The sequence below is a fragment of the Pteronotus mesoamericanus genome, unplaced genomic scaffold, assembly GCF_021234165.1.
Source record: "Pteronotus mesoamericanus isolate MK-2021 breed Mesoamerican mustached bat unplaced genomic scaffold, CSHL_Meso_final scaffold_45, whole genome shotgun sequence".
Classification (NCBI taxonomy): Eukaryota; Metazoa; Chordata; class Mammalia; order Chiroptera; family Mormoopidae; genus Pteronotus; species Pteronotus mesoamericanus.
Genome location: NW_026555317.1, coordinates 3,764,455 through 3,822,438, shown reverse-complemented (window position 1 = coordinate 3,822,438; position 57,984 = coordinate 3,764,455). Strand labels below are relative to the sequence as shown.

The window sequence follows — 57,984 nt, the reverse complement described above, 5'->3', positions numbered from 1 at the left end:
GTTCTATCGCCTTACCCCCTTTACCCTGCTCTCAGCCCTAATCTTCTCTAACCCACTTTCCCAGTCCTATCACATCTGACACCAACTCACATTCTCCCATTATCTGATCCATCATAACCCTAACTTCTAACGTTGCCTACTCTCTCTACCCATCCCCTATATTGAATGTTGGGGAACCATTCAGTGAGTTGACTTAAAATTCTGTTGACATGATTTTTAAAGTTTTCAGAAAGAAAAAAAGAAGGAAGGAGACATGGTCCTTTCAAAAGATGGCAAAGAAGCCAGGGGATGCCGTAAGGTTAAAAGTGGTTATTGGACCGCTTTAAAGGCTCTCTGCTGAGGTGGGCACGACTGTGGCTGTAGATCTTGTTTTCTTCTCAGTGGACATTGAGTGTTAGCACTTTGGGGAGACAGATTAAGTGAAGCTGAGAGTACAACCTGTTGGCAAAAACTCACAACTGGGCGATTTAGAGTCTAAATTTAGAGTCTAAACTTCACACCAGTGACATATAGGGATGTTTTGAATCCAGAAGACGAAATTGTGGTCAGAGCCTGGGCTTTCAGTTTGTGCTGGAGAATAGCCACTACATAGAGTTGAGGTTGCCAGGTTGGGGTGATATTCAGGAATCCAGAGAGGTCTAGATGGCAAGATGAAGCAGAGCTGGGGATACAAAGGGAGGTTGGGGGATCCAGGGCTTACTCTAAGCATGAGAGATACTGCACAGTTAGGAATGTGGATGTGAAAGATGGGTGGGGCTCCATACATCAGCAAATCTAGGGATGAATGGCTGTTGGCCATTCTATCTGTCCTTGAGGGTAGCCGAGCAGATGAAGCAGGTAGAACAGAGCTGTATTGGTGCAGGGATAGGACCCCCAGAGCCAGACATTGAGCTAAAAAGGTAAATTATGCTAACTTATTTGTTATAATCTTTAAATAGATAAAATTTTGAATGCTAATGTGAGATTTAGATTTGGCCAAAACAAACCTCATACTTAAGAAAGTAAGAAAGAAACCACTTGTGAAACATGTAGTGTGAGTCAGATGCTTCCATATATACTATCTCATTTCATTCTCTCAACAACCCTGGATGGTGGTATTTACAGATGAGGAAAGTGATGCTCAGAGAGGGCAAATAACTTACTCCAGATCATACAGCTGGTAAGTGAAAGAGCCAGATTTAACCTCGGGCTGATTCGTTTCCAAAGCCTACGGTCTTGCCCACTATACTTCCTACCTCTTTGGGTGGAATGGGGGTGGGAGGAGGTCAGGGGCTGTGGGAGAGAGAGAAGATAGTTTCCTAATATGTTAGTGAAAAGAGTGAAGAATTTCCCTACTAAGTTGAAAAAAGTTATTATGTAGTGATTTTTTTAAAAAAGGAAAATTCAGAGAGGAAAGTACTTGTACCTTGTATAGGTATTTTCAAATTGTATGTCATGTTGCTATGAACAGAAATTACAGACTTAATATTGATGCTGTTATTTTAATAAAGTATTTTTTTTTTTATAGAAAAAGCATACATGACTGGATTGTGTGCTAAATATTCTGGCCCATTCAGCTATCTATCTTTGGGAAAGTTAGATGGCCTGTCAGGCTGTTTTTTCCCCCTGATGGCTGCTAAATAAATGGTACTTGGAAGGAAACAAAAATTGACCCCTTTGACTTTACCCTGTGGACCTAACCCTCATGAAGCAAAGGCTGATATCACTTTTCCCTCTCACTCTCTCTTTCTGCCAGAGGCTGACTCCTATCTCACCCGATTCACCGTCCCTCAGACATACAATTACTCTGTTCTCCTTGTGGATCCTGCTACCCATACACTTTATGTTGGCGCCCGGGACACCATCTTCGCTTTATCTCTACCTTTCTCAGGGAAGAGACCCCACAGGGTGAGAGATAAGAATGGGGAAGACCCCAGAGCATGTAATGAGGTCCATGGTTATATGGGATGTAGTGGGGAGCGGGGGATGTTGTGGTAGGAGGTGAAGTGTTGGTGAAAATGAATAAGGGGAGGTCATTAATTACATTATCTCAGCTGAAGGTGATTGGAGGCTTATGGTAGCCAGGGAGGCTATGGGAGGAGGCCACAGTGACCAAGTCTTAGGTAACAGTGTGCAGAAGAATCATTAGAATCACATTATTCTAGTTTAGTAGCTTTCCAACTTTTTTTTGACCACCCTGTAGTGAGAAATATATGGTACATTTTGAGCTGGTACACAAAGTGTGCATGGAAAAAAAATTTTCTTGAACCAATATGTACTCTCCTATATATGATACATTCTGACATATTTCATTAAAAATAATGTTGGTTATGACTTCACAATTGATTTCATTAGTCAATAGGTAGAGACCTGCAGTTTTAAAAACACTACCCTAGGGGTGAGGGGGGTGTCTCTGAATTTCCTCAATTGATGGAGGTTGTGCAACTGTGTTACCTACCCTGACTTGGGAGAAGATGGGAGAGAATCTGGGGGAAATCATCATTCCTTCTTTTTCAGATCGACTGGATAGTGCCTGAGGCCCACAGGCAGAACTGTAGGAAGAAAGGCAAGAAAGAGGTAGGTGTAGATTTGGGCCCTGTCCTGAGTGTCAATTAAGACCTTGGCCTAGCCCTGACTCTGTGTCAATCCCCTGCAGTGCTGCCATCCTAATGGGCCCAGGCAGGGACTCTAACACCATATCATCACCCATCATTTCTGATCGCAGAGCTGCATCTAACTGGCCTGACACTACCCTACCTTTCCTTGTACCTGCTGCTTCTGATTTTCTCTAACCATCTCTGACCCCCAGGACGAATGTCACAATTTTGTCCAGATTCTCGCCATTGCCAATGCCTCTCACCTGCTCACTTGTGGCACCTTCGCTTTTGATCCGAAGTGCGGGGTTATTGTGAGTGATGGGGTGGGAGGACGGGAAGGGTCGTCTGTGAGTGACCATGGTGGGGGGCATGCTCAGGGCAATGCTTGTGCATGATAAGCTTTGGGGGTGAGGGATGTCCTCACAGGGTGGAGCTTTTGCCACTGGAGGAGGGTACAAAAGGGTGGGGAGGGAGGTTGCCTGTAGAAGGTAAGTTATACTAAGTGTAAAGAGAGATGTAGTGGGGTGGTGAAGGAGGTTAGGGATGCTAGCTGGGATGGGGAGAGGAGAAATCCAGGAGAGACTACTTCAGAGACTAGGGAGTCATGTTATCCTTGTCCTATGTATGCATTGTCCAGGCAGCCTGGGTCCTTTTCTTTCTTTCTTTTTTTTTCTTGGTCCATTTCTTAATCATCATAGTCCATGCCTATTTCTTCATCCCATGGCATGTGACTCTCGCCACCTTCTCCCAGCTCCACTACCAACTTCATTCTTTGTGGGCTGTGCCCTGCTGCTCTCATGAGCTTCTCAGGTCAGTGCCCATTAATGTAGCACCTGCTGGTCCATACTCTGGGTCTTGCCTTCAAGGTGGCCACTCTGTGAACCATGTTTTCTTCTAGGTCATGTTCATTGCTCACACCCAGGCAGGCTTGGGACATATATACTCCTGATCACATCTAGGCTAGTCATGGTCACAAAAGTGCTTGGTACTGGTGATATTTCAGAAAAGGTCTTTATGTTTTTGAATCTTCATCTTTTCCCATCAGTTATCTAGTAGTCCATCACTGGTCCCCTGGCAGCAAATGTTAGTATCAAGGCCCTGTGATGAGTTGAAAGCTTCATGCGTCCTTTTTGTCCAGGGTCTTCCCTTCCTGCTCCTTACAGCAACAAGAGGGAGGGAAATGATTCTTTTTCCTGACCCTGATCTTTAACTGCAGATCTTGACCCTCTTGCAGTCTTCAGTAATCCTTGCCACCTGGATCTAGACAGTGTGTACCTCCAAACCTCTCTTTGTTAAAGACCATCCTCATATCTCTGGCTTAGAATACTGTAATTGTGATGCTTGATATATAGTCAGTCCCTCTGGTCTGCCCTTGGGTTTGGTTGGGTTTGTGCTGTGCCCTTTTCATAATGTGGATGTAGACTCCAGGCTTCAGAGTGTGGATAGCTACCTCATCTTGTCATCCTGGGAATGTCTCCCAGGTCAGGGTGGTATTGAAAATCTCTGTATTCTATCAGGTAATATTGAATATCAAGTTTCCCTATAGTTCTCTCAAGGCTCACAAAGTAGCTGTAGAACTGTCATTGCTACATTTGTCCTGTTTTAATCTGTGCAGGCTGGGGAGCCCATGGGTATGAATATCAGAATATCAGAACAAGCCCATGGCTTGTAGACATTAGAGTCACTCCAAGTTAGTATCCTAGGGCCTTCTGTTTTTCGTTGGCTTTCTGAGGTGGGAACCTAATGGTTGTTAGGTAACCAGACAGAAAATGTTCTGGACACACCTGCTGGGATTGGTGTGACTTGGACCCTTGTCCACTCTTAAGGAATATCAGCACCAAGAGCGAAACCAGGGGTCTGGTTGTGCATTCCCACAACTTTCAGCTCTTTTTCTCAACCATATAGCAGGCTCATGAAATGAAGGACTGCCCTTCTGTTAAGTCTTATTTGTAGCAGAAACATCAGCTGTGTTAAACCTTCAAGTAACACACTGAGATTGCCCTCTAGACTTTCTGAATGCTCTCTTCTGCCTTTACCTGCCCATCTTATCCTGCTATCTGGCAATGCCCACCTGCTTGAGCAAATTCTTGCCTTATGCTTAGTGCTGAAACTCTCATGTCCCAGACTGAGGACTTAGAGACTGTGCATAACTAGTACCCGAGAGTTTTGACTAGCTAAGCTGCATCAGACACAACAACTTGCTCAGAGTTGATTGCTTGGAGAAATGAAGGTTCTTACAAAAGGAAGTTCAAGCACTGGACCTATTAGTTCCAATGATTTGGAGTGCTGCCCTTCAGCAACAGCTCATCAGTTATTGGAAGAGAATGTTTTAATTTGTTTTTTATGAGGGAACTCCATCAGTTAAGAGAAAAATGCTAGGCTTAAAATGACAAGACTACACATTCAATTGAGTACTCTGGCCCAGGCTTGGTGCTGGGTACTTTACATTCGTGATTGAATTTAATTCTCACCACTTCATCATAATATTTAGGTATTATTTCTGGTCATTTTACAGGCAATAAAATGAAAGTTCAGAAAAGTTAGGTACCATGTCTAATGTTATGTAGCTAGCAGAGGAAGAGCCAAGATTCAAATCCAGCTTTGCTGGCCCTGTTCCACTGCCCTGACCCCCTAGCCCAATCCGCAACACAGAAGAGCTTACCTGGCTTGAATTTCTTGTGATATTTGACCTGTTTCATGTAACAGGGGCCATCTCCCCTGACTCGTCTCCCCAACCACCTGGGAAAGGTCCTTGGCCAAGAAGGAAGAATGGATTCCAACCCCACACCTTAGTGAGAGCCTTCCTATCTAGCTCTGGCATTCAGCTTGAGGTACACGCCTTCACCATAAACGATGTGCTGATTGACATAATGACGACACAAGGAAGAATCTCAACATTCAGAGAGAGAATGTAGTACAGTGGTCTTGCCCCTTTGAAACCCTAATACATATACTTTGACTATACAGTTATAATAACCTGTTTGCTTAATAGGAGGCTCACTTGTTCAAAGGCTGTAAACCTGGATAACAGTTATTCTATCTCGGGAAATTGGAAGAGGACTAGTTTTGGCATGATGAGTTTTAAGAGGCTGTTAAGCCATCTCTGTGAGGAAGTCCAGTAGTCAAGTGCAAAGGTGGACTAGAGTTGGAAGACCTCAGATGGACCTCGGACTTGTGGGGTTTGGGGAATGATTTGCATAGAAGGTCTGGCTGGCAGTATAAAAGTAAATGGGGTCTTTAACGTGTATGTGAAAAAGACTAAGGATAGATTTTTAGGATTCATAGTTAGGGGCTAGAAAGAAGAAGAGAAACAACCAAAGGAGATGGAGAAACAATTAGGAGGAAGGAGTCCAGGGTGAAGTTTCAAGAAAGTCAAGGAATAAAACATTTCCAGGAGGGGAGTAAGTCAAAAGCAGCAAAAGGTAACTAAAGATTAAAGAGAATAAGAATTGAGAAAAGGCTCATCTGTTCAGTCCTTGGTGAAATGTAAGGGAGTAGTTTTAGGCATAGAGATGGGGAAACATAATTTTGTGTTTCTAGGAATAACAGGTGATCCAGGTTTGGTTAGAAGAAAGAGTTCCTTTTAAGAAGTATTGGAGAATAAGTAACTTGGGCTAAAGAGTTTCTACTCCAGGCAATAGTGAGCTATTTTGTCATTCTCCTGCTCAAAAATTATTAAGTCAGTGATTGGTAGTCTATGAATATTATTCTGAGTTGGATATATAGAGTAAATTGGAGACGAGTCTAGGCAGCATCGCAAAAAGGAGGTGAGAGGTTGAGAAGGGCCACAGCAGCAGGTTTTAACCCTGCTTCCAAAGGCCCAGGCATCTTGATAATCTCTCACTGAATTGTCACTTTTTCCTCAGGCTAGGATGCTGCCACTGCCACACAAGTAAGGTGCTTGGTCTTCTATTCCAGAAAACTCTTTGACCCAGTATTACCTTTTGGGGGACCTCAGGTCACATCTAGTTTTAACAAGCTTTCTTCCAAGACTCCCTCCATAAAATAAAACCTTGCTTGCCAGTACAGCAAATAGACATGAATGGGCCAGTCATAACGGGCCAGTAATGTACTTATGCTCAGGGGACATACATCTACATTACTACTCCAACTACAATCCCAGTGGTTAGGCCCCCAGGAAACACCTTATGTCCACACTAGTTTGTGAGCCAGAGATATGTCTGGCACTTCCATGCCGTATCTTTGATTCCTGACCGGCCACAGCTAATGCTGCCTGTCCGTTCTAGGTTGAAATCATTCCTGATTCTATTTTTAGATGTTATCTTGAAGCCTCTCTTAGTGCATGATGCTTAGCTTAGGTAACTTATGGCCGGCTCTCACACCTTTCATCCCCTCCCAGGTCACTCCTTCTAGAGTCCCTGGATGAGGAAGGCATTTACTTAGCAAATCCTCAAATTCTGACCTGAGTTTCAGGCCTTCACTGACTTTGCAGATTCTCTTCCTCCTTTTCTGTATCCTTGACTCTGGTCCTGTCTTTCGTCTTTTGGGTGGGAGTAGGAAGAGGATGGCCCTTCTCTTTAGACCCCTGGGCTTCAGATGGCCTTATATCAGATGCTACTTTTGTTTACCCTTCCTAAGGGCATCAGGCCTCAGGAGGCCTGTTGTCTTCCCTGGTCCTCCTTGTCCTGTATGTAGCACATTCTCTAGGCAGCTGCAAACCCTACATTTCAGCAGCATTTCAGAGGAAAAATCTGCCTTTCAGACTCTCAGTGTCATCTAGGGCCATCCTAGGTGTTCCTTCATCAGAGCTTGTGGTAGTTGGGTACTAGGGGAATTGAAAGACGAGGAATAAAGTGATGACAAGAGGGATGGCAGAGGTGGGAAATGCAGGAGTGGGCAGGGGAATCAGGAGTAGCAGACTAGGAATATGGGGATGGTAGCAGAGGAGTGGGAATTGGGCTTTTCCTTCATCTGACCATCTTTGTAATTTTCATCATGAACCTCCCCATGACCCCTAAACCAATTGCCCCCTTCTGGTCTGTAGGCTGTGTCCAGTTTCCAGCAGGTTGAAAGAATTGAGAGTGGCCGGGGGAAATGTCCTTTTGAGCCAGCTCAGCGGTCAGCAGCTGTAATGGCTGGTGAGTGGGAGAGATAAGAACCTGTAACTTCTTCTATAATTGCTTCCTTCCCCACCCCTGTTGTTGGAATTTCTGTGTCCTTTCCTTCCTTTCCTAGGAATGTCTATTATTCCTATGTCTCTTTCTAGCCTTTCCTGTTCTTCCCAGAGTACTGTCTCCCTGGATTCTCTCTAGAGAATGTGTTCTCTGCACCTTTAGTGTGTTTTCTCTGTTAACCTCATTTTCTGTTCTCATTTTTTTCTATTTATAAGAGGAATTTGCTACAATGCATATTGTAATAATTTGGAAAAAGTATAAGGAACATATAAAATTTAGAACTGCACTGTTCAGAAGAACCTTGACTATCCAATATGGTAGCCACCAACTACATGTAGCTATTGAGCCCTTGAGATATGACTAATGTGACTGAAGGAAATAAGTTTAAATTGTATTTAATTTCAATTAAAATGTAAGTAGTCATATGTGTATAGTGGCTATTGTGTTAGCACAGGTCTACAGTATCCCTACTCAGAAAACCACTGTTAATATTTTAGGATATTTCCTTCTAGCCTTTTGTAATATGTGTGTGTGCACATACATAGACACTCATGCACATATTTTGCTGGCCAGTCCTTTGTTGCTCAGAGGAGTCAACAAAGTTGCCCTCATTTCAGATTGTCTTCTTAAGAGTTCTGGAAGTAGATTACTATATTAAAAGGTGTGAACATTTTATGGCTCATTATCTGTTGCTAATTGAGTTTTTACAAATAGTGTACCAATTCACACCTTAAATCAGCAGTAGCTGAGAGTATTTTTTTCTCACATAAATTTTTCTAGAATGTATTATTCTCATTTTAAAAGATCTTTGATGCTAAAAATAGTACCTTGTTTTAGTCTGTATTTATTTGAATATTAGTGAAGTTGAACATTTTTCATATTTTAGTACTGTTTTTATTTCTCTTCTGATAAGTCCTCTGCTTACATTCTTGGGCCAATTATTAGGTAGGATATTAGTGTTTCCATCTGCATCTTTTCTTTTCTAATTACATTTTTAAAGCTAAGTCCTTCTTCAGGTAGCAAGCTGATAAAATTTTTTTCTTAAAATTTTTTTCCCAAACATTTAACATTTCTATTTATTTTGAACTTATTTTGATGAGAGATGGAGATCTAAATTTTTCCCAACTAGCTAATCAATTGACTAGTTGGGAAATCGTTCATTCATCAAACTGTTTTTTCTTTCTTCACTGACTTTTGCTGTGAACTTTGTCATAAAATTAATTTTACCTATACTTTTTTGGTAATATTTTATGAAAACCAAAAATTGGGATATAAGATCTAACAATGAAACCTTTTTCTTGTGCATGCCGTTATAGGAAAAAGTCTTAAAACCTATATGAATTAAATAGCTTTTAGTCAGATAATTAATGTTTTGAAAGTGAACATAATTATATATCTAGTAAATAGAATATTTGGGTTGTTACTTTTATTATTCATCTATAGTTGAAGTTGATGAAACCTTATTTATACTCATACATATTTGAATAAAATAGTTTAATCAATGGTTTCTTTTTCTTGGCTTTTTATCAAACATGTTTGGCAAAACTCTGAGCCAGTTATTGGGATCATTAGGAAAGATAGCAGTTGTGAATATCTCTTGATTCTACATAATTGTTTATCAAAAAACCTTCTCAATTACAGCAATCTAAGGTAATCATTTAACATACTTTTTCTTTTCTTTTTTTCCTAAGCAGTAAACTTTAGCACATTCAGCCTTGTGCTTGTAATTTCTCAGTGTTCCAGTTAGCAAGTGGATTTACCTTAGCATGTGATTTAAGGGCACAAATTTCATGAATAAGGTCATTGTATGAAAATTTTCAAAAAGGAATAACGTTTTCAAAAAGATTTCAAGTCTTTTTGTTTTCCAGCTAATGAAATTGAGTGTTGGCTTTTATTGATGAAAGTGATCAGAAATCACTTCCTAACAGTTTAGAATGACTAGCTTTAGACAGTTAACATAGAATCTCCCTGTCTCCATTTTCAGATCCAAGTCACAGTCAAAACCAATATTATAAATTTTTCTCTCAAGTTCTTACTTTATAGGGCTATAATTTAAATTTTTCTTGGTCTGACATAAGTGTCAGTATTTAATTGGAGCTTTCAGTGTTGATCCATTATGCCCTCTGTTTTGAAAACAGCAGGATAGAAAATTGTGCCAACATTAGGGAAGAACTAGAACCAAAATTCTTCGTTAGGAGATACAAAAATGTCCTTAAAGATAATAGAGGTATTTTGAAATAAAGAGAGGTTTTAGTAATGAAAGTACTATTAGAGTATGATAAAATAATATATAATATAATAAAATAATATATTTTAAAGTATAAAAATTACAATGTGCATTGTAGAAAATTTAGAAAATGTAGATATGTTAAAGAAGAAAGTGAAAGGTTTATTTGCAATTCAATCATTACCAGGTAACTACTATTATTATTTTAGAGTATTTTTTTTCCTGTGTCTGTGTATAATAAATTGGAATTACTATGCATATTTCACTAACCATTTTCTCACCATAGAAATTGTTTAATTATTCAAAACATGATTTTTAATGATTACATACTATTCCATCATATGAATATAGCACAATTTAATTATTCCCATAACATTATACATTCAGATTTTTAAATTATTGCTTTTATGAATAATGCTGTAGAAGAAATATTTTTACATAAATTCTTTACATAAATGTAATTAATTGCATGTGAGTCAATCTAAAAAGCAGACTTGCTGGGCCAACATGTATAAAGATTTTTATGATGCTTGATGAATTCGTCTAAATTTCCCTCCAGTTAGTCCCACCTGCAGTGATGAGGGGGTCTGTTTCATTACATCCTTGTCAGTCCCAAGTAACATATGTAATAAACATACAAACAGTCACCTCTGAAGTACAATTTGTGTATTTCTTATTTGCATTTTTATTAGTGAGACTGAACAACTTTTCATGTGTTTATTGGTACTTGTATTTATTTTGGGAAAAGCCTCCGAAACCTTATCTTCAAACATGACATTTATTTGTACTGCACTTAGATAAAATCAACAAAATGATCGCAGTGTCTCTATTTGCACTATTCATATTCAGAAATATTGTCAAATATTTTGACAATAGTGTTCACATTAGCCTAAAAACATTGGCAGTTTCTTTCCAGTCTCCTTTGTAGGATCTTTGTCTTCTGCTCATCTTTATAAATGTCGGAGCCTCTTAGGCTTCCATTCACCATCCTCTTTTCTTTTGATTTATGTGGATATGATCTTAATCAGCCCTGTGGATTCTGTTTTCACTGCATACTGATGTCTCCCAAATCTGATGTCTTCCTAATCTTCCAAAAGCAGCTCTGTGGATTCTGTTTCCAGCGCATTGTGTCTCCTAGGCATTATCTGGAGCTACAGACCACACACATCCAACTGCCTTCCCACTCTCTACTTGGATGTCCCACAGGAACTTCAAAAACAGCATGTCTCAGACTGAGCTCATCATCTTCACCCACTTCCCCCAGACCTGCTGCTCCTCCACCAGTGTCCCCTCCTCTGAGATCATACCCACCCAGGTACCAAAGATAGAGACAGCAGTCAGTCATCTGTGGTCCTTCCTATAACTTCCTATGAAAAAAACAAGGCTTTCATCAAGAAGAGCAAAGGGAGGGAGCTTTTGTTCTTTCTTTTTGGGAGCCTGTCCTGTTTTTTTATCATCTCCTCTTGGTCTCATTGCATCCCGTGGTTACTGCCTCTGCCAATGAGCACTGCAAACGTTCCAGATACACTGGGTGCTGCCAGCACGTAGGGTCCACGCCTACCTCTTTAAATTCAGGTGTGTCTGCCCGAAAGACTAATACTCACACACTGAAACAGCACGGTTACATGGCCAACAGAGTTTAAACATTGCATCTCTAACTACCTAATTATGTCCATACAGTGGGCTATTTTTTAAAAGGAAAGTATCTAGCTGTCCAATCCTTAATTAAGGAAATGGAGAAAAGGGAGTGGAGAAAGGAAAGCCAGGGCATGTTTAAAATTATCTTTTTAATGCCAATGAATGATAGTTCCTATTGTGAACCTTTAAAGGTGTACATTTTGATAAGAAAGTGAAAATGTTAAACTCCAGAGTATTGCAGTATTTGTTGCCATGACACTACCCTAGCTTGTCAGTGTTGGGCTCTAACACAGCTCTGAGGCCTGTGCTCATCCGTTTTATGTTGAGCAGGTAGAGAGTGGCTTCCACAAATAATTGTGATTTTTCCTCTTTTTTGGCTTCCAATTTTTTAGGTTTATTTTTGTATTACCAGAATGAAAATATCTTATTTTGGGGAGTCATAAAATTAAAAGATACTAACTACAAAAACCAATCAGTGAATACAAAAAAGTATACAGGAGAAAATAAAAATCACTTGCAATTTCATTAGAAGCAAACATCATTAACACTGTAGAGTTGTAGCTCCTTTGACAGCTTTTCCTATGTCTGCAGGCATGCATACCTGTCTTTAAAAATCAAGCTGAATTGTACCCAGTGCTTTGTTTTAACTAGCTTGTTCACTGAACTCAACACTCTGGGCATCTTTCCCTTTTGCACATCACCTTTTGCCAATAGCAGATGTATATTTTGTTGTCTATTGACTCAATCTATTCAGTAATAATCCAGCAAAAATTTCATGTGCAGGGATATTTTATTATGTGGACAGTGCAACAGAATACTTTGAAGTGAGACTGTCTTGGAGCATCTAGAACATGGGATGATCCTGTGCCCTCTTGTGGATTCTTGCCCTCATTGACAGATGGCTGCTGTTCCGTGTGTGTGTGTGTGTGTGTGTGTGTGTGTGTGTGTGTGTGTGTGTGTGTGTAAGTCCCTTGGTACTCCTGGAACACCTGGAACCCTGCTACTTCGTCCCAAAGTGCCTGATCCCTTCTACTGCACCTTAGTGTCGGTCACCCTCTGCTATTCCATCCTGAGTGTGCTCCTCAACAATTCTAGGCTCCTTTGATCCCTTAGAAAATTTTAGGAGCCTTTAACCACCATCTCCTACTGGATCCTTGCATGGTTATTGGAGGCCCTTCACTGTTTGCAGAATACTTACAGTTGTCTCCCCACTCACACACACACACACACCAAATCATGCTCCCAAAATATTTATAACGGTCTCCACCACATCTCTCTCCATTCTCAGGGTATCCATGACACAGCTTCCACCAGAGTTTCGGTTTTAGAGTGTTTTGTGTACAACACTCTTAGGAAAATTTCCATTCCAACTTTGGCTTCTTTATCACCTTTTTTCCCTCCATTGGTAACACAGAGGTTAGGCTCATTTGCTGCCAGGACCTGTGCCCAGAACCTGGTTTTCTCTCTCCTGAAACCTCTGCAAGGAAATGGACACCCATGTATAGTTCCCTACCTTTGGAAACAATTTAAGCATATGGCCCATTGAGATTTCATACGGAGCTGTAACCAACATGTATAGAATACCAGCCATGGGGCCAGGCCCCACCTGGGGCTCCGTGTTTATCCCATTTAAGCCTCAGCACTGCTCTGAGGAACCTGAGGCTTAGGAAGGTTCATTTGCCCAAGATCATACTACTAGTAAGTATTCAGTGTTCAAACCCCAGCTTTCTTGGCTCCAGCACACTTGGATTCTTATCACAATCCCAAACAATAGTATAGTCTCCATTCCCCATCCCACAAGGAGGTTTTTAACCCTCCATTTTGCCCTCTGAGGGCTCCTGGCCCTATTTTTCTCTGCATAACACATAGAGTTATTTTTCCAGTCCCTGAGGCATGCGGCTTTGTTCGAACAGCTGTGACTACAGCATGACTGTTTTTCCCTTATAGTGGCCCTACTCTCTATAGCTTCCTTCCCGGGTGTGAGGCCCATGGCCCTTGCCAGGCTTTCTGTTGCCAGGCACACCAGCCTCTCTTTCTTCTCTGTCCTCTCTGACTTGTTCCCCTGTGTTGCCTTCTGTAGCTTCTCCCATTAAATGGCAGTGTCCTAGGGCTCTTCTCTCGCTTTTCCATTCTCCCTGTGTATTACGTTCATGCCATCCCTTAAGCACAACACCCAAGTTGCTTAACATGGCCCTGCTACCCAACCCCTTCTGTTTGATTGCCTTCCATATCTCTGACTAGATGTCCCGAAGGTACTTCAATCTTAGCGTGTCCAACAACTAAGCTCATTTCTTCTCCAGCCATCTTCTTTATGGGCCTTCTCCTGTCATTTCCTGACTTGGCTCAAAATATCACCATCTGCTATCATCCATCTTCTAAGCTGGAAACCTTAGAGCTATATTTTATTCCATTCTTTCACATCTCATACTCAATTGATTTTTCAAGTCTTGTTATTGGACTCTACCTCAGAAATATCTCCCCAGTCAAATCTCTTCATGCCTTCTGCCCCCGCCTCGGCTCAAGCCCTCCACTCTTGCCTGCACTGTGTGAATGGCCTCTTAACTGGCATTATCTTCTTAACAACAAAAACTGGTTATGTCACCTTGTCTTCAAGAAAATCTCTGCAGTTTTGCTCTTACCTGTAGGATAAAGTCCATGTTCTTGATCTTGGCAGAGCAGATTCCTCACGGTTGTGTGCCCATCTCTGCATCTCCGGCTGCATCTCTGCTTGCTTGCCCACCAGCACTTCAGCCGCGGGGAGTGCCCCCCATCCCTAAACATGGCCCCCCTCTTCCCACTTGCTCATTGCCCTCCCTGAAATGGTTCTAGTTGACAAATGTTCATTTTTCAGACCCAGCTCACCTGTCACCTCTGAAATGCTGCTCCCTCAGTCAGATTTGGCTGGGTCGTCCTCTGTGCTCCTGCACACATCTGTGCATCCATAGCTCCTGGTACCTAATTAAGTTTGTCTTTCAGTTTCAGATGAGGGTTCTTGGGGGAAGCAATGTGCTTAAATGTGAAGCACAGTGCTTCGTATTTAGTCAGTGATGAAGGAATGCAATTCTGTTCTCTCTAGAAACCGTGTGATACACAAAACTCCAGGGGCGTGGTCACCTGCTGCTCCCCTAAATCATTTTCTCTTGCTCCTGTCCAAGCCCTCGGCAGCGGTACTGAGAGCGGCTATTGTGCTCTCCCATTCAGCCCACAGAGCTGCACCTCTGTTTCTCTCCCAGGAATCTGTGTTTTGATCACTTCCCCCAGTGATGCTGGTGTACCCCGAAGTTGTGATTTGTTCCAGAGCAGTGTACGCCCACTAATGTTCAGAAAGAACACTACTTCCTTCAGGCATTGACCATAGTGGGAAAACTTAAGTAAAATTAAGATGTACTGCAAAGCAAACCCCCTTCCTGGAGAGTCCCAGTAAATTAACATATTACAGGATAGAGAAATCCGTAAGATAGCAACAGCAACAACAAGCAAACCAGCCAAACAGCCTGATTTCCAAAGGGCAGCTTTTAGTTTCCCTTCATACACACTTAACATTCTGGCACTTTTCCCTTAACACTGGTTCCCCTCACTGGCCTGGAGCATTTTGTATCTATGACGATTTTAAGTGAGGGGATGCCTTTCTTGTGCTTAGCGATGCCCAGCACTTAATGGGCACTCAGCCCCTGAGAGTTCCTGCCCCTGCTTTATTCCCTGCGCTGCCTGTGACCCCTTCTGCTTCCCTCAGTGGGTCTCTTACAGCTCATCTCCTCCCTATCTTTCTGCAGGGGGGGCCCTCTACGCTGCCACTGTGAAAAACTACCTGGGGACAGAACCAATTATCTCCCGGGCTGTGGGTCGTGCTGAGGATTGGATTCGGACAGAGACCTTGCCATCCTGGCTTAACGGTGGGGAGATGGAGGGGTGCTCTGAGGACAGAGAGGGTGAGTGGAGGCTGGGGGCCCCAGGCTGTGCCTGCAGGATCTGAGGCCTATGTCTCCCCAGCTCCAGCCTTTGTCGCAGCCGTGGCCTTGAGGCCAGCCGAGTGGGGGGATGAAGACGGAGATGATGAAATCTACTTCTTCTTTACGGAGACTTCCCGAGCATTCGACTCATATGAGCGCGTTAAGGTTCCTCGGGTGGCCCGTGTGTGTGCGGTGAGACCCTGATCCCAGCTGTCTGTCTGTCATCTCCTGCTCTGCCTGGCTTCTGTCTTTCTTGTCTTCTCTGGGTCTCTGTTTTTGCATCTCTCCTTTGTCTCCATTTTTCCTGTCTTCTTTTCTGGGTGCCTGAGGAGTATGGGGAAAGGGCTTTAGCCCCTTTAACCCCATAATTACCCCTGTGACACACTGTCCCTAGGAGGTGGACTAGTTAGTGTAGAGGTTAAAGGCAGGAACTGTTGACAGACCTGGGCTCCAGGCCCTGCTCCATACTTACTGCCTTGGTGATTTGGGGCAGGATTTTTAGCTTCCTTACAGATGATGATATTAATGATGCCTAGCTATAGGGTTGTGTTGAGGACTAAATAAGGTAAGTTATGTAAAGCATGTAGTACGGTACTTCACAAATGCACAATGAACTTAGTTACTGTCATTGTGACCCTCTCTACCCGTGCTGCTCTGTTACTCTGCCTGTATCTCCATCATTGCATTTCTACGCATCTGTCTCCCCATCTGTCCTTATTGGGGGAAGCTTGTGTTGGTCTCCACATTTTCCTTACAATGTTGGTCTTCTAAAAAGTACCATGCTTTTGTCACCCATAGGGGGACCTTGGTGGCCGGAAGACCCTCCAGCAGAGGTGGACGACATTTCTGAAGGCTGACCTGCTGTGTCCAGGGCCTGAGCATGGCCGGGCCTCCAGTGTTCTGCAGGACATGGCCATTCTTCGACCTGAGACTGGAGTGGGAACCCCCATCTTCTATGGCATCTTTTCCTCCCAGTGGTGAGGGGATCCTGGTGTGGAGGAGAGTTCTGGGGTGGGAGATACGTGGGGCTGGCACAGTGTCAGTGCTGCCTCCTCCAGAGGGGGTGGCCTCTCCCAGGAGCAGGCTGCACTGCTCCCGTGCATACTTCATGGGTCATCTCATTTGACAGGGAGTGGGTTGTTGTCCCCTAGTTCCCTTCAAATATCTGGCTCCAACCTGGGAATCTTCCAGGGAGGGGGCTGCCATCTCTGCTGTCTGTGCCTTCCGGCCACAAGACATTCGGTCAGTGCTGAATGGTCCCTTCAGAGAGCTGAAACATGACTGCAACAGGGGACTGCCTGTCATGGATAATGATGTACCCCAGCCCAGACCGGGAGAGGTAAGGGGTCTGGCGCAGCTCTTCACCCCCTTCCAGAATTGCCTCATTAGAACAAGAGCCCCACTAAGCATCACAGATACGTCTTGGCCCCTGGGAAACTTTGTCACCCATCCTGTGTTTCCTCTAGTGTGTCACCAATAACATGAAGCTCCAGCAGTTTGACTCATCGCTCTCCCTGCCTGACCGTGTGCTAACCTTTATCCGGGACCACCCCCTCATGGATAGGCCAGTGTTTCCAGCTGATGGTCACCCCCTGCTGGTCACTACAGATACAGTCTATCTCAGAGTTGTGGCTCACAGGGTGGCTAGCCTTTCAGGGAAAGAGTATGATGTGCTCCACCTGGGGACAGGTATGTCTAATAGCCAAGTACATTGTCCTTCCTGTGTGCACATGCTCTCATTAAAGAGAGTCCCATACTTACAGGTACCAGAGTCCCAGGCACAAGTACAGTTATGTCATTATGTCTTGCCCCTTGCCTACTTCCTAGAGGATGGACACCTCCACCGAGCTGTGCGGATTGGAGCCAAGCTCAGTGTCCTTGAGGATCTGGCCTTATTTCCAGAGCCACAGCCAGTTGAGAGCATGAAATTGTATCAAGTGAGTTGTAAAATCTGGGGATCCTGGTGGGGAGACCTCTGAGCCAGTCTGAGACCCTGAAGTCTGGGAGATGCAGCATATATCTCTTTCTTTCTTTCTGTAGAGCTGGCTCCTGGTTGGCTCCCGTACTGAGGTGACACAAGTGAACACAGCCAACTGTGGCCGTCTCCAGAGCTGCTCAGAGTGTATCCTGGCCCAAGACCCTGTCTGTGCCTGGAGCTTCCGTCTGGATGCGTGTGTGGCTCATGCTGGGGAGCGTGGAGGGTGAGTGTGGCTGCCCTGGCCCCTTGTCTGCTCTCACAGGGCTCTGGCCCATCTGTGTAGCTGTTTATTTCTCATTTGTTAGTGCTGCCCTCTGTGTGTGTGTGTTTCTTCTTTTTGTCCCTTGTGTGTTTTAGTGTCTGTCCCTACTAACTCATCTGTTCATCTATTGTGCTGCCTCAATCAATGTCCTTGCCCCTTTACTGGATCTGCCCGGACCACGTGACTGACTTTCTACTTAGAATCCCTGTTAATTTACTTTATATTTGTCCATGTTACTGAACCCCAAACTTAAGAATATTTTAGATGTTAAAGTACTTGTCTTTAGGAATCAATTTTTGATTAAGACCTTTGACCTGTATTTCAGTTTCTCTTGGGAGAAATTTAAAACATCTCAGGCCAAAGCAAGTGGTTTATTCTTTTCTTTATTGTTTTAATATTCATTAAAGTAAGAATTTCATTGGTCTTGGGTATTCTGTGTACTTGAGCCTCAGGGTTTCCTCAACATATATATGTGTGTAGGGGATGTGGGGTATGTGTATGCCAGTGTACTACTTTGTAATACAAGAAATTACCAAGTTGGTATTTCTTTGCACTCTACACTGCATAGCGCAATTCATATAAGGGAGAAGACATACACCATGAAGTTCCTGTGGCTATAGCTGCACATATGGCCTTCCCCTGTTCCCCACTTTCAGCTAAACTAAGCAAACTTGGTTTTACCCAGGAGACTTGAATGTATTCATACCAGTCTCAGAGCTCATTTCAGGGCCTCAGTTCATATTGGAGGAGTTCTCATTCAAACGGAGTCTACCTTAGGTTGAAACTTTTGTGTGTTCAGACTGAACATCCACCCGGTCTTCACTGACAGCCCGTTAGGGGTCTCACTGTCCTCCCTCCCTCTGGGAGTGATGCCAGGAAGTTCCAAATGAGCAGTCTGTCCTGCTGTCCTGTCAGACACAGTCCACTGAAATCCTGAAAGTACCAGAATTGTATTACTTGAAACAGATCTGTTACAGGCCAATAGCTACCAAAACAGTTGTTGAAGAAAGAGTTCCTACACAGAGGAGAGATGCTTTATATAACAGTCATCTCACTGACCCTCATAGAATTTTGATTAACTTTTGTAGAGCAGAATTTTTCCCTTTTTCTTAACAGGAGAAAAACCCCTGTAGCTTAAATATTTTTTTCCCCGAGAAATCTTGTGGTTGTGGACAGGCAACTACCATATTTTGCTGTGTATAATGTGTTCCTGTGCATACCGCACACCCAGGTTTTTGGCCTAAATTTTCAGGAAAAAAAATATTTTGTTTTAATTTTTTATTATATTTAGAAACAAAACCATATCCAGGGTATTATTTTATCTTATTCCAGGGTATTATTTTGCATACAGATATCATTAATGCTTTCTAGAGTTACACTTTTAATGCATAAGCACAGGTAAAAGAATTAAAAACATTTATATAGGTACAGAATTAGCACTATCCATGTATAATGCATATCCTATTTTTTCCTCAAAAATTCAGTGCGCATTATACATGGAAAAATATGGTATATTTCTTGAAAGTTTCCCACGGAACATCTTTCCAACAGACCTAGTGCAAATTTAATTTTCTATGGGCTGCTAGAATATGTGTAGAATTTGACTAGGCAAATATCATGAGTATAATAGGTATTGGGGGAAATTTTAATGATGAACATGTTGACTGATAATTCCAGGAGGGATTTATGAGATGACGAGAGATGTAATGAGTGAATGAATGTTTAGTGGTACTGAGGAGAGTAGAAGGGAATGTTGACACTGGATTTACCAATATTTTCTTCTTTATAGGCTGGTCCAAGACATAGAGTCAGCAGATGTCTCTTCTTTGTGTCCTAAAGAGCCTGGAGGTCTGTCTGGTTTAGGGAAATGTGGGTAGAGTGGGTGGAGTGGGCGAAAAGGGGCTAGAAAGTCATCTATTCTGGACTGACATGAAAACTTGGACCCTGGAAGATACGGCAGCCAGTGACCCAGGGTCTTTTCTTCTTTGGGAATCCCCTTTTAGATTTGCCCCAGTGGCCCCTTCTCATGTCTGATATCCCCCCGTGTTTCGCTCCATTATACCCTCAGCCTATAGCCTCTCTACCTTTTGTGCCTTTGCTGTTTCTCTGCAGAACACCCAGTAGTGTTTGAAGTTCCCGTGGCTACAGCTGCACATGTGGTCTTGCCATGTTCCCCAAGCTCAGCCTGGGCATCCTGTGTGTGGCACCGGCCCAGCGGAGTGACTGCTCTCACCCCCCGGCGAGATGGGCTGGAGGTGGTGGTAACCCCAGGGGCCATGGGTGCTTATGCTTGTGAATGTCAGGAGGGCGGGGCGGCCCGTGTGGTAGCTGCTTATAGCTTGGTATGGGGCAGCCAGCGGGCCCCCCCAAGCCGGGCCCACACAGTGGGGGCTGGACTGGCTGGCTTCTTCCTGGGGGTTCTTGCAGCATCCCTGACTCTCTTCCTGATTGGTCGACATCAGCAGCGACGGCGACAGAGAGAACTTCTGGCTAGAGACAAGGTGGGCTTGGACCTGGGGGCGCCGCCATCTGGGACCACAAGCTACAGCCAGGATCCTCCCTCTCCCTCTCCTGAAGATGAGCGGCTGCCCCTGGCCCTAGGCAAGAGGGGCAGTGGCTTTGGTGGCTTCCATCCACCCTTCCTGCTTGATCCTTGCCCGAGCCCAGCCCACATTCGGTTAACCGGGGCTCCTCTGGCCACTTGTGATGAAACCTCCATCTAGGGCTGGGCAAGTGATCACTGGCATGGAATGACCGTTGAGATGCTGGGGTCACTGGGCCTGGAAGACGATCATGGCCCAAGTTCTCTTTGGCCTTTGAGCGATCGCTTGACTTCAGTGTCTGCCCTTGCTGGGCCTGGATGGGCTCGAGGCCAGGCCATTGAGTCCTGATTCCTGATTCCCACGAGAGATCAGAGCTTCTTTCTGCAGTGAATCAGAACATTTCCGACCCATGCCCTCTGAAACCCTGTGACCCACTTCAGCCCTGGCCCACTAACTTGGGCCCGTAAGTTTGGAGAGGAGCATAGGACACAGCTATGACTTTGCCTTCTGGTTGGACCCTGGCCGGAAGGAGGAGCTGTGGAGGTGGTTGGGGGCTCATGTGCACTGAGGCCTTGGGGTGGTTTTGCTGATTCTCTCAGTTAATCTAATTCTCCATGGGGAGTGCATGATCCCCATGTTACAACATGGAGTCTCTGCCCTGGGATCTGCCTCCACCCCAGTTTTCCTTCTTTCATGAAACAGTATGTGTGTATATGAGTGTTCATAGGAGACCTGGCCAAATGTGCATGAATGACTAGGCCAATGCTCAGGTATATTCATGGAGGGGAAGGCTGGGATGGAGGCATTACCTGCAGAACTTTAGACCCTGTAGCCAGTGACAGAATGGCTTTCCTTCTAAAAGAAAATAAAGCACTGCCCCCCCCCCCACCCCAAACCTCTATCACTTCTCACAACCCTTCTCTCTCTCTCTCTCTCTTTTTTTTTTTAGTAGTGGATCAGTTAGTTTTTGCTTTTCTTTCCTTTTTTTAAAAAATTAATTTATTTTTTCAAATACATTTGTCTCTGCCTACCGCCTACTACTTTCCCTTGCCCCTTGCTCCCTCCCTCCCTCCCTCCCTCAACTCTTCCCCTTTGGTTTTGTCCATGAGTCCTTGCTATATGTTTCTTGACTTTCCCACAACCCTTCTCTTGAGTTGAGAAAAACTCCCAAAGTGACCTTCTAGGTGGGAAGGGCAGCGGTACATGTGACCCCATCCTTCTGTTTGTTTTTTGCCTCCTGGCTGCCAGAAGTGCCATGCACAGCTGCTCTTTCTCTGTCTGGAGTATAGGCTGCACCCCCCTTTCCTTAACTCCCATTAAAAATAAGTTTCACAGCCTTCTAAATATTAGGGAACAACAAGAGGGGAACAGTCATAGGAAATACAAGCATACAAGCAGTTTAAAGATAAGTTTGTATCAGTGACTTTACTCAGGTTGACACCCTTGCCGTAAAGCAGTTCTCCAGTGGGGGTCAAACGACTCCCAGAAATTGTATGCAGAATGTATGTGCGTGTCTGTGTGTTTCTGGGGGGAGGTTTTATGGCTCTCATCAGATTCTCAAGGCCTTAACAAAGGTAAAGGACCACTGCCCCAGGATCGCCACACTGCTGGCCAAGCTGAGATGGCACCACTCGGCAACAGCTCTCCCTGCCCCGTTGCACTTGCCCTGTGGCCACCCGTGGACTTGCAGCTGCTGGATGTGTCTCATTTCTCCAGTCCCTGGAAGTTGGGCTCTGTGCCTATTTGAAGACACTAGCAACTCTCACCAAACTTAAAGACTTCTTCCAGCTTCACAACTTGCAGATGCTTTAGGCTTCCCTTGCTCAGTTCTGGTCTTGGCCTTTGAATGTGCCTCAGTCATCCCTGGTGAGGGATCTGCCCAACCCCTCCCTCACCTTGAGCTCCAATGAATGACCCATCCCCTCCCAGTTGAAGTTTTCAGCTCTCTTTTCCTTGGCAGCAGCCTGTGAACTACCCAAAAAAGTCCCCTTGTGTTTGGGATTATCAGTGGCTGTGCCCAAATAATGCATGATCTTCAGCAAGTAATCTAACCTAGGAACATCGGTTTACTCATCTGTAAAGTGGGGATAATAATACCTACCTCAGGGTTGCTGCCAGGATTAAATGAGAGAACATGTAAACAATAAAGCACTGTCTATACCAGTAGAGGTGGTGGTTGTATAAAAATTGGAAAAACTATTATGCCATAATCATATAGTTTAACCAAATGATAATCATGACACATGCAATCACTTCAAGCCCCATTTGGTGGAAGGAGGGTCGTTCCCTCATGCAGGCATCCTGTCTTGGGTTGTCTTTGGCCAGATCTTAGCTGCCAGTGTCTAAGGTCTATGGGAGGCGGGACTTATTTTTTTTTTTTTTTAAATATTCCTCAGATAAGTCTGACCTTAGTGACCTAATTAGTCATTCTGCATGGAAACAAAGGAAGGCTGGTGGTCTTGGGTTAATCCTCACTTCACTCTACTTTCTCAAGGTTATGGGCTAATTCCATTTGTGGGGAGGAAAGGAGATGAACAGATGTCAGAGAGGGCTGAGGTCTCTGTGAGGAGGGGAGGAGTCTTTTGCAAAGAGGGGAGGAATCAAATCAGATCCTGGTGGATTTGGGCATTCGGTTTTTGAATGGGGCCTGGTTGGAGGAAATGGGGTGAGGAGCGTAGAGAAAATGAGGAGGGATGGAAATAGGCATTTCCAACCTCTTAGTTGGAAAGTTCAAGCTCTAGAACGAGAGTTCAGGAATGCGAAAACAACTTTTAGAGAAATAGTGTGAGTAACTGATTGCATTAACTTTGGGCTGGGGAAGGGGTGTGGAAAGGAGAGATCTGTGGGTAAAGGAGCTGAAGGAGAGCGCAGGGTTCCTGCAGGGACAATTGTGAGGATTCTGGCAGCCAGAGCCCTGCCTGGCTCTACACATTAAGCAGCCAGGAAGAGGGGTGGGGATGGGGTTTTGTACTTGTGTTACCTTCGTCTCCAAAGATTGTTCACTTTGGGGTCCTCACTCTTAAATTCCTCTCTGTTTTTCGTGCTGGTCCCTGGTGCCCAAACTGTCATTCTCAGCTTGTCACTCCTAACCAGTGGTCTGCCGCTACCCATGTGACCTCACTGAACGTAGAGCCCGAAAGTGATGCTCCCTGTTGGCTCTTATGAGCCAAGCGAGCTCTAGAGTGGCACTGGCTCTAACCCAGCAGGAGGCCGACTCACATCCTTTTCTCTGGAGATGCCCAGCTCTCTTGCTTTTCCCAGCAGCCCGCGAGTTTGCTGGTGGCCTCAGTGATGGCAGGAAGGTGTCCTTTTGATATATGCTGGGCTCGGACTGTCCTGGCTACTCTGTTCCTGTCAGAGGTGGGCAGTCATGGCTACAACAGACTACAAAAGTCCTGCCTGTCCCAAGCGTGTGGGGATAGGACTTGCCTTTTTTGGTTGCAGCAGAGGTGAAGTTGGAATTTTTAAAGATTGTTTTCACCAACTGGAGGAAAAACTAGTCATAAAAGCATAAGAAGTCTTTCTGCAGTTTTTAAGTTCTCCCTGGTGGGCCCCAGGACATGGCATTTTGTGTGAGCAGTAGACAGCAGGTGTGGTCCTAGAGATGTGGACTGGTGTAAAACACCAGGTCCTGGTTAGGGTGGGGAAGGGCAAGCAAGAGAGAAGGATCTAGCTTCCTGAGGGCGTTAGATGGAGTCAGGGTGGTTGGAAGGGCCAAGATAAGGGGTCAGGTTCAGAGGGCTGCTCCAGGCCCTGTGGAGAATTAAGAGCAAGAACGAGAGCTCTGTTTTTCCCTTTGTTCCCAGCCCATGAGACTGGGGTTTGCCCTAGACACAATAGGCCTGGGGTTTGGGGTTACAGATTAATCTTGGACCTCCCCACTGGTGGGTGTGGCAACTCCTCATTTTTGTCGGAGTTGGCACTCTGAGACTTGGCCGTGCTGGACCACAAGCTAAAAGTTTCCACTGCCTGCAGCTGGAACCATGGTTGGGGCAGAGGAGGCAGCAACTGATGCTGGACCCAAAGACCAGCTCCTCACCCTCGGGTTCAAGCAAGTCCTTTGAGTAGGCAATAAAACCCTTCCAGGGCTGAGGTTCACTCTAGGTACTCTCTGAAGGTTAAGTGTTGAGGAGGCTGGTCAGAGGCTGAGGCAGAGAACTCACAGGGAAAGAGCAGGCCTCAGGCCTTCATAGGCATACAGTGTATCTGTCAAGTAAGGGGTTCCAGTTAGCCTCAGATGGAGTTGCTTTAGTTATCCCCTACAAGCCCCCAAATGCAAAGACTCAGCATGTGTTTTCAATTCTCTCCTTTCAAGATACACACAATCATGTATGATAGGTAAGCTCCTATTTCTTCCTCTATAAGAAGTGAGGGGGCAGAAGTGGCCCTTCCCTGAGGTGAGAGTGAGGATGGGTGTTTTGGTCTTCAAGTGATGTAGAGCTGTTCCCAACTTCCATGCAGCTTCTCCAGAAGTGCCACTAGCTCTGGTGGGATGGAAGGTATGGAGGCTGGGGACAGTCATGGCCTTGAGGATGAGGGGGAGGTGTCCCCTACTTTGCTGTGAAAGGATGGAGTTGCCTATCCTTCGGCTGTGTGGGCTTGGATAATGAGCTTCTCAGCAGCGGTCATAGGAACCAGACTCTTCTGCTCTTTGCTGGGAGCCGCATGAGTCTTGTGAGTTCATATTTAAGTTTTGGGATAAAGATGCCCCCGACTCCCAAAGATTCCCAAGATAAAATGTTTTCCTTCTGAAGTGACTGGGAACCCAAGAACAGGTGGAATTGATTCACAAAAATAAAGTAATCCTTTTTTTTTTTTTTTGGTCCCTGTGAGTTTATGGAGAAACATTCATGCCCACTGTAATTAATACTAGGATTTCTAAAATCAGGTGAGTCTGGAATGTCTGCATTATGAACTGGCCTGCAGACTGAGGGAGCAGAACTGGCTGTAGGAGGGTAGAGCTGAATGAGCTCTAGGTGCCCAAAATGAGGAAAGAGGGCCTTCTTCCAACCCTTTGCAGGAGCCATTTCCCCTAACATAGCCTCTCCCCCATTTTAATCTATCAGACTCAAAACCCATCACCTCTCAGATTTACTGAATTTATGCAATTTGTCTGTGACTTCAGCATAACACCATAGCTTATCATAGACTGTGTTATCATTTTGCAACTCCCAGGTAAATGTTCTCAGAAAGAAGGGAACGCAAACCCTCTGGTGTCCTCGTTGACAAACCAAAGTGTCCACATGCTACCGCTACAAAGGCTTATGACAGAGCTGCCATTAGGAGCTTTGCTAGAAATGTTCTATTCTTTTGAGTATTTATTGCTGTACTAGTCAGGACAGGCTTTGTTATGACATGGTAATGAACAATCCCACACTCTTCATGGTTTAAAACATTTCTTACAAGCACTACTTAAAAAAGAAAGAAATCCTGACACATGCTGTGATGCAGATGAACCTTGAGAACAATACAGAAAATGAAATAAGCCAGACACAAAAAGTATGATTCCACTTATATGACATAATTAGAGCAGCCAAATTGATAACGACAGGAGCTATTATAGAAAGGCGATGGCCAGGGACTGGGAGTGAGGGGAGTACGGTGCTGTTGTTTAATGGGGATAGAGTTTTCGTTTTAGTTTTACACAGTGGACAGAGTGCTGGAAACAGATGGTAGTGATGTTGCACAATATTATGAATATATTTAATACTACTGAACCATGTACTTAAAAATGGTAAAGATAGTAATTTTGATGTTATATACATAATATTTTACCACTGAAAAAAATTAAAACAGTGAATAAATTACTGTCCTGGCCCATTTGAAGCTCCTAATTCAGCAGGGAGGCAGACGAGTGAGCTGATAGTAACACACTCTGAAAAACATTATTGTCAAGGTATGTCTCAAGTCCCAAGGAACCCAAAGACACTGCATTCTGCTGACATCTCCTGTGACCTGGCTGCTTGAGAAACAGACTTGAAACACCAACCAAGGGCTTTGTACTCCCTGACTGGAGTCCCCTGAGACAGTCTAATGTGGTCTAGTGACAATATAGTCATTCTAGTAGGACATATATGCTTCATTTGTTCTTTTTCCCCTGTATCTAATTTTCCATAATAAAATTTTTAAAAACAAAATCTTCTACTTATGAAACTGGCAAAGATTTTTAAAAAGGTGAAGGATCCCTGGTTGGGTGGCTCAGTTGGCTGGAGTGTCGTCCTCTACACCAGAAGTTCGCAGGTTTCATCCCTCATCAGGGCACATATCCGGGTTACTGGTTCGATCCCTGGTTGAAGTATGTATGGGAAGCAACCAATTGCCATTTCTCTCCCTCTTCCTGTTTCTCTAAGATCGATAAACATATTTAAAAAACAATACAGAGGTCTTTGTGCTGACAAGGGTTTGGGAGGAAATTGGGTATTCTATTGTTGGAAGTGAAATTACTACAATCTTTACAGAAGGCATTCTATTTTAATATCTATTAAAAACTTTAAGATGTATATATCATTTGATCTGGACATTTATTTTAAGGAAATAATAGTGTAAGTGTACAAAGAGATGTTTCTAAATGTTTTCATTTTAGTGTTAATTATAAGCCTAAAATATTAGAAAAATATAATTATTCAACAGGAGAAATTTGGTTAAATAACCCCAATAATGACTAAAAATAATGTGGACAACATTGTTATGTGAAAAAAAGAAGAAACTGTGAGGCAGAAGAGCAGCCTGACAGCCAGGAGCTGGCCTGGCGTCGCAGAGAGCCCTTGGACTTCTGCTTTACAGAACGCCAACATCTGCCAAGGCCGTATTGTGATATGATGGTCTGAGGAAAAGCAAGACCACTCCATAATCATCCTGCACTCAGATGAAACGGGAACATTGTCCAAATCACAAAGATGACCAAGCATCCACCTGTTCCAGCTCAGAGGAGTGGCTGCTGCTGCTTTACTAATATTTCAGCAGCTCCAGCATCGTGCTTGTCGACCCTCCTCCTGGATGAGATTGAGTAAGGCACCAGGTCATAGAATTACCCCACTTCCCGGCAACACCCAAACCAGAGCAAAGCCCTGCTTCCCTAAAGCCTCCTGCAAACCACCTTGTACAAGCCCAGGTGCTCTAAGTACTTTCTAACAGCCACTTACTGAAATGTCCCACAGTTCCCCATGTGTCTGTAATATATATTTCCATTTTCAGGAAAATGTGTGGAATAAGACACACAAAGCTGTTAGCAATGGTTATCCCTGCTGAAGAATTTTTATTTATTTATTTTTAACATTATGCATATGGGGAGAGATAGAGAACAGAAGAGAAAAGAAAGAAGAAGAATGAAGAGAGAGCGATGATGATAATGGTAGTGGCAGTGGCTCAAACTAAGTATTGATTAAGTGTTGATAGTGATGATGTTGGATGATCGTTATTTTCTACAATTAATATGCATTGTATTTGAATATGAAAAAATAGAAGTTATTTTTAACTGTGAGAAAACAATGATTTTTTACAAGGGAAGTACTCTATGTCTGTTTTTAATTTTTATTTTTGCAACGGTGTCTTGTGCCTGACTAAAATGGTACACAAGTAAGTCATGGTGCGTTCGACGTCGTTTGATTTTCCAGGTCAATTGCAGTGCAGTTAGGGAGCAATAGGTGTCGCCAGCTCCCTGAGAATGATATATTGCTAACGTTGGCTGGGAGCCCTGAGCTCTGTCCAATTCTAATCAATTATCTGTCTGCAAGATATACCTAATCTCTTAAGTTTTGAGTACTGGGTACTTGTAACTTTCCTTCCTCTTGTAATTTTAATCCATAACTTAATCTAGATAAGAGGTATTACCACAGTAAAACACACTCCTTATTCCACATAGCCATTCCATCTTCAAAGTAATCTTTTGAAGTACTTCAGGCAGGTATTATATACTCCATTTTACAGATGAGGAAAGTGAAGTTGAACAGAAAACTTAAGTCATTTATAGTTTGTTGGTCTAGTTTTCTTTTCCCTTCATTGGCTAGTTCTAGAAACTATCATAAATGCAACAAAATCACTATTTGTATTTTAAATATACTGGCATGTAAATCTATCAACAGTAAAAATACATTTGGGTTGGTTTCTGAGAAATGTCATCCGAATGATGAGAATCGACCCATGCTGCTTATGCAAGTGTGGTTGTGCAAAAGCTTCTGGTGGGTGCACAGCAAAAGGAAGCCCTCCCAACTTTGGGCAGGTTGGCAGCCTTCAGAGGTCTGGGACTCCTTTGCAAACACCTGACATTCTTAGGGAGCATGCTGAAAAGACCCATGTTTATGTGTGACTTGGGGTTACGTTAGAAATGTCAGTTACTGTGCTCTGAGGTAGTATCAGATGCACAGGGCTGTTTGCTTCTCCTCTCTGAGATATCACACTTTTCCAATCCCTATGTGTGATCCTTCTCAGGCTCTCACTTCCTGACGCTTGCCTTGTAGCTGTTGCTCCCCTTCTCTTTAGTTTGCTTTTCCTCAAATGTTATGGAGTTAGATGAGTATAAAGTAAAATTTACCAAGCTCAAAGCAAATCTGTTCCAAGGCATTTCTATTTGTATGTTACTTCCTGGTTCATAACTGAATTATGCAAATGTGAGACTGATGGTGACCTGGTTTTGGAGAGATAAGGAATGACTATGCTGATTTTTTTAGTCCCATGATAATCAAGGCCAGTCTTGTTCTCAGACTGGGTCACCCTGGGACTTGGGTACTCACTCCAATGCTGTAAGAATTTGGAGGGAATGCTCCAGGCTGGGACAAGGATGTCCAGGCTGATGGAGCTTGCCTGACCACCCTCTGACAGAGTGGTGGTTTCTGGTCCAAGAGAGGCGAGAAGAAGAGTCTCAGGGAGGGGCTCCTAGATTATGACTCAAGTTGAAACAGGGAGATGTAAGATCCAGTCCTCTTTCCAGCAGGGACTGAGACCAAGTAAGGGCCTTCTCACAAACTCCGGAGTGCAGAATGGACAATCATTAAGAGGCCTGGATACCTCACATATAGCAGCAACCTATGCCAGGTAACGTTCCTAGAATGAGATGAGCAATGGCAGATGCAGGGTTCCACACAAAATTGTGGCCAGTAGGAATGAGGTAGCAGAATGAGCTCAATCAGCTGCTTGAAGTACAGGGCTGGATCCCCATGAGGCGGCACAGATGAAGGATATTTAAGGCACCCAAGAGACCTGGGGCGAGGTTACTGGAGTTGGTATGACCTTCTGCCCAGCAGTGGGGCAGAGAAGCCTGGCATATGGAGGCTTGAGGCTGCCAGAGTGATTTCCAAATCTACCCACTGGGGTGGCCAAAGCTTCTGCTGGATGACTACAGGGAAGAGACCTCATAACTTTGGGTAGGTGGGCAGCCTCAGAGGGTTGGCAATTTACAAACAGCTAGGATAACACTAGAACGGGGTATAGATGCTGGTGCCAGAGGCCATGGTTACCTGAGGAATCAGGCCTGAACCAGGTCTTTCTGGAACCCACCGATCTGGAGCTCCCCTTCTTAGGTGAAGGGGCCAGGCAGAGCAGACCAGTCTCTTTTTTCAGGGAGGTGGGGGTGGGGAGTGAAGTGGCTTTAGGTCACAAATGCTAACCACTTAGGGAGAAACACAGCTCATCCTAGTGAGCTTGAGTTTTGCATGCACATCCATGTGTGTGTGTTTGTGGGTAAAAGAGGTTTATTGTCTTTTCAACTTTATAAATATACTTAATATAAAGCATTCAGATAATACTTAAAAGTATAGAAAAATAAGATTCACTTGGAACCCCGTAGGCCAGAGATATAATCTCTAAATAAATTTTGGTAAATTTCCTTCCGGATTTCTCCCTATGTATATATTCAACATAGTATGTACATATATATTTTTAAATGAAATCATGGTATACTACAGTTTGGTGCTCTATCTTGAACACTTTTCTACAATAATAAATCGTTCTACACCATCATCTTTGGTAGCTGTACAGGATTCTATGGCCTGATAGTTCTTATTTTAATGAGTCCTCTATTGCTTAACCTCATGTCATCTGGAAATAGTGATAAATTTGTTTCTTCCTCCTCATTCTTATTTCAACACATTGACTAGAACTCCCAGAACAAGCCCAGGTAGAGCTCATTCTTGAACGAAACCTGACTTTAGTAGCTGTGTCTTTAGGATTTCACCATTGCTTTTCATGCTTCCTGTTGGTTTCCAGCATGTTTATAGTATCAAGAAGAGTCTCCTTCTGTGTCTCCAGCATCAACAGGGCTTTCTATTTTTCTTTTGAGAGAGTCAAAATGAATCTTTAATTAGGGCACATACCTATTTAGTGTCCATTAAGGAGAGGGCATGGGATTTTTCCCATTAGTCTGCAGGTGTCCTGGTGCTCAGCCTGCCTTGTTTTCTCGGGATGAATCCTATGGCAGTGGTTTGGAACCTGGGAAGCAGAAGTGGCTGCTTTTGGAAGTCTCATAGAAAAGGGAGCATGTTTCATGCCCTGTGCTAAACCTGCTCTTTTCACTGAGCAATACAGGGGGTGCAAAAAGTGGGGTTTCAGTTGTTCATATGGAAAATAATACAATGATTAATGAACAATAATACAAGAGTAAACTCTGTGTTTTGCATACTCACAACTATAAACTTAACTTTGCCCTACAATGCACATCCAGAAAATTGTCCCCTATCAGTTCATAGAGCATTTCCTCATTCTTCGTCATAGCTACAGAGTGTTCCACTGCATGGTTATACCATAGTTTATGCAACTAGTTCCCCAGTGATAGACACTTGGGGTATTTCCATTTTTTTTCTGCAGCAAGTAAACTCATAAATACATTATTTAACAGATGTGTGGGTATGTTGTAATAGTAATTCTTAGAAATGGGACTTCTGTGTTTGTTAGAATGAATCGGGGATTGTTCAGCCTTTCAGATGTAGATGACTAGACAGATAAACTCTGACTCTGATAAACAGAGTTTAGATTTGTTGGCAATGATCTATTCCTATGTTTGATAGAATGGCCCCAGTAAGTGGCCTGGAACTTCTGCATGTGTGTGCACATGAGGAAGTGGTTGTTGGATACCTTTCTCCTTCCCTCTCGATACCCACACTCTCCCATAGCTACACGCATCTTTCAGCCTCTCAAGGGTTATACACTTAGAGTCTCCAGAATGTAACGGAAGCAAGGAAGGTGATAACTGTTACCATGTACTGAGCAGCTTCTTAGAGTCAGGCACTGTGCTGGGTGCTTTGAGTATATTATTTCTAACACTTATTTCAACCACACCAGGAGCTCTTTTGTGCTCTATTTGAGGATGAGAAACACAGAGCTCAGTTTGCTCAAGACCGCTAGCTAGAAAGTGGTAGATGCGGAATTTGAAGCCAAGCACGCCTGCTGCACAGCCATGACCTAGTAACCGTGCCCATGCCCAGCTTTGCCAGCATTCCCATTCTGCTGCTAACAATGGTCTGGGGACGGCTGACCCATTGGTTATGCGCTGTTGGTTAAAACATGGTACCCTCAGCTTTTGGATTATTCTTTTAAATAACAGCTCTTAGTTGTGCGTTCCATTTTGATGTTAGATCATGTTGAATTAACAAATGTTTATGGAACGTCTACCACATGGAAGGCATGAGGCTAGTTGCTGTAGGAAATGTAGAAATGTAAATCAAACCTCATGCTTGGACAAACTGAAGCCTAAGCTTGCAAAGCAATGTATAAGTTGACAGGTTAACCCAAAAATAACTACTTCCACCAGACAATTTTGCCAAACTGACTTCCCAGGAGTGGGACTAAGTACTTTATAAAATAAATACAATCAATCAAGACTGGTTTCTTTTTCTTTCTGCCACTCCTACACCATGCACCAAAGTAAATGGCAAATCTGTAAGCTTGTTAAACATCTAAATCAAGTCTTCGAAAGACTAGCAACATTAGAGTATTTGTTTCTGTTGTGGAGGAGTAACTTTATAAGGATTGAAGCTATAGGGAAAATGATAAAGAAAAAGGTTGACAGGTACAGTAAAAAGTTTCAAAAAAGAATTTACATAAATAAGAATACAGTAAGATTATATGTGTCAATGTGATCGATTATATAAAAATTTGTAAGAGACATTTAAAGTTTTACCATGAGCAAACATTAATTTTTTTTATGCTTGGGCCAGTGTGGTTCAGTGGGTTGGCATGTCGTCCCATAAATCTAAGGGTCATGGGATCGATTTCCAGTTGGTGCACACGCCTAAGTTGTGAGTTCAGTCCCTGGTTCGGTGTGTGTGAGAGGCAATTGATCAATGCTTCTCTCTCACATTGATGTTTCTCTCCCTTCCTTCCCTATTCTCTAAAATCAGTAAGCATGTCCTTGGGTGAGGATAAAAAATAAGCACTTTTTAAAAAATAAGAATAATGGTTATAGTAATTTAAAACCAAATTTAAAAAAACCTTATTCAAACCATAAGAAAATAATACCTTAACCCTAAATACTAAAAATAAATAATATCTGCCTAATGATGTCATATATTGCATGGCTGGAGATAGGATAAGGTCAAGATAGGGAAAATAGTAAGAAAGTAATGAAAATGTTCATCATGTTCATATCCTTTAACTTAGTTATCTCCCTCCTGAGAATTCTAAAGAAAATTTTCTTAGGGGTAAGGAAGCTAAGTGTATAAGGAGCTCCAACACAACAGGGAAATAGTTAACTAAACCATAGTGGATCTATGCAATGCAGTATTATTCAATTGTTAAAATAATTGTTAAAAAGACTTTGAGGCTGCAGGCTTAGAAAGTAATGTTAAATGAAAACAGCAGAAATTTACCTACACAAATATTTCGCTTCTGGAAAAGTAAGTTCTCATCATCAGGGCCTGGAAGTAAACGTGGAGGAATGAAAATAGTTGTGTTTGGATGAGGGTAATTAGATTTTGGGTTTTCTTTTAGCTTAAAAATTTTAAGTTTTTGGACAAAAAAGATTTTTAAAGAAAATTGTGCTGTTGGGATCTCTGGGTGTCTCAGAGGGTTGTACCAACATTGTCTACGCCAGCATCAGGCACTTGGCCAGATGGGACGATGGAGCCACCTTCTCTTGTGGCTGTGCCCAGGCCCAACCTTGGAGCTGGTGTCTTACATTCATAGAGCTCCTCCCCTCCTCTAACCTTTAGCTTAGCCCCTCTCTCTAAACCTCTCCTACAATGCTCAGCCCTCAGGACACAGCAGCACCACAAAGCCCCAGGCACAGTGCACTGACCTCTTGGCTCCTCTTTAAGCCTCAGCCTTGCCCTTGTCTCTCAAGCAACCCAGCTCATTTCAGCTTCCCTACGCCATGCTCATGGGTTTTTATCTCATTCCCACTACCTTTAGCAGAAGTAACGTCAAAGGAATCAATTAGGCAGAACTGGACTTTGTCATATAGAGAGTGATTACCCAAGAAACAGGATGCTGTATGTACTTTTTATATGACCAATTTGCTTTCTAAAATGAGTAATCCAGGTTAAAGTACAAATTTAAAAGCATCTGAATAAAGCCTAAGAGCACAGGAGTACTGACAATTGCCAAATGTAATCCAAGAATGAGAAGTGACCAGATATGGATTGTAAGATTCTGGGAATTCTCTGGAAAACTGTGCTGAACATGCTCAGTAAACTTGAAATTGTTTGCACAATCAAAAGGCACAGAAGGCAGCAATGATGTAAAACAGGGTGTGATCCAGGAAAGAGTCTTATTTATAGAAGAGTAGGGCTGGGAGGAACTGAGAGCTGATAGGGCCACCCTTTCTTGTCTTTCAATTGAGGAAGTTCAGGGAGGCCGGGACCGCAGTCACCCAGTCAGCACTCGGCCTCTCTGGAATTCGTTCTACAGGGGTTTCCCCCTTTATTAATTTACTGTTGGCGAAGTTAAAATATACATATAATTAAAACATAAAAATATAAAAAAGTATAATCGCAAAGCCTCCCTTCCACCTCTCTTACTAATTTTCTTATGTAGCCTTCTAGTGACTCTGTGAAAATATAAGCAAATCAAAACTATTAAAATACAGTATTATTTCCCACTCTTTCTAACAGAATGTATTAAGGAGATCTTCCTACATAAACACACAGAGAGCTTCCTTGTTCTGTTTTAAGATACTGAGTTGTAAGGAAGTACCATAGTATATTTCACTAGTCTCTTTCTATGAATCCTTGGGTTATTTCTAATTTTTTGTGTTTACAATTTGTATTGACATAAAAAACCTTATACATATGTCATCTTGTAGGAATGTAGGTGTACCTGTGGGGCAAATTCCCTGAAGTGGGTTTGTGTGCTCAAAAAATGGCCACACTAGTTGTTAGGTATTACAAATTGCCTTCTGCAGTGCTGTACCACTTTGCCTTCCCATGAGCGGAGTAGAAATGTGCCCGTTTCCTCACAGAATTAGTTCTTGCTGCAGATCTGTCTCGCTGGGTTATATTCTGCTTTGACTGATATTAAATTTTATTTCACCATTTGAGTAAATACCACTTGGCATCAATTGAGGGGCATTAGCCCTGAGGCTACATACTGGGTAACATGAGGACTTAAAAATTTGGCACAGCTAGTGCATGATACGCAGTCCAGAGTATCAGTGTCTCTTGCCCCAAATTAGCTCTTTCCACACTTCTCCTTGAGACACCATTGCTTGGAATAGTCTTGGATGTTGTGTAGACAGGTGGTCGAGTTCTAATTTTATTCTCAAAGTGATTCTGTGGGATGAGAAGTAGTTACTATGATTTCCACTTGACAGATGAAGAAACTGAGGCACTGAAGGGTGACATAGCACTCTCTTGCTGCCTCCTCCTCTTCTGGAGTGTAACTCAGATGTAAGATTGAGGTCTTGAGCTGGAGAGTGTTTTGAGAGCGGAAAATTTTGAACTCAGGTGGCCTCTGTCTGGGGAGATGCAGGTCGTGTAGAGAGAGTAGCCTATTGAAGCCTGGCTCTAAGGTCTAGGCTGAAGGGAGAAGGCAGAAACAGTTTTTAGTTCAACCTGGTTTGCTGTGTCCTTGATGTTCCTTCAGGCCGTGGACTGGGCCTCTTTCACTTCATTCCTGTACCTCTAGGATTTGCAGGGCCCAGAACAAGAGTACAAATGAAGATGTCAGCCTCCAGCCACTCCTCTTTCTTCTTTGCCCTGGTTCTATCCCACATCTCCAGGAGCCCTACACACTGGCCTCAGCCAACCCTCAGGCCTAGGAGTTCACAAACAGGCAGTAAGGCCCACCCTCTGGATCCAAGCAAGGACTTGTCCAGGCCCTACAAGTAGGCTCATGGCTGTATGGATGGGGAATTCCGGCATCCCAGGTATTGGAGGCTGCATAGAGGGAGGCTAGAATTCTAGGTGGACACGTTCCTTTGGGCCCATAGATTCCTTGCCAGAGCAGGGTCCCTTCTAAAACGTAAGGCTTATGGGTGATACTATGGGAGAGAATCCAGTCAAATTATCTGTCTAAAGGCATTGGTAGAGCTGTAAAAATCCAGGTAGGGAAAGGCCAGATAGAAGTCAGGGAAATCTATCCACAGTAAAAAGAATAAACAGGCAGAGGGGAGGCAGAGGTTAGAGGAGCCCAGTAAGCAGAAAGCATAGTACCAGACATGTGAAGGGAAGGGATGGCCCAGAGGTGGTCGGGGAGGGAGCTATCTTAGACATGGGGTATCTTGTCACATGAGGGTGTATGGAGCTGGTTCTTAGTGGGAATCACCCTTTTTCAGACAGTAATTCAAGTCTTCTGTCTTTACCTAAAACCTAAAAAAGGCAGAGATACTGTAGGTTCAGACACAAAAGTCCTCCTCAGTCTGGTCACCAGGCCATTCATTATATTCTATCCAGCTTCAGAGGCTCTTGCCTCAAATGAAACCTGGTTCGGTTTGTTGAAACGGAATTTCAACTAAAGGTTCCTCTGCAATATGGGTAATGCAGAATCCACACCAACTGAGTGGTTCCATAAAAATAGAACTAAGTACAAATACAGAGAAAGTTATGTCATGGGAGTGTATTCAATTTCTTTGGTCCTTTCAGCTAGCCTGAAATGTCCATGCTGACTCTAGACTGCAAACCAAAGCCCAATCAGCACCAACACCAGTATTTATGAGGTTTTACAACATTTGGTCAAATCTTCACAAACTCAGTTTTGCTTTCTCACAAAATCATAGCCTTCTGGAGTTGGAAGGAATTTAAAGCTTGGTTCTTGAATGCTCTCAGTAACCAAGGTCTTACAACTTTCTACGTCAGCTGAGTCTACCTTTGAGCCACTCTGACTTCTAAAGGGTCTTCATTATGTTCAGCTGAAATGTCTTCAATTGTCTTCATTTGATTCCTTCATTTACATATAGAATATCTCCAGTTCCTTTCCCAGTTGACCACTATGGCCCAGTTTACTACATAATCCATTTGAATCGCCTCTGTGGATCAGACACCTTTAGTGCCTTCAACTTTTCTCTATATGATGTGCTGTTAGGAACTAACCCCAAAACCCACACGCTGAGTCTGCAATGTTTCAGGGGTCCTCCAAGTGAAGATGCTGCATGGGCAGTTGGATGGATAATCTGATATTTACGAGGAAGATTTAACTTAGTGGATATAGATTTGAGAATCATTAGTTTGTGCCGCGGGTAATTGAAACTTTGAGGGAGATAAGGTCACCAGGAGAGGCTGTGAGGTGGAGAGAGGAAGGAACTTGGGGGAAGATGAGTCACTCAAGGATGGGTGGATAAACAGGGAGGAACACATGAAAGATATGGAGAAGGAGTGACCAGAGAGACAGGGGAACAACCAGGGAGAGTGTTGCTGAGGGAAACCAGGGAGGAGCAAGTTTAAAGTAAGGGTAGCAATAATATCTAATGTAGCAGAGGTTTAGGCATTTGGTTGTTGGGGGATGTGTTAGTTTCTTACAAGAAATGAGAATGGAAGCTAGAAGACAGTGATTTGAGAATGGGAGAGGAGAAAGTAGAGATAGTGAGTGGAGATGACTTTTTGAGATGCTGGGCTGGGAAGAGAAGTGGAGACCTAAGGAAGTGGGAGTCAAGGGAGAGCTATTTGTCTTTGGGGCTGTTTCAATGCTATTTGTCTAAGCTTGTTTCAATACTGCTAAGGGACCAGGAGCGAAGGAGAGGTGGAAGGTATGTGAGGAGTGGGGAGTAAGGAGATGGCTGCTGAAGCAATCATCCTGAGGCAGAGTGTGGGGAAATTCAAAGACTGTAGGAGGGATCCTCCTTGAATAGAGCAAGCTTTTCCTTCAGAGAGATGGAGAGGCAATGTGGATGGGTTTCAAAGCAGATCCATCTAAAGGTAAGGGTAAAGAGTAGAGGGCAAGATGCCCAGTTTTCCATTTAGAGTCATTGACAAGGTTTGAACTATATTTTCCTGCTCCTAACAAAGTATATCTCCTGCATGGCTCAGAGTAGCATCGCAACTCTGGCTGACCCCGCCCCTCCCCACCCCGCCCCCAGTTCTCGAGAATGGATCCCTGTGGATTCCACTATTGACCTGAATGGGACCCCAGTTTATTACCTTCAACCTTCAGGGCAAAATTCTGGTTAGCATCCTTTCTGTCCTAACTCTTTTCTTGGCTGAGACAGAGCCTGGGGGCCTGGGGACTCTTCCAAGTGCTCTAAAAGCATTAAATTATTTCCTCCTCTGGTAACTCTAGGAGGTAGGCACTATTATTATCTCCATGAGAAAACTGAGGCACAAAGAAGGTAAGTCACTTGCTCAAGATCATTCAGCTGGTAAATGAAAGAGCAGAATTAGGATTAGAATCTCAAGTAGCTGGTTCTAGAGCACAAGCTCTAAGTTTCTTCAGTAAGAAAGAATGAAGGAAACTTGCAAAGAAGAAAGAATGAAAGAAAGAAAGAAAGAAAGAAAGAAAAAAGAAAGAAAGAAAAAGAAAGAAGCTAAATAAAGTGAGAGTCCTAATAGTGTTTGAGTCCCTGGTTCTAGTCTTTGAGATCTGAGCTTTTCTGCTTCCTGCTTTCTTGAGATTTAATTCTTCAGCTCTGCCTTTGATGTTGTGAGATACCCCAGTGCCACTCTAATAAAAAGTGAAATTGGAGAGATTCAGCTGGAGGGGCTGAGTTGGTCCTGGGAAACTGAGGCTTCACTGAGCTCTGATATCTGGGGATCTCTGATGGCGGGGGTATGGCATGGCCACAGGAGGTTGTGTAGGATTCCTGCTGCCTTGCTTGTGGGAGGGGATGGGGTCATTGAAGTTGCTGATGCAGACTGAGGATGGGACTGTGAGCTGCAGTAGTCTCCTTTGTCTTGGGCTTGCCTTTCCTGAGTCTCCCCCATTCTTCTTCCCCTGAGGTCCTTGTGTGTTCACCCACAGCCTGTCTGAGCTGGGACGCTCTGAGTACCATTTCCTTCTGGTTTACCTGCTTCCCTTCTCCAGGCTGAGGCCTATTAGCGATTGTTTCAGCTACATGCTCACCAAGGACCCACCTCTCATTATGCACTTGCCAGGTGATTTCCTGAAAGGGAAGTGGCTCTACTACTTGTTTTCTCTGCTGGAGGTGAGCTAGACAAAATTCTACAGCCAGGATGACTGGCTCCAGAATGAATGTATGATTTCTGACCTCAGCTGGGTTCTCAATGCTGCTAAAAATAATCTCTTTTGCCCCCATCCCTCAGTCAGTACTTTTTAGGGACCCCATGTCAGCAGCTCTGAGCTCTAGCTAGCTCCTTGAGCCCCCTCTCCCTTCATGCTCTGAAATCTCCACCTTCACAGCTAAGGGCAGGGATGGGATATATATTCGCTGAGTAGTTAGTGAAGGTGGTACATGGTATGCTCAAAATATGAAAAGAAAGAATTAGAGGGTCCTAAAAATCACACTATGAAATTGGTTTCTGTGCTTCAGATCTATGATATGCAAAATCACTGAAAAGAGGCAATTTGGATCTCAGGCCTGGATTATTGTTTTAACATATCTGAAAAGAATGCATCATTTCACGAGTACCTTGGTCAGTCATCAAAGCCCAAGGAAAATGAAGTCCCAGAAGCAATCTTTAAGGTTAATCATTTCATTCATTGATCAGTTGCAATTGACCACACACACTTGCTGGATCCCAGTGGGACCCCAAAGAGGAGGTAAATATGGCAAATTTGAGCTTCGTGATGCAGCAGCTGCAGCAATGCAAGGAACAATAAAACCTGAACACGGCATTCACCAACCTTTCAAAAACACTTGTCACAGTCTTTGGGACTGAGGCTCTGACAGCTAAGAAGAAAGTTTGGCAGCCCTGAGGGCATCTGCTTTGACAAGCTCCAAATTTGTATCTTTAGCCCTCTTGCTTGAACTTCAAACTTGTGTATTCAAATGTTTATACACCTTTGGTTCTTGAGTGTTGAACTGGTATATCAAACTCAGGAGGACCTAAGCTTAAAACTCTTCTCTCTGTCTGGAATGTGCTTTACCTACAGTCACCCCCGTCGTAGTTAATGTTTATGCTATAGCTTAAATTGCTCTTCAGCATTGAGTGAAGACATCTCAGTGATCAGTAACTTTTTTTTTCAGTTGCTTTTCCTACCATAAACTTACCCTATTTTAGTTCTCTGGGTAGTAGCTTGTTTTTAATTCTTCCTGGACATTCCCAGGATCTGGTCTCTTGTCCTGGGGAAGGCTGAGCTGGGCTGGCCAAGACCTGAAGATCTTAAGGAAGGAAGCTCAAAGGCCATCCTGGAAGCCTGGGTGGCAGGAAAGCAGAGTGGCAACAACCACCATGGCCTGGGTTCGAGTTCTGGCTTCACCACTTACTCACTGTGAGACAAGGCAAGTTATTTATCATCTAGAACATTCATACCCTCCTCAGTAAAATGGTTGTTTTAATAGTATCAACCTGGGGGAGAGAAGTGTTCATTAAATGAGCATATACACAGGTACTGGTACATAGCGAATGCTCAGTTAATGACTGGTGGTTACTTGTTCCTGAGCCAGAAAAAATAAAATAAAATAAAATTGATTGGAAAGCCTAAAGAAATTCTCCTGAAATTTATAAATAACCATACATAAAATATTATAGAGTTAAAATGGAAAAAATTAAGTAAAATGGTGCTTCCCTCTATAGTATTTCACATTATTCATCCCTTAATTCAACACACATTCGTTGAATACACTCGGTATGCCAGACACTGTCCTAAATGCTGGAAAAAAACCCAGCAAACAAACAAACAAAAATCCCTGTCTTTCTGGAGCTAACCTTCTAACAGGGGTCAGATATTAAAAAAATATGCAAATAAGTTATATTTCACATTGGAGGAGAGGACATGATTCATTTGCAATTTTAAAAAGGGTGATAAGGGAAGACACATAACACTATATTCTGAGTTGAGGGAGACTGAAAACAGTATCTTAAAATACAGTCCCTGTCCTCCGGTAACACACAACCTGGTTAAGGAGACATGTGGCATTCACATGCCAATCAGTGATGAAACAAACAATGCATTCTGTAGATGGCTGATGGAGACAAGCAATGTTCTTGAAGATCAGAGAAGTTAGAGAGCAGGGGAGGGCTGCAGCCCAAGGATTTGTTGGCAGGAGTGTCCTGGAAAAGTCTTGTGAAGGGAGTAGAATTTAGCTGGAAATAGTGAAGCAAGTTTCCCTGTGCACTCCTTCCTCTCTTGTTAGCTGCTGGGAGGCAGCGCTGCAATGGGCCGAAATGAAACATTCATCATGGCTTTTTCCGGGAGGATGCTGTGATGAGAAGACCCTGTAACAGGAACAGGAAACCATCACAGTGGCTTTAGTGGGCCCTAACATGGCCTGTCAGCGGGCTGAAGGGAGGACACACCTTTCAGGTCAAGGCCAGGCTTTGAACTCAGTAGAAACCAAACTCCTGGAGACTCAATAACATGTGCTTCCAAATCTTTGTAGCATGACAATGTGAGTGGGTCACAGGTGGCCCTGTTACCCAGCAGGGCCCTCCTGTGTCTTTCCTAAGTCTTTGAGTTTGCACCTTTTCTCTGTAGATGTGGCCAGGTCCCACTTAAGGGTCTGTGTGAGAGGAGCCCCAGGGAGGGTAGCCAGGCGCAAACTGGGGCCTGAGAAGGGTGCATTCCTGGCACCCATTTTAAGTTGAATTGCAAGGAGAGAAAGAGGTCAGGATATGAAAATCAGTAAACAGACTGGTTCTTTGGGCCTAAATGAGTGTCAAGTCTCCAAGGAGTCAAGCATATTAAATTCATTTCTGCTTGGTGAGGCAGGCAATGAATTGCTCTAATAAAGTAGGTGGGAGAAAAAACAAATGAAATGCTTAGATAATTGGGGCCTTAGATGAACCACCAGACTGGACTGAAGATGGAAGAAGGAAGATTTCTTGGTCTTGTTCCGGTTCTCCAGCGGAATTGCTATTGGAGTCTTACCTTTCTTTTCTCATGGTTGTTTAGTCTTCAATTTGAACAAGTATCTAGAACAACTCATGTGCTGGGCAAAGACAGTGGTCCTTGTAAAATGTCGTTAAAACGTTAGGTTTGAAGAAAGATAGGCCTGGGCTCTCATCCTGGCTCCCTCTATTACTAGCTCTGTGGCCTTGAGCAAGTTTCTACATCTCTCTGAGCCTGATTCCTCACCTGAAAAATGGATATAACAATGATAGGGGCATGATGTCTGCAACCTACTCTTCAATGATTCAGCAAAAAAGATAATGATCTGTGCATGTGTGTGTGTATCCGTATCTACCTATCTAGAGAAAAATAAAATAAATGAGGCAAAATATTAGTAATTGCTGAATCTAGGTAAAAGGGTATATAAGCATTCATTGTACTATTCTCATAACTTTTATGAAAGTTTGAATATTTTTTGAAATAAAAAATTAAAAACTTCTCTAGGAGACTTCTGATCTGGCAAAATAGAATAAAGTTCTAGATTTACCTTTCTGCCTGAAGCAACAACACTGGAAAAAAAACCCCCAAGAAATAACCACCTAAATATATAAAGCAGTGGTTTTGAAGACTTGGACATGAGACAATGAAGCAGCATTTCCTGAGAGGTGAGAAGCAAACAAGGTAAGTCCTACAATCACTCCAGCTTACTGCCTCGGAAGAGTTTCCAGGCCACTGCACGCAGGTGAAGCCTGGCAGAACTTTTGGGTTCTAAGAAAATAGAGAAGAATGTTCAGGGAGACCAAAGCAACTAGGGTTTGTAGGAGAGTCCTGGGGAGGAGAGAGCTGTGCAGAGAAAAGTCTGGGGGTCAGCAGAGGGTTCTTGTCGAGAATTCAGCTGAACCCTGGACTGGCAGCTCACTTGGTTGGAGTGTCATCCTGTAAATCGAAAGGTTGCAGGTTCAGTTCCTGGTCAGGGCATATGCCTAGGCTGCAGTTTGGTTCACTGTTGGGGTGCGTGTGGGAGGCAGCCGATTGGTGTTCCTCAAATGGCTGTTTCTCTCTCTCTTTCTCCCTTCCTCTCTCTCTAAAATCAACAAACATATCCACAGGTAAGGATTAAAAACAAACAAACAACAATGACAGCAAAAAACTGTGGCCTCATCCCTGCCAGCAGAGGCCAAGTGAGGAGCCTAGACTTGGTGTCCAGGGCGAGCATTAGCTATCCCCGGTCAATATGGCTACCATTTCTGTAGCTCCTGTGTGTCTGAAGAGCAGTGCCTGAGAAATAACGTTTCTCCAGTTAACAGTGATGAAAGTGACGGTCACCAGAATTATTGAGACTGAGTTCCATGCAAAAGAGAAATACAAAGAGGTAACTAAAATTCTTTTAAAATCATCTGACTTCCTCTGGCTTGTGTGGCTCAGTGGATTGAGCGCTGGCCTGCAGACTGAAAGGTTGACAGTTCAATTTCCAGTCAAGGCACATGCCTGGGTTGTGGGCCAAGTCCCCAGCTGGGGGCGTGACAGAGGCAATTGATCCATATTTCTCTTGCACATGGATATTTTCCTCCCTTTCTTTCTCCCTCTCCCTCTCTCTCAAAAAAAATAAATAAATAAAATATTAAAAAAAAAACCTCTTTGATTCTAAATTAACCTGCATGTTCCAAAACTTGGATAAATTGCTATCTCACATGTCTGCAAAGTGCCTCGCATTACTTCTGTATTTCCAACTGAAAGAAAGTATAATATTAAGTAATTTCCGGGTTGCTTTAAAAAAAAATTTTTCTGGGTACTCTGAAAGTGATAAAGTAGTATACTACTTCTGGACTCTTGTTGTTGTAATAAAAGAAATCTTTAAATATACATGTTCACAAAACCCAGAAATTTTAAAGCAGTTTCTGACTCCTTTTGACACTGTTTTTGAAGTCTTATACAATTTCTTACTTTCTCAGCATTTTGTAAATCTCCAAGGCACTTCTAAAATAATAAGCGGCTTCATATGTTTCCTGAAATTGCTTGAACTCTGTATACCTTCCAGAATCCACTTGGAGTTACCTTTCACTTGCCAGAGGATTTTCACGTTTTTGTGTTCTAGACATTATTACCTGGCTTATTCAGGCTTTCATCAGAAGGAAGTTCATTATATTCATTAGAAGTACCTACTTCTAATTACATACATTAAAAAGTACCTTCTCTGGAAAGTGAATGAAGACCTTTGTTGGGGATCTATCCCTGTCTTCAGACACCAGATTGTCATTTAGATGTGGACCCGCTTTAGCTGATGCTGTTTTGCAAGCTGTGGATTTGGGCTTATTGGGGACACTATCTGTCTATGGAAAACCTTCTTGCTTTGTAGGTGGTGAAGTTCAACCTGGGTGTGAAACATGTCCCTGGTCCCGATCATGTGATCCTAAAAGCAGTGAGCTTATTTATCATTAAATCCTTAGAAATTAAGTTTCAAAATTGTGCTTCAGCAAAGGAAGTGAAAGTTGCAAGGAGGCACCCCACTCTTCCCCTGTAGAGGTGGTGTTCCCCAGAATGACTCCCTCTATGATGTCAGTGAAGGCGATATGGGAAGCTGGAACTCTTACCTACATCCAGCAATAGTGAGATACTTCTGCTGTACTGGAGTGTCTATCAGTGGAGAATAAATGGGGAATATGGACTTCCACTTCCATCTGGTAGTAATGAGTCAGCTACTCCTTATTTCTGATGACATGGTATTAGAAGTAGCTTGCTAAAACAGAAAACTTAAATAAAACCTATAGTCTTATAACATAAATTCCAAGATGTCCAGGATAAATAGAAAGTCATTAATCATATCAAGAACCAGGAAAATAAAAAAAAAAATAGCTGCCAACACTGAGATCATACAGAGGTAGACAAAAATTTAAAGGATCTATTACAGAAATTCTTCAGTGAGAAGTTATAAACATGCTTACAACAAATGAAAAATAGAACATCTCAGCAAAGAAACCGAAGATATAAAAAAGAACAAAATGAAAAATTAGAACTGAAAAATGACTGAAATTTGAAAAAATGCCTAAAAATTAACCAAATTTGACAAGAGATGTAAACCTAACGATTCAAGAAACCAGTAAATCCCAAACAGTATAATCCAAACTAATTCACAGCCAGGTACATTGTAATCAACCTTCTGAAAACTAAAACAAAGCAGAAAGAGAAAAATGGTACATGCTCATGGGGAAAACAATTCAAATGATAGCAATTTTTCATAAGAAACTATTGAGGCTAGAAGGAAGTGGCAAAACATTCTTTAAGTGCTAAAAGCAAAGAGCTGTCAGCTTAGGATCCTATATTAAAGTGAAAACATTATTCAGGAATAAAGGAGGACATCAAGACATTCTTAGATGAAAGAAAACAAAGAGAATTGTGGCCAGCAGACCTACCTTACCCTAAAAGAATGGCTGAAGAAGTTCTTGGAACAGAAGGATAAAAGGAATCTTGGAACATCAGAAAAGAAGAAAGAACAATGGAAAAAATAAAAACACACCCCAGCTGTTCACCAATTGAAAAGACCATCACAATGCTCATAAGGTAATCCAAGAAGCTATTTAAGAATAACATACTGAGTTTTAAAAAGGCCAGAGCCTCATAGAGGGAGAGCAGGATGACAGCTAGTGGGGTGGGGTTAGGGGGTGGAGGGACTGAGCAAAAAGGGAAAAGGACTCACGGACATGGACACCAGTGCGGTGATGGCTGGCGGGAGGGGGTTATAAAGGGACTAAATGGTAATCGGGAAAATACAATAAAGATTAAATTAAAAATAAAAAAGAAAGCAGAATTCCCTGGGAAGAAAAAAAAAGACCAGAGCTCGTGCTCAATGGTATGAGCACAGGCAGAAACCCAGGTGAGATCTCCAGGTTGATTTACCCATCTAATATATTAGCTTTTAATACAAACCATTTTTATGATGCTATAAGTTTCAACTTTTTATAGCTACATGTCTTAATCATCATGAATACCATTTCTGCTGCTATTTTTGGTAAACAGAATGACTATTTCACATCATATGAAAATGCTAGATTGTCAGTGGCTTCTCTGGGGCTTTGCAGCTTTCTGTGACCTCGTTGATGATTTCATCATTGTGTAGCCATATTAAAGTATCACAATTTAGCCATATGTAATTTTCCAGGCATTTGTAAGCCAGTTTTTCCTGCTTTCTGATGTTCAAGAGGAAATTTATTTTATAAGCAAACTGAATACAAAATAATGGAGATGCCAATTTGTAAACTGAGCATATTTTATATGCATAGATTGCATGCTTTAACATTTCATTGCAACAGTCAATTCCACTGTGTAATCATAGTTTTTAAATAGTTTGGTTCAGTATTTGGCTCTTGAGAAAATTGGGTTTTGTTTGTTTCTATTTAGTATGCTTTTTAAAAAAAGAGCTTACTTTAATTTCATACATTTGAAGCTTTGAACTTGCTCTCTCTTTTCCTATATTGAATTCCTTTTTAGGTTACAAAGCTTTTAGGAGCAGAACCAAACAATTCTTTTATATCTTTGAGCTATTTAATAATTTTATGAAAATTTTATGCCATTCTGTAGGGAACTCTTAGTCTTTCATTTGCTCATACTTTCTTTATACATTTGAATCTTTGAGTAAATAAAGGACATAAATGAAACATTTTTACAATACAATACATTAAATGCAGTACTCTTGATTTAACCATGATTAAAACATCTATAATAAGAAAACAACACCCTACCTCAAAATGGGCCAAATATTTGATCTGCCACTTTATCAAAGAAGATATGTGGATGGCAAATAAGTATATCCAAAGATGCTCAACATCATTGATCAGTAGGGGATTGAATTGCAAATTAAACCACAATAAGAAACTACTGCTTACCTATTAGAATGGCTAAAATGAAAAACGCTGACCATACCAAGTGTCGGCAAGGAGATGGGCCACTTGAAACTCTCATACGTGCTGGTGGGAATATAAAATGGTACAACTATTTGGAAAACAATTTGACAATATTTAAAAAACTTAAACATATATCACTATCATGTATCTAATCATTCTATTCTAAATGTTTATCTGAGAGGAGTGAAGGAATATGTCCATACAAAGAGTTTAGATGAATGTTTATAGAAGTTTTATTTGTAATAGTAAAAAACTTGAAACAACCCGAATGTCCATCAATAGGTGAATGAGTAAACAAATTGTGGGGTATCTACACAATGGAACACTGCTAAGCAATGAAAAGGATTGTAGTATTCATACATGCAGCAACATGGATGAATGGCAAAATGCTGCATAGATAAGCCAGACAAAAAGAGAGTACTATGTAAGTTAACATTATATATATAAATTGTGTAAAATCCAAAGTAATCTACAGTGACAGAAATCAGATCAGTGGTTGCCTAGGCATGGAGAAAGGAATTACAAGAAAACTTTTGAGACTGATAGATATGTTCATTATCTTGATTGTGGGAATGGTGTCAAAGGTATATCCATATGTGATGACTTATCAAATTGTACACTTTAAATTATATATCGATTTTATCTCAATAAAGTTGTTTTAAAAACTTAAAAACCATCTCTAAGAAGGTTACAGGTTATGTCAGTCACATATTAATTAGTTTTCTTTTTAAAAAAATTAAAAAAAATATTTTATTGATTATGATATTGTGGTTGTCCCAATTTTCCCCCCATTGCCTCCTCCACCCAGAGCCCCCCACTTCCTCAGGCAATCCATTTTTCTTGTCCATGGGTCATGCATATAAGTTCTTTGACTACCCTATTTCTTATACTGTACTGTAGATCCCCATGGCTATTCTGTAGAACTACCAGTTTGTACTTATTAACCCCTCACTTCTTCACCATCCCCCCTTCCATCTGGCAAATGTCAAAACCTTCTTCGTATTTATGATTCTGTCTGTTCTTGTTTGCTGACTTTGTTTTTTAGATTCAATTGCTGATAGATACATATTTATTGTCATTTTATTGTTCATAGTTTTGATTTTTTTCTTAAATAAGTCGCTTTAACATTTCATATAATAATATTTGGTGATTATTAACTCCTTTAGTTTTTTCTTGTCTGGGAAGCTCTTTATCTGCCCTTTGATCTAAATGATATCTTTGCTGGGTAGAGCAATCTTGGCTGTAAGTCCCTGCTTTTCATGACTTTGAGTATTTCTTGCCAATTCCTTCTAGCTTGCAAAGTTTCTTTTGAGAAATCAGCTGACAGTCTGATGGGAACTCCTCTGTAGGTAACTAACTGCTTTTCTCTTGCTGCTTTTAAGGTCCTCTCTTTATCTTTAATCATTGGCATTTTAATTATGATGTGTCTTTCAAGTGGGCCTCTTTGCATCCATCTTGTTTTGGACTCTCTCTGCTTCCTGGACTTGCATGTCTATTTCTTTCACCAAATCAGGGAAGTTTTCTTTTACTTTTTACCCCAATAGGTTTCCAATTTCTTGATTTTTCTCTTCTCCTTCTGGCACCTCTATGATGCAAAAGTTGGAATGCTTGAAGTTGTCCCAGAGGCTGCTTATACTATCCTCATTATTTTGGATTCTTTTTTTCTTTTTGTTGTTCTGATTGGTCATTTCTTGCTTCCTTATGTTAAAATCATTGATTTTGTTCTCAGCTTTCTCCACTACACTGTTGTTTCCCTGTAAATTGTTCTTTATTTCAGTTAGTGCATCCTTCTTTGCTGCTGGATATTTTTGCTGCTGTTGAGGTCCTCACTAAGTTCCTTCAGCATCCTTATAACCAGTGTTTTGAACTCTGCATCTTTTTCTGGAGTTTTGATCATCCTTTGACTTGGGCCATGTTTCTTTGTCTCCTTATTTTGGCAGCTTCCTTGTGTTTGTTTCTATGTATTAGGTAGAGCTGCTATGACTCCCTGTGTTGGTAGCAAGACCTAATGTAGTAGGTGTCGTGTAGGGTCCAGTGGCACAGCCTTTCTTATCAGCCAAGCTAAGTATTCAAGTGTGCCCTTTGTGTGGTTTGAGTACACCCAACTCTTGTAGTTGAGCCGTGGTTGCTGTTGGCAAGTCAATGGGAGGGGTTCGCCCAGGCCAGTCAGCTCCGAGGATTGGCTGTGACCACTGACCCCCAACCTCTGCCCTCTGTGGAGGATCAGCTGTGCAGTGGCAGTGTGGTGGTGTTCTGACATGATTTTTTGCTGTCCACTGGGTGCGCAAGTTCTGGGGTTTCCTGGGTGGTGAAGGCCAAGGTCATCCCCTTTCTGTGTTTTGCCCAGGGCCACCCTGCATGAGCTATAAAGCAATCTGAGATGGCCGCTACTTGTGCTGGGTTTGGAGATTCTCAGGAGAAACCAAGCCTCTGCTTGCTTTGCTGCCAGATACTTCAGTCTCTCCCTGTATACCACTGATGCTTTTCAAGCTGCTACCCTGGTACTCGAGCTCAGAGGGAGTGAGTCTGAGTAGGTGAGTCCATGTGTGAGTTAAGAGGAACTGCTTTGTGTTCCAGAAGTTTCTTCCACCAATTCAATCCCTGATGGTTTTTGCTGGCAGAAGCTGTGGGGACTTATCTTTCTGGCACTGGCATCCTGGGCTTGGTGGCCTGGTGTGAGGCTGGGACTCTTCACCCTGGAGATATTTCTCCCAAATTTTTATTCACCACACGTGGATGTGGGATCAGCCTGTTCCAAGTCTCTGCCCCTCCTACCAGTCTGGATAGGTGTGGTTTCTTTAATTCTGTAGTTGTTAGACTTCCATTTGACTTGATTTCTGATGGTTCAGAGTAATGGTTCTATATATTAGTTGTAATTTTGATGTGCTTGTGTGAGGAGGTGAGCCGTATTTACCTAGGCTGCCATCCTGACTGAGAGTCAATAAGCTTTCTTTTTCTTTGAGGATCAGACAGAAAAAATAAAAGGAGGTAGATTTTAGTTCAATAGAATAAAAATAATTCTAAGAAGAAGAATTAAAAGTAGGATGAATCATTGTTGCATTTCTCATACTGTGCAAGTTGAGAGATTGCCTAATAGTTCTCTGGAAATGCAGGGTTTATGAGTTGTATAAAAAGCTTAACATTCGTTCCTGTCAGGACCCATAAGACATTCCCTCAGTCTCCTCCTTCCTGCTTGTCCTTCTTTCTGAACTCCTTCCTCAGGAAACCCTTCTTCCTTTCCTTGTTCTCTAAGTCCTCCTCGTTGGTGGGCTCAGTCTGTCTCCTAGTATTCTTGGTGTCTCAAGCAGGCTTTCTCTGGGTGTTTGTCTGTGAACCTGCTGCATCCGAGAGATCTGTTTACCCTGAGAGCGCTGGGCCCCACCTCAGACCCGAAGGATCAGAATCCCTGGGGAAGGGGCCCAAAGATGGGCATTCTAACAAGCTCTCTGGCTGCTTCCTCTGCATCTGGAGTTGAGAAGTTCTCACTCTGTGGCCTCTGAAGTCACTCAGAACCTTCTTTCATCACCTCCATCTACTTTCCCTTCTTCTTGAGTCATTGTCACTTTTCCTCAAATGCCAGTGGCATAGACATATTTGGTTGCCCACTGCCTTTCACTGCAGGTGTTCAGTATGTGAGAGCTGGTTTGTAGGGTCTGCCATAGGACCTAATGATTATTTAGAACCACATATAACAAGAAAATGAGTTTAGTATTCTAAACAATCCTTAAAAAGATTTTTAAAAAACTGACTTTATATATTTATTTTTAGAAAGAGGGGAAAGGAGGGAGAAAGGAAAGGAGAGAAACATCAATTGATTGCAACCCAGGCATGACCCCTGACTGGGAATTGAACCAGTGACCTTTTGCTTTGTAGGATGACAGCCAACCAACTGAGCCACACTAGTTAGGGCAAGACTTTGTAAAAATTCTTGAGAACAGAAGCTATGAGTAGTCTGGAGCCCCATGTACAGTTATTGCTTAAATGATTGAAGCTGTTGAGTATTTGGAAATCAAATCCCCCAAACAAATTGGCTGTGTCATTAGTCATAAATTGCTCTGGTCCTGGGAGGTCCCATGCATAGGGACAAACAGGACCATGGGAAGAGAACAGGGAAACTCAGGACTGCATGAATCAATAGGGAACGTTTGGCCTTTGGGGTCAGGAGCATGTGAAGAACAGCTGCTCCCTGTGAACTGGGCATTTAGGACTTGCTGGGGGAGAGCCAAGGTCTTGGCTGACTGATGGTCATTGAAACTACTCATCAGAGGCGTGAGCACACTCTTCTGAGAAGGCAAGTGTTCATCTGTCACATGGAGGGCTTTGCTGATCTCTGACACTGGATATTTCCCCTTGCCCTGGTGCCAGGAACTAGGGGAGAGAGCACTCTGCGTCCAGAGTTGGGTCAGAAGAGCCAGACACAGGCAGGGAAGGAGCCAAAGAAGATGACTCTGGTATAAATCCCAGCCATTTGAAATAAAAAATAAATCAAAGAGAAGGAATTAAGTCAGCTGTGGTAGGAAGGATGCACACACTCACCACATCTATTATTCCACATCAGGCACCTCTCCTGAGCAAGCCAGCAGCAGCTGCCCTGCCACTCCTGGGAGGCGGACTAGCCAGCAAGAGGTGAGAGCCTTCTCTGTCAGTGCTGGACAGACCTGGGTTCAAGCCACAGTTCTGCTACTTTACTTACTAGCTGTGTGATACTGGCAAGTCCCAGCTCTCAGCCTGCCTCTGTCAGTAAAACAGGATAAGTAGAGTTTGGAGAGTTACTGCAAGGCTTGAATGAACTTATATGTGTAACATGGTCTAGAGCCTGCTAATTGCTGGTGTTTGATATATGTTAGTTGTTATTGCCATTACTAATCAGGAAATGAAGATCTTCAATGGGATATTTGACCAAAATGATAAAGTTTATTCTAAATTTCTTTCTCCATAGGGTGGGATAGATCTGTTTTCAAGTGTCTGAAGAAATATCGTATTGTTTCCTGACTCTTTTCAGTCAAAAGTGTTTCTTCTCTTCATTTCTTTTCTTACAGATAGGACATTGAGTCTTGGCTGGTGTGGCAGTGGATTAAGTACTGGCCTGCAAACCAAAGGGTTGACAGTTCTATTCCCAGTCAGGGCACATGCCTGGGTTGAGAGCCAGGTTCCCAGTAGGGGGCATGCAAGAAGCAACCACACATTGATATTTCTCTCCCCTTTTTTCTCCTTCCATTCCCTCTCTCTGAAAATAAGTAAATAAAATCATTTTAAAAAAAGACATTGAAAGAACTTTTAAAACAACTGACATGTTAGATATAATCCGGAGCTTCACAGAACTCACAATTTGTTAGGGAAGAAAGAGGAAGAAGTAAATAATTTTGCTACTGTGGGGGGATATTCAAAGAGGGGGGACAGCGAGGTGTTAGGACTGTGGTAGGAGCACTGAGCTTAACACAACCGAGGTCTTTAAGATGCTGGCACCCCAGTTGCCTGATCTGCTGCCCTTCTCCATCCTCCCCTCCAAATGTAGCACCTACTAGGTCAGTCTATTAGTAAGTCATGAAGAAAAGGTTTGTTATGAAGAAAAGGCTCTAAGTGTATTTCTTTCAGTTTCCTTCACACTTTGAGGTCTGATTTAGGAAGTTGCCATCACTTAAAAAATTTCAGACACTGCAAAGGGTTGTAAAATAATATGTGTACGCATTACATTTAGAGAGATTATAAAGGCAGCCACGATGTAGTAAAAAGAACCTTCATCTAGGGGAGAGAAGAGCTGGTGTGCATCCTGTTCCATCTGCTGTCTTGCGTCAGGCAAGCCAATGACCCACTCTGAACTTTATTTTTTCATCTGTAAACTGGAGATGAGGACATCTGCCTGCCAAGATGATACATACAGCTGTACTCAAGACAAATGTAAAATGGTAAACAAACAGAGAAAATTGTTTTTCTGGCAGTCTAAAAACCAGAATCTTCCAAACAACAGAATGCTGAAAATAACAAAAACTAATCTAATTCAGGTTTAAAAGACAAACATTTGAGTATTTACTGTGTCTAAGGGTAGCAGACATATTTCATTGAATACTCAAAAATTACCTGTGAGATAGATACTCTAATCATCTTCATTTTATAAGTGAGAAACCCAAGGCATAGAGAGGTGAAGTAACTTATCCCATATCTTCTACACTAAAGAGAGGCAAAGCCTGGACACACACCTGGGCATTCTGTGCTCAGGCACATCCTCTTTCTTAGTACCCTATGCTACAGGTGTTTGAGTGCATTATCTCATTTAAAATGCACAAGAGTCTGTGAGGACTATACTATCATTTCCATTTAGTAAGTGGGGAAACTAAGGCATAGAAAGAATAAGTGACTTTATCAAGGCCACAAGATTAAAAAGTTGGAGTCAGGATTCAAAACTAGGCAGCCTGACCGCAGGGCCTGTGCTTTTAATCATCAATCTAGGGAAATTATTCTAAAATTCTTTTAACCTAATCATTCACTTTCAAAATCATGGTATTAGGATACCTGCAGAAAGAGTCAGTGTATAGGCTTATAGGGCAACCCACTGGGCTGTAAGTGACCCAGGTGACAACCACCGACGTCACAGGGACCACTCTGAGCAACATGGGCAAGGAGGAGCTGATCGTGATGGAAATCACAGTGACATTATGGAGGTGGCACCGTCCACATACCAGCCCTGACCCATGTGGGTTAATTACATGCTTTGGTGGTGAACCTCTGCTTTACACCACTGAACTGTATTTGTGCAAACATGTAAGCGTAATATCATTCCTCTTCCAAATCCACAAATGAAAAACCAAACTAAAGGGAAACCTCTAGAGGATACGTGGAGCCTAGGTGAAGTCTTTTTGTAATTTCTGTGCTGTTTGGAATTAATATATTTAAAAGCGAGTGATTCCAGTAGTTCCAATACTCTGGAATATACGATCTTGTTCTGAAACCCCCCTTCCAGCCGCCGGCCACCCAACTAGAGTTGGCGCAATCTCCCCTTTAACCTGCAGGTGGCAGCACGAGTACCATCTGGGCACTCCGGAGGAGTCCCCGAAGAGTAACTCGGAGATAGAAGAGGAGAACCGAATTACATACAGAAGAAAGATCCCATAAATTTCGACTTCGGATAAAACAGGTCATTCACTGAAACCCCTTCAGTCTACCTGAACTCCCCATGAGCGGGCCGTGTGGGCCCTGGGCCCTGCAGCGCAGGGCAGGCCCGGGTTGAGCGGGCGCACATCCTCTTCCCTGGCCTTCGCTGAAGCATTTGCCACTGCTGCAGCGGGCAGGGACTTCAACAGTAACTCATGTGGTTGCCAGTCACTTCGCGCCCATCCTGCAGTGCCAGGCTGGCCTTTTCGCGTTTCATAATCCCTTACATAACTGCCACCGCGGATTACGCACGGTCAACTGTCCTCACACGTGCTGTCCCTCCAGGGGCCAGGCGAGGCCTGCTGCCCTGCGCGCCTACGGGTGGGCTGCTGCAGCCTCCACCTCGCTGACTGCTCGCTCACTGCAGGCTCCTGCAGAAGAAGCAGAGGAATCGAGCCTATCTCTGGACAGGAAGGAGGCTTTTCCCTTTAGACCAGACAGGGTGGAATTTTTCTAAAACTATTTTTTAAAGAATCATTCACTTTCAAAATCATGGTATTGGGATACCCGCAGAGTCACTCTGGCGCGGCGTATAAGGTGATGGGGTAACTTTTTCTTACAGGAACCCGTCCTCCAATTCCTGTGCCTTCTCTCCTTCCCTCAAATGAATGCTAATCACATTCAAACCGAAGATTAGAGATTCAATGTGGCCTTCCTCAGAGTACTTATATTTGTAAAAAGATAACTGGATACAACTGCATGATACATAATGATGTCGTTTCAGGGATGTGGACAGGCTCTTGGGGCAGTTTCTTTCTAGGATTCCTTAAATTACATTTTATAACTCACAATCGGTTCATGCCTTACTTAAGGCCACATGCGGCTGAGAGGGAAGTTCAGCTTCCTTCTCTTAGATTTTAGCGTGGAGTTGTGACCTTATTAATCAGGATAGCAACTTAGAGCCTCAAAATAGAAAAAGAATAAAATGCAGGGACTTCTTTAATCAAAGCTGGTTCTCTAGGAATTGCAGGTGCTCTTATTGCAGCTACAGGTTTGGGAGACACCCATTACTCACATGAACTTCTGGGAGGTAAATGTTGATCCATGGTGTTTATAATGAAGACTATTACTGCATATGGGCAGTGTTCTTGGCATCCATTGTCATCTACTGGGATTCCTGTACAGAGAATCATGAACTTAGTAGGAGGCACACTCTTCTTAGTTTACCTCCCCACCTCAGCAGCATATATAATTATTCTGCTGTAAAATTACTCCTCATTATACTTTTCCTACCTAATTTGTCTGCTTTTCAGTGAGCTCAACATTTCAGTGAAGATTTCTCTCTCTTCCCTTCCCTTCCTTACCCTCTAGAACCTCCAGACTCCTCCTTAGCTTGACCGCCCAGGAAACTGTCTGGATTACACTGTGAAATTTGATTATAGTTGATTAAGCACATTGTTAAACATTGCTCCAACTTATTCTCAATTTTCTTTCTGAAAGTGTAATCTTCTGAACTAGGCTGTAAGCATCAAGAGGACAAGAGCCATATTCATTAATGCTAGGCTAATAAGATGTATTAATGTTAGGATTTATGTACTTTATTTCATCTTATCCTCACAACAAGAAATGAGGTAGGTATTGCTATTACTCCCATTTTATGGGTGGGGAAGCAAAGGAGGTGCAGATAACTTACCCAAAGCGAGAGCACTACTAAGTTGGGATCTGACTCTGAAGCCGTGCTATTCTTCCTCTACAATGTGGGTGAGAGGAAGTGAGAAATAAGATTGGGAAGGTGTTTGGTAAGTAATATTAAATTCGGCCTTAAATGTCAGAACTCAATTTGATGAGTAATTGGGAATCTCTGAAGATGATTAAACAGGTAAGTCACCCAATTAAAGTCAATCTTCAGGAAGGTTAATATGATGGTTGGAGGTAAAATGGATTGGAGGGAACAGAAACAGAGGAGGAAAGACCAAGAAGGAGATGAATGCAAGGGGTGGAGGGGGGGATGAAAATTCAAAGTCTGGCTGGAGCAGTGAGAATGGACCATGAGAAATTATTGTGGCAAGCATTTCAGGACTAGATTTATGGGGCTTGGTGACTGGGAGAGGAGAAGGGTGAAGGAGACAGTGAACAGTGACTTCAAGGCATCAAGCTGAACCCTGAGGAGATGGCAGTGACATGTGTGGGTACAAGGGGGCAGGCAGAGCTGGTTAAAGATGGCCCTATTTGTTTGATCAGTAGTGTTGGTGGGACTTCACTGGATTATATTTTGGTGATCATGTACAATAGACAGGGGAGTCGCTGGTCTGGAACACTAGAATGAGGTTAGGGTTGAGGTTGAAGGCAAGAGAAAAAGGAGCCCACCCATGGAAAGAGAGGAAAGAAGGGAAAAGAGGAGGCTAAGAGGGGGCCTGGATAGAGCCTTGGGGAGGAAGTGGAGGAAGATAAGTCACAGAACTGTTACTTGTCTGTGAAGGAGGAGATGAAGAGGGTATCACAGAAGCCAATGATGTAATTTTTCAAGGCAGAAGGATGGTCAATACCATTAAAGTACTGTGGAAAGGCAAAGAAGAAGAAGACCGAATTGCTTTGGCAACTGAAGGTCACAGGATCTAACACTAGCAGATGAAAGAAATACATTATGGTGCATGTATAAGTGGAATATTCTGCAGATATTAAAAATTAGTTTTTCTGTCTGGCTAGGTAGCTCAGCTGGTTAGAACATCATCTCAATATGCCAAGTTTGAAGGTTTGATTCCTAGTCAGGCCTAGGTTTTCTAAAAATATTTAAAGATTTGGCAAATTGCTTATAATGTTAAGCAATTAAGGAGTAAGTACATAGAATAAGAGTGAGAGACAGGATACAAACAGATGATCCCAACTTTATTTAGTCTGTATACCTTTTTTACATGAATAGAATATTAACATATACCAGGGTGTTTTCTGCAAGGCTCTCCTGCTCTTGTTGAGCTAAACAGAGTTATAGGCAGAGCTGAAAGTTGGAAGGAGATTTGAAAGACTGGATTGCTTCATATTAGAAAGGGCTTGGAGCTGCTTGCATGAAGGGTCAGGGATGATCAGGAAGAAGGCAGGAAAGGTATCACTTTGAAGTGGTCATATCATCTATAAATATTTCAATAGGTAGCTCTAAAGTAAATGTTCTTTAAACATAAACGTAGCACCATTATCACATTTAGAAACTACCAATGATTTCTTAGATTACCAAATATTCAGAGTTCACAGTTTCCCAGTTGTCTTATAATGTTTTTACAGTTTATTTAAATTGGGATCCACAGTCCACACATTGCAACTGGTTATCTTTGCTCATGAATCTTTTTAAAACAGGTTACTCCTTCATTGTCTCTATTGTTCCTTGAATTCTTTTTTTCTGAAAAAATCCACAGTATGGATTTTTCTACTGATATCCCCATGGTGTTGTCATTTAATGTGTCCTTCCTGTCTCTTGTATTTTCTTTTTTATATCTTCCCACATCTTCCAAGTTTTCTACTCATCACTTCTTACTTTTATATTCAAAATTTAAGAAGTTAAAACACTGTTCTTTAAAAGCTTCATTAAAAGGATGGATTTAGAAGTTAGACATTGATGAAACTAGTGAAATTCTAATGAAGTCTGTAGTTTATTAATAGAACTGTGTAAATGTTAAATATCTTGGTTTTGATAAATGTACTATAGTTAGATAAGGTGTTAACAATTGGGGAAACTGGGTAAAGGGTATATGGGAGTTTTCCCACAATTTTTGCAACTTTTTTATAAGTCTGAATTTAATTCAAAATAACAAAGTGAAAAGGTCAAAAGAGGAATTTCAGTAGAGTGTTAGAGATTGAAGCCAGATTGTAGGGAGTTAAGAAGTAAAGGAGAGAAAGAAAAAAACTTGTTGGACACATCTGATCATTAAAAAAAGGTAAAGAAATTAAGAACCTGCTCAAGGAAGTAGCAAAATCTTGATAGTTTTTAAGATTTTGTTTTCAGGCTGGAGGAGGCCTGCTCTTGCAGGCAAGAAAGCCAGAGGAATTTGGAGATACAGAAAGTAAATGAGATTATTTGTATGTGTTTAAAATTTTCTGTAATAATTTTTGTAAACAAATGAGATAATTGATGTTATAATGAGAAATAGGATTCAGAGTACGGATGGGTTTGCCTGGACAAAGAAATAAAACCTTACCTCTTCCTCTGAAATAGGAGGAACCCAGAAGAGGATGGATATGGACAAAGAGAAATTCTAAGATGGAGAGAAACAGAGTTGAGGCATACCTGAAGGCTTTTTACTTTACAGGAAAATGAAAATAACATTCTCAGATGAAAGTGAGAGACATGGGGATGGAGCTGGAGACTTGTGGAGCCTAGGAAGTTGTTTGCA

The 57,984-nt window shown here is 42.5% G+C and overlaps 1 protein-coding gene and 1 pseudogene across 1 annotated transcript; both read left to right on the top strand.

Annotated features, from left to right (window-relative positions):
* Positions 1–746: 746 nt before the first annotated feature.
* On the top strand, positions 747–21,112 carry SEMA4F (ssemaphorin 4F). The gene is made up of 14 exons (XM_054593541.1): positions 747–837; positions 1,736–1,887; positions 2,497–2,556; positions 2,789–2,887; positions 7,582–7,675; positions 15,350–15,469; positions 15,567–15,718; positions 16,325–16,503; positions 16,718–16,865; positions 16,993–17,215; positions 17,354–17,463; positions 17,567–17,727; positions 19,556–19,614; positions 19,879–21,112. Exons 1-14 carry the CDS (start codon positions 747–749, stop codon positions 20,487–20,489), a joined length of 2,259 nt encoding a protein of 752 aa, XP_054449516.1. The 3' UTR covers positions 20,490–21,112.
* A 17,606-nt stretch (positions 21,113–38,718) lies between these two features.
* Positions 38,719–44,136, top strand: LOC129086824 (protein Lines homolog 1-like; annotated as a pseudogene).
* Positions 44,137–57,984: the final 13,848 nt, after the last annotated feature.

Excerpts from the sequence above, each read along its gene's own strand:
- SEMA4F (XM_054593541.1), top strand. The coding sequence starts at position 747 with ATGGGTGGGGCTCCATACATCAGCAAATCTAGGGATGAATGGCTGTTG. Across the intron at positions 2,888-7,581 it reads ATCCGAAGTGCGGGGTTATT|GCTGTGTCCAGTTTCCAGCA; the intron begins GTGAGTGATGGG and ends TCTGGTCTGTAG. Across the intron at positions 17,728-19,555 it reads CATGCTGGGGAGCGTGGAGG|GCTGGTCCAAGACATAGAGT; the intron begins GTGAGTGTGGCT and ends TCTTCTTTATAG.